We start from the raw sequence: 72,089 nt of genomic DNA on the forward strand, positions 1-72,089 counted from the left end.
CAATCTGAGGTGCTGAGACTTGACACTTTCTACCACTTGGGTTTAGATGAACAATAGGTCTTGGGGACAGGTGCTTAGATTCTTCCCCTGTGGCCTGACCATTGTTTCTCCTTAGCTTTGTGTTCCTCAGCATTCAAGTCTTTGTGGATTCTGAGGGGTTTCTCTCCTTACTCCAGACTTGTCTTTCTGTGACCTTCAATGTTGAAATTTCCCCTCTGTTCAGTGGAGCTGCAATTAAATCCCTGGTGTTCACCGGGATAACAGGGCCTGGTCAATAACGGTTGGGAATATTTCTTCAAGGCCTCCCTCATTTTTATCATCTTTACTAACATGGTTTGGGAGTTGGTAGCAGGAAGCCCAGCTGCCTGGGTGATCCATATGGGCCCTAAAATTCATCTCTTTTAATTAAAAAAATTAAGGTGTACAGCAAATTGATACATAAATACAGTGAAAAGATTATTACAGTCAAGCTAATTAACATATCGTCTCACATAACTATCCTTTTATTTTGTGATGGGAGCACTCAATGCCCTCAGCAAATTTCCAGTATTCAATACAGTATTAGTCATCATGCTGTACGTTTTCTCTAGACTTACCTGACAGAGCTACCACTTTGTACCCTTTGATTAATAAATCCCGATTTTTCCCTACCTTCCTGTCCCTGGTAACCACTGTTCTACTCTCTGCTTCAATGTATTTGACTTTGAGATTCTGCAGGAAGCAATATCTTGCACGTTTTTTCCTTTCTGTATCTACTCCAGAATGCAACTTATGGTATCACTAATATCTAAACAAAGAACTGGCCGGAAAAAGTACGGTTTTATTGAAATCTCTATGTCAGGAAGTACTTGTAAGAACGAAAGATGACAACACATGTCTCTGTGGAAGGATCTGTTCTGATTGCTGTAGGAGGTTCTAGAGTAGAGCAACTTTTCAAAAGGTGGAGTTGGTCCATTGCCCTTACTGGAGTATTGTACTGGAGAGGATTGCTTCTTTGGGTGACTTGCATCGAAAAAGTGGGTAGATAGCATTGTGTATCCATTCGTCTTAGGATATTCGTATTCGGCCACTTTCATATTCGGCCACCTTAGCAGATGTAAAATTTATGAGGGAAAACATTGTCATGAAAGTTTGTTAGTAATTACTCCATAGGGTGGTTTTGTTCTTGGGGGCCAATCATAGATTTGGGATCTGTCTATCTTTTTGATGAAGCATCCTCCAAGCTGTTTCTCTGGGTTGTCAAAGATGACTCGTCATGACCACCATCTGTTTTCCAGACAGCCAAAAGGGAACCCAAAGAAGGTGGCAGGTCTGCAGCTTTTGTAAAGGCATGATGACACTTGCACTTAATTTCTGTCAACATCCCATTGCCCAGTATCTAGTTGCATGGTCACAACTAGTTGAATAAAAAAGCTCATCGTATAATCTTAGCTGGGAGATTGTGTGCTTATCTAAACCTGGGGGACTCTTACTAAAAGGAAGAAGAAAATGAATATCAGATAACCAGCAGTAGGTTGTACCACCATGTATCTAAAAGAGACCTCCCAGACTTGGAGCCAACTTGAACTATAATCTGTAATGAGCTGTTAGTTCACCTGCTCAGATTTCTTCTACCTCCATAATGAAGTGGGGAGATCATGTCTAACCCCTCTAAGTTAGCTAGCTGGCTTAGAGCTCAGTCTGACTTTGAGTGTAGTGGTCAGACATCCACCTACTGTCAGGTTCAAGTGGAATTCTACCACTGAGGAACCTCCTGCTGAAATATGACCAAAAGCGTATGAGCCCATGGAAGGCCTGTCACCCTGGTGTTTGAGCAGGTCTTGGCCCTAAGGCTGATGTTGTCTTCAGTAGCTCATCAACATCCAGGTGAAGCAGCAGTGTGGGGCGTGGCTGCTTGGCCTGTATGAGGTATAGTAGCAAAGCCCTGAATTGTTTGTCTTTGGCTGTAGAGATGTAAACAGAGTTGAGCATGAGGTTACTCAGGCAGTCCTGGTGAAGAGTGGAGGAAGTAGCAGGAAGTAATTCCCTCTTGTTTTCTGCTGTGGGCCTTCTGGTGGGCCTGGAGTCCATGATGTGGGCTTCGTACTTTCACGCGTGATCCTTAGGCAATATTTTATGTGGAAGTGGCAGCTGTGCTTGTGACTGTCCTTGTTGGGTCAGGAGTCAGTGGAAACAAAGTATGGGCGATATCACTGTTTAGAGTTCCTTTTCTGATTCGGGGCTTTCTGGGCAAACGTTTCAAAGCTGATCTCCCAGGGGTGGAAGAGAGAGGGAGTATGTTGTGCCTTGTGCTGGACCTAGTCTCCAGCATCCCAGAGTCCACTGACATTGGTCTATAAGTGGTTGTGGCACTTGCGCTTCCTTTGCCTTGAGGAAATGGTTACCAAGCAATGAGAGTAGGGATATGTGTGCCCTAGGAGAAGAGTTGGATCCTGCTACTTTAAGCCTGGGGCTTTCAAACTGGGTTCAAAACCTCTGTGGTGTTATCGGCTGGCTAACCTAGCAGTCATACCTAACTCCTCTTATTGTCTGCCTCCAAAAAAGAGGTGGTGAAAACTAAATATCGCTACACTTAGCTTCAAGAAGAGCTAAGAAAGAGTTAATGAGACAAAACATATAGCCACTGGAAGGCTTCTGCAAAAGCTAGTTCTCAGTCGATTAAAAATCCAATAGAAAAGGATTTGGTTCTCTGTGCCTGTAACATCATTGTGACAGCGGCACTTGCCACCTTATTGTGCCTCAATTAAAAGCATGTTGGCAAGTCAACAAGCTAAAGATGATAGAAGAGAAGATGGAAAGAGCCAGAGTCCTTGAAGATACCACTAAGTAGCAGAACTTCAATAACTGCCCATCTCCAGACTTGCTGTATGTAGAGAACTATCCTTGATCCCTTTAAGCCAAATGTATTCTATGTAAAACCAAATGCACAACTTAACTGAAAAACCACTGTGGGTGAAACAAAGACTCTTGGTTTCAAATCTTCCCTTAATTCACTTCTACCAAAGAGGCTTCTGTAAAGTCCAGAAGGGGAAAAAGGAACAAGGTCAAGTCTCCTGCTTTAATGTCTTAACACAGCTTTTCTAATGGCTAAGACTAGTCATTTCCATGGCTATTACTCCAACTTAGAGTATAATTTGACGGATATGATGATATTGGGGATATTTAAGGGTTGATTTGAATCTAGCTGAAACATACCCAATTAGCCTGAGACACAAAAGCACTAAGAGCCTGGATGAGACAGTCAACACGGGAAAACTGGTAGTGAAGGCAGCTGAGCTCAGGTGGCCCCATTCATGCCTGAGGTTGAATTTCTCAGAAAGGTACCTCTCACCTATTCTGAGGCTTGTCTGCACCTTCTGGTCAGGTGGTCACCTATATCCTTGAGGCCTTTCACCTCCTCTAGGAAGTGGTGCTCCAGGTAATCACAGGGATGGTCATATTCATGGTTTGCGGAGCCTAAGATCTGTGGATCTGGTGGTGTTAGGTTCAGACGTTGGTCCGTGTAAAAGGGATGTGACCTCATTCATTCTGGGAAGAGGGTGATGGCAGTCAAATCACCAGGAGCTATTCTGCCTGAAATTGGGAGGGGCTTGAAGGAGGTGTGGGCTGAGCACTGACAGCCTCTGATAGAGGGTTTCCCTGAAGCCCCCAATGTGTTAACCCTAACACTACTAAATAAAGAAGCAGATCACCAAAACCAGAAGTGCCATGAACATCATGAATTTAAAATGAGGTGAAATGTCCTTTTAGTTTGGGCCTCTTAGAAAAAAGACCTTGAAAGATTTGAATAGAAGTAATTATGGAAGTATTCCCAGGAGAAATCAGTGATGGAATGGGGCAGTTGGGTAGGGGTTAGTACGTAAGCCAAGGGCAACTGATCTCGGGCAAAATCCTGTTCTCTGTATTACCCACCTGGATCGTGTTGGGGAGCACTAGGCTACAAGTTACATTCAGTTGCAAGTTAGACTTTCAAAGTTGTGTTTGACAGTCGTTAGTTAATATACCCTTACTTTGGATACTGGAAAGTATAAACCTTCGGGGACATCTAGATCTTAGGGTGTATAGGCAAAACAGTTGAAATAATCCAAGGCCAGTGATCAGGAAGAGATGCAGGAGCTCGCCCTGGAAGTCACATGAGAGGCAGAGCTGAGGGTAGAGAAATGGTAGAAAGGAACTTGAAGAGATATGGGCATGGCCTCAACATGGTTCACTTACAATCCTGTGGTTAGAGGAGGAAAAGGATAAATAGGGGGGAGGTAAGATTCTTTTGCCTCTACTCCTTCACATAATACCTTCCTACATGATCCCTCATGGTGCACAGGCTTGCCTTTGGGCTTAATCACAGAAGAAATTCTCTCCAGGTAGATTCCTGAAGTCCCTTGCTCTGGTCTTAAGACATCTAATTCAGCATCTTCTGGAATGCTCCAAAATTTCAACCGGTTGCAGGCTGAGAAGTTTCTACTGTTGGGGCCACCTGGAAGCTGAAGTAGGTCATCATGGGGGAGAGGGGTAGACAACAGATCAGTACGGAAGCACTTCGTGTTGTTTGCTGTACAGTGAACATCCTGGCACTGCCTCCTGGCAGGGATAAGAGTCTCAATACTGGCATCTCACCAGTCACTTTTGTTCTGAAGCTTGTTCTGTAGTGGGGTCTAAGGAAGGGCTTTTTGGAGCAGCATTCTAAGCCTTGTATGTTTAGGAGAGCTTGTGGACTTCTTTGTGAAAATCAGTTCTTTGCTATATAAAACCTTTGGGGCATAGTTTCTTTAAATTTTCTATACTAGCTTCTGGCTTAGTGCTACTGTTGAAGTTATAAGTGACTTGGTTTTGTTGCTAAAGTGCCCAGGGGATTTTGTTCTACTTTGAAATGCACCGTGTCCATATGTTGCCCATTATGAGTAAGTTTTCTTGATTTTGTTCCAATTGAGGAATCTGTGTCATTGTGGTTTTGTCCAAGTGGTTGAAAAAATACCATGCAGGGGATGGATAGAAGAAACAAAGTGAATAAAATGGAGACCACGTAACAATTTGTGCTTTTTCTTCTATTTTACCTTTGGTATGCCTTGTAATTTTTTCTTGACAGTCAGATTGACATACCAGGTAAAAGGAATTACTGTAAATAAGACTTTAGTAATATGGTGGTGAGGTGTGGAGAAGGGTTCCATAGCCATATGATTAGGTATCAGGGTTTCGATAAGCCCATGTCTTGGGACTGTACACTTCACAGGTGTATCAGTTGTTTTTCTCCCCTGTAGGTGGGACATGATGGCTTGAGTGGGTTGGAGTTGGGTATTTCCCTTCCAGGTCAGTAAGGTAAGGCTCTGATATACTAGTTTCCCCTGAGGCCAGGCCTTGTTAAGAACAGAGCACTCTGGCATATTTTAAATGATCTTTCTTCCTCTCCCCCTGTGGGAAGGAGTTTGTCTTTGTTCCTAACTGTGGGAACCTAGTAGAGCTCCTGGTAGTAAACCTCATGATACTGTAGGGCTTCCTATGGCAGGGTCCCCCTGTTGTTTTTAACTCAGACTTGTGTGCATTAAACTTCCAGAAATTGGTCAAGAACTGTTGAGATTATCGTCCGCACTGTGGGTTCCCCTTGACTCTCCTCTTATAATCTGGGACTCCCTCTATTCACCTGTTTATCTCCTCAATCACAGTTTGCCCTGTGTCTTCCCCTCTCATATGAATCCTAGGAGAATTGGGTTGTGTTTTTTTTTTTTTTTTGGTCTGTTTAGATTTCCACTTGTTAGGATAGAGTTGTGATTTCCAAGCACATACATATGGAGGTGGAAACTGGAATCTCTTTTGCCATTTTGAATACCACCTCCTTGCCCCCTACAACCAAAACAGTCCGAGATCTGGAGAAGTTAAACCTTGGCATAGAAGGAATGTAAGAATGAAAAGTGATATCTTGTGTTGGGTGAAATCCTAGGAGAAAATGCCAAGACAGAATCGGATGGGCAGGGCCGTAGTGAAGGAAGCTCCTATGAAGGGAAAAAGGAGCCTCAGAAGGCAGGAGAGCTTTCACCGTGCAAGGGAGGAAGGGAAGGTAGGTGGGGATAAAGCCTCAGACTTAATGAAGTTATACAAGAGGTTTGGGTAGGCTGATAGGGAATTTTTCAAAGTTGCCTGAGAGAGGGGTCCAGTGTCTTGTAGAAATGGGGTTGCCTTAGTCTCCCTGCCACGGGTTATGTACGGGACCTGTCAATTACACTGCCCATTATAGGAGATCTGAGTGGAGCTCTTTTCTGTTGTCTTCAGAGTTGTTCCTTGTTTCTACTATGGGGTCCCTCTTGGTGTGGACATGGATCTAGACAGTGGAGCGTGGAATGAAGTGCAAGAAGCCTAGAAAATAGGTTGGAGATCTTTGGGTCCCCAAAAGAGGGTTTAAAACCCACTCATGTCTGAGGCAGTGTATGAATCCTGAAGCTGTTATCTCTAGATTCCATGGGGTGAAGGTAATCAGCTGGTTCAATGGTTCTCGATCCCCGCTGCACTTGCAATTGACAAACTTTACCAATGTCTGTATACCTGAGTTTAACGTGTCTTAGGTTTCAACTCACAAGTCTTTAAAAACTGACCAAGTGACTATATGTCTAAATGGAAACTTACTAGACATGCAATACAACTGCTGTTTTGCCCTGGATGTATTGCAGAATCTTTTAATTGGTAGTCATTTGGTAGGGTTGGTATCAGGTAGGAGAGCACCCACAGTAACTATTGTAGCATGCTCACAATTTCCTTAGCTGTCTAAGGAGCTGTGGCTTCAGTATAGTACCTTCATCTCAAATTATTTCAGAAATAGTTCATAAAGCCGAACTTTGTGTTTTGGAGTAGGCATATAAACACCAAGTGTCTAGCTAACATTGTGTTTTTGTTGTTTTTCCCTTGCCCTTAATCATGGAGGTAAACTTGACAGGTCTTAAGGAATAATAACTAATATCAGAGATGGACCTAGAATTCTCCTCAATAGAAAGGAGTTGGGAACTTAGAGGGCTAGTTATCCTACTCTGGACTTGAGTCTCAAAAGAAACTTGTCAGATCCTTCCTGAACAGCTATTTCCACATTTTCAGACAAACATATCCTCGACTTTCTTTTAGGAAATGATTCCTCCGTTTCTCTCTAACCTTGGTCATTCTCAACCATAGGTCTTACTTCAGTCCTACCCATATACCAGTGATTATAGCGACTAGTTCAGGAATGGGCATGCTATCTATTCACCAATTATAAACCCAAGGAAATATTGCTGAAAATGAAACTCATTTTCAAGAGGTGCATTTGGAAGAAATACGTCAAAGATAACAAGGTAGAATACTTGTTATCCTTAAGGAGGAACCTTGAACCTCCCAGAAGTTGGAGCCACTTGAACCAGTCTTACTTGGAGACAACTCTAAATTTAGACTTCTCAATTTGTGCCGATGTATTCCCATCTTAAGACAATTAGTTTGGGCTCTCTGTCCCTTGCAACCAAAAGCATCCTAATGGTTGCAGCCCAGTGGAATATCCCTGAGATGTGGGTATTAGAATAAACTGGTTTCCTTCATTTGCAATGTTAAAGTCAACTTGCTAGTTAATAAATTTGGGCAGTGAGGTAGTGACATAATACTAAAGACTTTCAGACTATACAATTCACAATGGGTGACAGGGGAGAAGAGAGGATACCCGAGAGGGAGGTGGAAAGGCTATGTCAAGACCAATATAAAATAGAAATGATCCCTTAGCCAAAGGGATGTCCTGCTTATAATTGACTTGACCAGCATCTATGCCATTTTTATAAAGGCAAGGTGGTGCTTTCAAAGAGTATGTCATGAATAATACAAGTCAAAACTTAGTTAGCACCACTTCTGGGGTTTCTGTCCAAAAAGGAATGAAGTTTGCAAGGAAGGAAGAAGCTTAAGTGGAAACATACGCTAAAAATGAAGGATTAGCTGAGTGACATCACGGCTAATAACACCAGCCTTTGCGCTAACGTTGGTGGTATACAGTTGCCCAGGGTCCTGTCAGCCTGGATCCAGTGAGCTTCCAACCCAAGGGAGTAGATCTGAGTCCTGGCTTCCCTGGTCAGTCTGAGTTCCTCTAGCCACTTTTTGGGATACTTAGTGATTAGTTTCTTGAGGAAGGATGGGGGACATTGATGGGGGCCACAAATAGATGATTATACCCAGGAAAGCCATGAGTTGATCTGGGTCAATGGCAGAGAGAATGGCATATGGCAGAATGAGTAGACTAGAACAGAAGAATCCAAAGTAATTGGCCATGAGCAGATGTGAGGTGGTAGAGTGGCCAATAGCACGATATTAGGATTGGAATGGGTAGGGGCTAACTTTTGAAAAGGAGGATCCACATACCTCAAACAGCACATCGGTATGGGGTCAAGTTAATATCCATAGTGTTAAGGTAACTCGGGAGCTGTGCCTAGCTCCTTCTTCTGCCTTAGATGGATGGTCATCTTCACTCTGCATGGAATAGCCTTATAGGTAACTACAGGCACATATAAACTTATTGTCACAACTGAATGTATTGTACAGGTTTAGTCTTTCATTGAGATCCCAAACTTCTCTACTGTTTTAAGTCATCTGAGATGACAAAACGTGATTCATTAAGGAAACTTTTCAGGAAAAAAAAAATAAAGGAAACTGAGGAGAGGAGCTGGAGGATTCTAGGAGAGACATTAGAACAATGCAGGTGTGATCTTGTGAAGGAAAGAAGGAAGAAATGTTGAATAGGAAGTGAGTTAGACTGTGGTGCAATACGAAGTGCCTTGGTCAAGAACAAGTAACAGACAAGAAATCACCCCTCGGGAGACCCAGGTCTCCCAGGGATAGGCCTTCCCCAGTGTCCCTACTGCACTTAGTCATTGGTTGGAAACAGGCACGGTCTCTAATGGCTACCACAGCCCCTACCCAGGTCCGCAGAGCAGCACATCATGGTTCCCAGAGGTCCCTCTTTCAGAGGATGTGGGGTGAAGTACAGCTCCCTTTGCTGGAGTTGATCTTGGGTCACAACAAATACCCATCTTCTCCCTTCTCCACTCTAAACTCTCTTCACCCCTGGCTATCCCCTCATCTGAAGTCTGGTGGTGTGACCAGAACCGTCATCCTAAGGGGGTCTGAATCCTTGCTATTCACACCCTTTCAAGCCTGGACTGCTGAATGTATCAAGTATGATGGGGCAAGGAGGGATGTATAAGGACATATCCAAGTGGATCACCTGGATTCCACACACATGCTTCCCTGCTCTCATCATGTAAAGGTAGCCCAACCTCCTCCTGCTGCTAAGAATCAGTTATCCTTGCAAATATGACTCATAAAATGACTCACTAGGCTATTTGGAGTAATGGAGAATGGGATCGTTCTAGTCTCTACCTCCTGATTCTTGGACACAAGGAGTCTTCCTACTAGGGATATAGTATATAGATGTCTTCTATTAGGGATACAGTGTATCTTTAATGTAAAGACTGTGTCCTGGAGAAGACAGCCAAGACTTAACAGCCTGTTAACTCAGTTAGTGCTTCTGCTATGCTTTCTGAATGTTCTTTCAACTTTCTCAGAAGCTAGATGCTTCTGAAGGGTTGGTAGTGTGTGTGATGTGATATGAGGAGTGGGAGCCCATGAACAGAGGGCTATTCCCCACCTCCATTCTGTGACGTGAGTCCATTGGTCAAGTGCTTCGCTCTGTGATATCCAAGCCTATGGACGGAACATGGCAGACGTCACCAGAGTAGTAATGTTTGAGGCTCTACAAACAGGAAAGACAAATACATATCAAGATTAGGAGGTTGAATTTCTGGCTTTTCTAGAATGGAAGGGGCTTAATGTGGTCAAAGTAGTTAACTTGCTACTAAGTTGGCCTCCTTAAACAGTGCCATATATGGGATTCGACAGTCATCTCTAGATTGTCTTTCAAAACTGGCAATCCATGTAGTTGGGCATGTATGTAGCCTCCATCCCCCAAGTGACTTAAATCTGCATATCTTACACATCCTTATGCTTCCTCCTACAACTCCTCCTCTGATTTTTCCAGTCCTTTTTCATCTGGGCGTGGACTAGATGGCCAGGCCATTGACCACTGCCTAGGGACAAGTATATACTCATCTTGGGCCACTTATTTCACTTCAGTGGATTTGTAGTATAGCACCTGGAGCTGTCAATTACTCTCCCTAAGTAGGGGGTCTGTGAGGGGTGTTTTAAGTGCTGCTACAATCATAGGTTATGGCCAAGATGCTTTGACTTGGAAAGAGGCTTTGGCTAGCATGTGGAACAGAACTTGGTCTCTTTCCTAATCCTAAAACAGTATCAGTGATGCTGACAGATGCTTGAAGAATCTAGAATCTAGGCTGTAGTTCAAGAATAAAACTCTTTTGTCCCTTCAGATCAGGGGTGAAAGAAACACTTGATCATCGGGTAATAAGGAAACTTGTGTAGTTGTGATTCTTTTACTGACAAAAATAGAAGGTAGAAGCTGCCTTGGGATCACAGGTCCTGTTCTGTAGTAGCAAGATCCCATTTACCATGCTGGTTAGGGAACAAGAAATGAGTGACGCCTGTCACTTTTGGGCAGAGAGGGCGTTGGTGGCTGAGATGGATTTCTTACCCATTTGGTAGACCCTGACTTCAAGCCCTGTTCTATTTGGACAATGCGTGATGAGTCACCTGTCATTTTTCTTGTCCTTCAGAATGGACTGAAAATCCACAGTAACAAGTTACATCAAAGGTCTGCTTTTTTTGTTTGTTTGTTTTTTTTGTAATTTATTTTTATAAAGGGGTATAGCTGATTTTCTTTTTTTTAAAATGGAATAGTGGTAATTTTATTTAATTTTAAAATTTAATTTTATTTATTATTTTATACAGCAGGTCCTTATTAGTCATCAATTTTATACACATCAGTGTATACATGTCAATCCCAATCTCCCAATTCATCACACCATCACCACCACCCCCCACCGCTTTCTCCCCTTGGTGTCCATACGTTTGTTCTCTACATCTGTGTCTCAATTTCTGCCCTGCAAACCGGTTCATCTGTACCATTTTTCTAGGTTCCACATATATGCGTTAATATATGATATTTGTTTTTCTCTTTCTGACTTACTTCACTCTGTATGACAGTCTCTAGATCCATCCACGTCTCTACAAATGACCCAATCTCGTCCCTTTTTATGGCTGAGTAATATTCCATTGTATATATGTACCACATCTTCTTTATCCATTTGTCTGTCGATGGGCATTTAGGTTGCTTCCATGACCTGGCTATTGAAAGGTCTGCTTTTATATAGAATTCCTATATGGAGTTTCCTGTGAAGACTGATATTCCTAATTTCCTGATAGATGAGCTTTCTAAGGCCAGGTAGAATTCTATAAGAGGTATATGCGAACTTGTCTGACCTTGGAGGAAATACAACATACCTGCGTTTCTAGTCTCTTGGGTCAGTGTGCTATAAACTGTATCCAGATTTGGGAACTTCTAGGTCACTTGAAGAATCCTAGATCACAGGCAGACTTATGATTCTAGTTGGAGGGGCCTGGGTTCACTCAACTACAGTGGACCCCTGGATGTACATGAGGAAGCTACTATTAAGCCACTTCTGTCAGATAATGGAGTGGCGTGTTACTGATGTTACAGATGTGATATTAAAAAAAAAAAAGGTTAGGGTTTAAAAAAGTCCTACTTTGTACCTACACTTCAAACTGATGAATTTGTATATAATGGGAGGCTGAAGACTTATCCTTGGTTACAGATACTTGGTAGAAAATCCTTTGATCCTAGGTAGCAATGTTGCCTTTCATTTGTCAGTTTGTCTTTGGGGGAAGCAGAGTTCATCTACCCATTCAGATCAATAAGAGATGCTCTGTATTTATAACAAATCTTACATCAGAATGTATACTTCCCATGTGCTGTCACTCAGGAGCCAACCCCAAATGACAATGAATCGAGCTTGTACTCCATGTGAAGGAAGTCTGCAGCTAAAAGCCGGGCAGCACCGCTTCTCTAGACGCCTTCACCTGGCTCATTTGACCAGAGGATCAATACTTTTGCGGCTCAACCTCAGTGAGGGAAATGTTTTAGGAATCTAGAAGCAGTGAGGTTTCTGGGTTCATAAGACATTGATATTGACTTACTGTAAGATGTTCTATGCCTTATGAGAAGTAGGTGGTCCTGAGTTCCTCTCCCATCCTGGCTGGCAGAGCAGGTTGGGGAATCCCACAACGCCCAAGGGTGAAGTGTGGAATAAACATCCTAGAACTGAGTTCAGTGTTTTGGCCAGGAGATGGCAGCACTCGATCACACAGCAGAGCTGTATTTCCTGGGCCCTTGTGGGCTGGAGCCTGAGCTGGGCAGCTTCCTAGAGGGCTTGGGAGGGAAAAAGAGACAGCAGTGATTGACTATGGATGATCCTAAGGGATATCCTGGCTATACAACCCTGGATGGAGGTGGTTTTGGAGGGAAAAAAATGGAGAATAAGCTAAAAAGAAAATGAATCTCAAGGAGAAAATGCAAAGCTGAAGTTTTTTAGCAGAAAGAACACCTCAGTGGGGGCAGCATGGACTCTGAAGGATAGAGCAGAGCAAAGGACTCCAGAGAAGTGGAGTTGGCTCTTATGTAGCAATGGGACACACCTCAGTCAGTGGCTGGAGTGTCACATAGTGGAGAATATCAGTTTCAAAAGGACCTGTGCTTGAGCAGTTTGTTTCCCTTTCCAAAAACCAACATTTGTGTTTTCCTCTTAAACACAGAAAAAAACCCCGTGGCATCAGAAGGAATTCAGTGCACGGCTAAATGTGTCTTTTATGCGTCTACCTTGCAGGATGTTTACTGCATATAACTCTTCCCTGGACATGGCAGTTTTCTTGGCCTCTAGGGCTCATCTAATTTCCTCATGTGGGGAAGATGGTGCATAAAGCCCAGCAAATTAAACAATGTGAACATGAGATGGGGACCTTGTGGGGGAACAGCAGAGAAGACCGCAGCTCAGTGGCATCCACCCTGCCCTTGCGCAGCTGAACTCATTGCTGTCCTCCACAGGCTCCTTTTAGTTCATTTTCAGTTTGCATAGTGACTCGTCTGTAGAACGTACCGCCAGTCATTAAAACAAACCGTAGATGGTGAGTCCAGATTGTAAGGAACAGCTCTACTGAACTTTGATTCAGAAGAAATTTTTTAGCTCTTTCTGAGAGGGTGGAAAACTAAGAATGTTAGTTACAGTGCTTTATATGAGTTAGAGCAGTTTTTATAGAATCCGATGGGTTTTTGTTTGTTTGTTTGTTTTACAGCCTAGGGGGTTATGATCTAAATGTTACTAAATCTGGAAGTTACAGGTAAACATCTTAGGGTAATTCAGCTTGGGTGTTGGGCCAGATGTAGAACCCAGTTCTGACTGGTCTAGAGTATTTTTATGGACACCATTATGTTTACATGAGCAGAAAGTGCATCTACATTATTTCAGGTCTCCTGGAAGGTAGAGAGGTATAGAGGTTCAATTTTCTGAGCATTTTAGTGGTAGGAATGTGGCGATCTGGAAACTCATCTCCTGTTACTAATGGTGGTTCTGTTGGGTCCTCCCTGGCATTAGGCCCACACGGGCATCGGCGTGTTTGTGGTCCATCAGAGTTGCCCCACGGTGGCCTGAAGTGGCTGGCATTTGGATGTCTCTGCACTCAGTAATTGGATGTTGGCTGTCAGGGGAAGAGCACATCCTTGGAGCTGAAGCAAACCCTGAGGGACCTCACACCTGGAGGCTGCTGACAGCCCTCTCAGCAGCTGGAACAGAAAGCCCTTCCTTCACGAAGCGCCAGGGGTACATTTCCAAGTCCTCCGTATCTAGTGACTCTGTGAACAGGAGCATCCTCCTTAGTCTCTGGCCTGCTCTTACACGTGGATGAGCTCAGCCGGCTTTCCTCCCGAGGGCCCCTCCTTTTCCTACAGAGCCCCTACTATGGAATCAGAGCGTTAGTTACTGGATGCCGGCAGCTGAGCAAAAAGCCACGGGGGAGCTAGAGTGACTCCTATTCCAAGTAGGACTTGGAGACTCGCAGAAGAGCAGGATACATTTAACTTCCATTCTCTTAACCGACTTAATGTTAGGGAATCAAGAAACTACTGCAGGAGAAACAAATCTGTAGGGTTCCAATTTGGGGGACCGTTTTAGAGCACACTTACCCGGAATGGTCTGTATTCCTGTCAGATGTCAGTTCTGGAGCTTGTACAAATTGACTAACATCAACATGCTCTCCTTCATGCCAGGAGGTTTGGACTACGTGGAAGATGTTTTTTCTCTGCCTTTGGGCAAAGGTAGGTCCAGACTCTAGAACTGTCTGCCTTAAGGTCACTCTTATTCTTTACCGAGTGCTGTGGCCTCTTTTAAATGGTTCCTCTTCTCCTTTCCCTGCCAGACACAAGGGTAGATTTTTCTCATGTTGTTGCTGTGGGAACCTAGTCGAGGTCCTACAGGGAAACCTCGTGTTATTGTGAGGGCTCCAGATGGCTGGGTCCCCCTGGAGTATTTAAATCTCAGGTATGTCTGCACTTAACATCAAGCAGTTGGTCAAGTATAGTTCAGGTTTTCCTCGCCCTCCTGTTTCCCCTTGTGGTTTCCCAGTACAAGTGCAGGGCCTCTCTGTATTTGCCTGTCTCTCCAATCTAGGGGACAACAGTTTGCCCTGGACCGTCCTTTCTTGTATGCATCTGGGAGGCATCGTCTTTTTTCTTTTCATTCTCAGTATCTTACTGGTTGTTAGGACTGAGTGGCCACCTCCAGTGTCCATGCGTGCGACACTAAAACGTGGGAGACTTTTTTCACCATTTTGAAAAGTATCTGCTTGTGCTCTATAACCAGAGGTCTGAGATCTCTGTTCCTCAGCAGAAATTAAACCTTGGCATAGAAAACATGTGAAGAATAAAAGAGGCAATAGTTGGCGTTGAAAATATTTGATTTTACATACCAGGCCATGTTCTTCCCAGAACAGCTTCTATTACATCAAGATAGGACAACATGCTCTCGTTCTCTCTGGTTCGGGGACTGAGAGGAAGACAAGAATTTGTGGGAGAAGTCAAGGAGCTCTGCTCTGAAGGCATACCCACGTTGCATGTAAAATGGGATGACCTCACATGAAATGAGGCAGCTCTTTCCCTCAAGGACATGAGAGAATCTCAGGCGGCACCACCATGTGATGGGTACACATGGGATGTGACTCTGCCTCATGGTCAGGGAGAAGTTCTCCTTCCCTGTTCCTGGTGGACAAGTGACTCTGAGGTCTCAGTGCAAGTCTAGGCTCTGCCCTCAGAGGGTTCAGAGGGGATTCCTTGGTACCAGTGCAGGGGTGGGAGAACAGAGGAAGTGGCCTTGACTATGAGCTGTATCAGTTTTGTAACTCCCTTTACTTGTACCTGAGCTATATTGTTTGCCAGGCCTTGTGTTGGCCCTTATGTCTATTACTGGGCCCTCTTGCTATGAACATGGATCTGCAGACGTTGTAGTAGGGCACGAAATGTAAGAAGTCTAGGATTGTGTTTCCAATCACTGAGTCCCCAAAACAGACTTGAAAACCTACTTACCTCTGAGGGAGTGTTTGAATCTTAAACTTAGCTCCGCCTCATAGGATCATAAGCTATCAGCTGGTTTAATGGTTCCTTATCTCAGCTGCAATTGGCATTGAGAAAATTTCCCTATCAGCTCTATGCCTGAGTTCTTGTGTCATAGGTTTCAACTCAACTCTTCTGTAAAAGTGGTCAAGTGGCTGGATGTCTGTTTGGGAAACTTACTGGAAATGCAATGCAACAACAGCTCTGCCTCAGATGTATTGCTTATTTTGTTACTGGGTCATCTTTGGGGCCAAGTGAATGAGAGCACCCGCAGTAACTATTGTAGTATATCTACAATTTCCTGAGGAAGTGTTGTGGAAGTATAATACCCCGATCCAAATTCATCTGAGAAATAGATCACAAAACTGAACTTCTTATCTTTGAATAGGCAATCCGGTACCAAATGCTAGTTAAGATTTTTTGTTGTCTCCTTGCCCTTGATCAGGGAGGCTAAGTAACATGTTTCAAAGGATGACATTTAATGTCAAAGCTAGACCTGGGATTTTCAGAGTGGGAACTCCTCAGTGAGATTGGAGTTGCAAACTCAGAAGGCTGGCCATCCTACTCTGAGCTTTTGTTTTAGGAAAGAGACTTGTCACATCCTTCAACATTTATTCCCATATTGTCACACATACCCCTGATTTTTTTTTTTTTTTTTAGGAAATCATCTCTTCCTACGTTTCCCATTAGTCTCAGTCAGTCTCAGTTATAGGTCTGACTGGCTTCAGCGTATTAGTGTCCCATTTCTCTCCCATAGACTGATGTCCATAGTGACTCACTCAGGTATGGACATGCTGTCTCTTTAGCCCCTACAACCCAAGGAGGTATTGCTGGAAAGGAGCACTTTTTTTTGGAGAAGATATTTTGGAAGAAATTCTGGAGTGATAATGAAGCCTAGAGTATTTGCTGTCATGGAGAGCCTTCCCAGAAGGTGGGAGCAGGTGTCCTATGTGAGACCCCTATGTGGACCCTGAGGAATGAATGAAGAAACACTGAGAGTAGAGGACAGACGAGGAAAGAAATCTGTGTGGTTCTTGGTAAAACTGACCTCTTGAACCAATTTCAGGGGACAAAACACCTTGACTCTTCATTTTGTAAGACAGTGTATTCCTACCTCAAGGAAATTACAGTTGGGGTTTTCTGTCACTTACAACCAAACAATCCTAAGTGATAGAGCTCAATGGAACATCCCAGAGATGTAGGTATTACATTAAACTGGTTTCCTGCATCATTTGCAAGATGAAAACCAATTTGCAACTTAATAAACTTGGGTATTTAGGTAGTAGAAATGTATGTTAAAGGCTTTTCAGGCTAAGTTCACAATGGGGCAGAAGGAGAAAGAAAGGGCTCCTAAAAGGGGGCTGGCAAGTCTTTTCCAAGGCCAATATTAAAAAGCCTATATCCACAAGGCTATCCTGCTTGTAACTGAGTTTGCCAATAATGGTGCTATTTTTATAAAGAAAGGTAGTGCTATGGAAACCATCTGTCATGAATAATCCATGTCTAGAAAATTTGGGAAGCCACCCTTGATTCTGGGACTTCTGTCTAGAGATGATGAAACTTGAGGCAAGGAAGGAATTTTTTTTTTTTCCAAAAGGACCTTGAAACACTGAAATGCCCACCTTTTTTTTTAATTGGGGTATAGTTATTTTACAATATTGTGTTAGTTTCTACTGTACAGCGAAGTGGAGTTCCCTGTTCTATACAGCAGGTTCTCATGGGTTATCTTTTTTGTACATATTAGTGTATATATGTCAAACCTAATCTCCCAGTTTGTCCCACCATCCCCTCTCCCCACTATGTCTGTATGTCTGTGAGCCTAGTATGGCTTTAGGCAGCCTGTTTGCTAATGCATGAGGTGTTCCTGTCTTGCTAGTTGTTTGGCGTGAGGGGTCCACCACTGGAGCTTGCTGGCCCTTGGGTGGAGCTGGGTCTTATTGTTGAGATGGAAAGCTCTGGGAGAGCTCTCGCTGATTAATATTCCCTGGGGCCAGGAGTTCTCTGGTGGTCCACTGTCCTGGCCTCAGCTCTCGCACCTCAGAGTCTCAGGCCTGACCGCTGGCCAGAGCACCAAGACCCTGCAAGCTGCACAGTGTGGAAGAAAAGGGAAAAAACCCATAAAACAAACAGACAAAACCCCAGGACAAATGGTAAAAGCAAAACCAAACAGACAATAACACACAAAGAAACACACACCCACACTCAGAAAAACAAAAACAAAAAAAGAGAAAACAAAAATGATCGCAACCAAACTAACCCCAAAATAAAAACAAACACTAAAAGCTAAACTATCAAAAAACAAAAAACCCAAAACAAATCAAAAGCAGAAAGCAAAATTTTGGAAGTCTGAGGTCTTCTACCAGCATTCAGTAGGTGTTCTGTAGGAGCTGTTCCACATGTAGATGTATTTCTGATGTATCTGTGGGGAGGAAGGTGATCTCCACGTCCTACTCCTCCGCCATCTTGAAGGTCCTTGAAATGCCAACCTTGGTTCTGGCAGTCTCTGTCCTTTCTTGTCTTGCTGACACACTGAGAAAACTCACAGGATAGAAGGGCTGAAACACCAGGGGCAGCTCTGATCTCTGCTGAGTAGGGATGGTTGACCAGAAGGAGAGCACAGCAGCAGCCCCACCTGCTGCCCATCAGCATTTTGTCCGATCCACGTGGCCAATTTCTCTGGCACATGATGTTCAGGATCCAGGGGTGAGCCAGGAGCTTCTTATAGTGCAGCCCAGGCTCCTGGAGGGCGACCCCGAGGGCGGGCAGGGCTTCAGCTGGAGGGGTGCCTCCCGAGCAAGGCGGTGGTGTGGACGTGGGCAGGGTTGGGGGTTGCACTCGGAAGGAAATTTCTTCAAATAGAAACAACATATGCCGAACAGAGGATTAGCTAACTGAAGTCATGGTTATTAACACTAGCCCTTGTGCTAGCATTGGTCATATAGAGTTGCCCAGGTACCAGTCAGCCTGTATTCAGTGAGCCTCCGTCCAAAGAAACAGATCTGAGTCCTGGCCTCCCTGGTCAGTCTGAGTCCTTCCAGCCGCTTAAATTTCAGATGGTCAGTGATCTACCTCTTTTTGAGGCGGGATGAGGATATTGATGGCTGCCACTAGTCGATAGCTACATCTGGGATGGTAGTAAGTTCATGGGGGTCAATAGAAGAATGAAGTGGCATATGGTGGAACGTGAAGACAAGGACAGAGGAATCCAAAAGATTTGGACCCAAGAACAGTGAGGTGGAAACTCAGTAAATAGTTCTCCTGTCTCCTAATCCTTATTCTTGAGTAACTTTGGGACAGAGGTATCCTTATCTCAGGCATCCCATCGATATGTGATAAATGAAAATCCATAGTAATGCAGTAACTCAGGAGTTACCCTGCCACCTCCTCTGTCCTGGATGGTCATTGTCCTCTGAATGGAGTAGCTTTGGTGGTATCTTCAGGCATAATATATTCAGATATAGAGCTTTCTTTAATGTGGTGCTTAAGATTTGTGGTGAGATCTGAAAGGTGGGTTTGCATTCTCTGACGTGCCAGTGCCGAGATGGGATGAGTGTTTGAGAAATTTTCTGTGGTGTGAAACAGGCCAGCAAAGAAAATTTAGAGGGAACTGGAGTATCTGGAGGTGCCATAACCACAATGCTGGTCTAACCCTTGAAGGTAAGAAGGTAGAATTGTTGGATAGGAAGTGAGATAGACTGTAGTGCAATACTAAGTGTCTTGGTGTGGTCAATGGAAACTAAGAGACCAGAAATCACCCCTCAGGATAACCCAGGTCTCCCAGGAATGGTCCTTCCCCAATGTCCCTACTGCACTCAGTTGTTGGTTGGAAACAGCCCGTGGGAGGTATGGCTCTAATGGTCACCACAGTTCCCCTTGTGCTCACATATCCACTTCTCTACCCAGGTTCCCAGAGGCCTCGCTTTCGGAGGATGTGAGTGGAGTGAAATACAGCTCCTCTTGCTGGAGTTGGGCATCAGTTGTGACACAAGGTCATCTTAGGGGTAAATACACAGCTGAGTGTATATTCCGTGGGTTCGTGTTTTGGGATGTTTATAGCAAACAACTACCAGAACAGAGGAGCTTTTCTTGGCCTCCTGGATTCATGTAATATTTCTCAGGTGGGGAAGATAACTGATCAAGCACAGCAAATGAAACAATTTGAGCATGAGATGTGGACCTTGTGAGGAAACTCCGAGAAGACCACAGCTCATCACCATCCCCCGGTGCACTTGTGTGCAGCTGAACTTGCAGGTGTCACCCACAGGTTCATTGTATTGGGTTGGCAATTTGTACACTGCCACTTGAGTAGTGACGTTTTGCGAATCATTGTAACAAATTACATATGGGAGGTTCAGATGGCAAGGAATATCTGTATTTAACTTGTCTTCAAAATGTTCTGAATTTTGGGGTTTTCCAGAGAAGCTGAATATTCAGGTAGAACATTAGTTAAAATGCTGTTTCTGTCAAGACAGTTCTTATAAAATCCTATGTTTTTGACTACCTTAGGGCTCTAGTCTCTTACCACATCTGGAAGTTATGGGTAGACATCTTAGGTAATTCAGCTTGGGTTTTAGACTAGGCATAAAACCCAGTTCTGACTCAATCTAGTAGATTTTCTAGACACCATTAAACTTACATGAGCAGAGAATGCATCTACATCATTTTTAGGTCTCCTGGGAGAGAAAGTAGTACAGAGTTTCAATTTCTGAGTGTTCTAGTGATGGAACATGGAAATATAGTAACTCACTTCCCTCTACTGGTGGTGACTGTGTTGGGATCCTCCCTGGAATGAAAGAACGTGTACAGCCAGTTCTTGAACTCTATCCAGACCATTGGATGGCCCTTGAATGTACTATAAGTCGAGGAGGAAGACCAACTTAGCTTTTTAGACATCTGTGTTTAGATAGACACATAGAACAGGCACAGTGTACAGATGAAAGAATAGGTGAGGAGATTACATATCAGAGGATACAGTTGGACTCTAGGGCTGCTAAAATGTGTAAGACTTGGAGTGTCATTAGAAACTAGAGGAGTCTGGAAATCATGGTATATTCTAGAGATGCCAGAACTGGGCAGATCCCCTCATTTGACAGGGTGTAGATTGGGAAGGACTTTGACTAGATGACCAGGCATCAGGGCTAGGAAGAGTAGAATCATGTTTCTCTGTGTCCCTTTTATCCCCTGTTGTAGGATGGATTGTTCAGAATTGGATATTGAGGTGGACTTTGGCATGAAGAGCCCTTATTAGAGAAGAAATCCTGTGAAAGGAGTGGGAAAGGAAGTGGGATTAAGAAGTGGTTGCAGTTCAGTCTAGGCACAGCAGTGCCGTGTCCAGGCCAATGGGAGCATTGGCATGTGTATGGCTGTCCAGGGTTGCTTGGTGGTGGCCTGATGGCTGGCTGCTCTATGGCTTCTGCAGTCAGTTAGTGGGTGTGGGCTGCCACGGAAGGGCATGGCTTTGCAGCAGAGACAAACTCGGGAGGAGGGGACAGCCAACAGCACTCCCAGGAACTGGAGCAAAAAGACCTTCCTTGAAGTGAGTTTTGGAAGGCCACACCAGGTCATCCATATCCAGAGACATTGTGAACTTGACTATTCTGTGTCAGGCCTGCTATTACACATGGATGTGCTCAGAACAGGTTTCCTCCTGAGGGTGACTGCCTTTCCTACAGAGTCTCCTAAATGAAATCTGAGCTTTAGTTACTGGATTCTTGGCAAGTGAGACAGAAGCCATGGGGGAGTATAGTTGGTGCAGTTTCACTTCCTACTTAGAATAGAACTAGGGACAAGAATAGAACTAGGGACAAGTAGTACTTGAACTTCCTTTCTTCATGCCTAGAAAATAATGTAGGAAAATATAGTTCATAAGATTCTAACTCGGGACTGTCCTAGAGCACATATGGGAGGAATAGTCTGTGTGTCTCAAGTGTAACCTCTAACTTGTACAAAATGAGATAGTTCAAATGCTGTTTTCTGAGTCCCCTGTGGTTTGGACCGCATAGAAGATTTGTTTCCCTGCCCAGGCCAAATGGTTCAAGGTCCTAGAGCCTTTGGTAGAAGGCAATGTGCAATGGTTACCCTGTGTGTGTCAGTGGAAGAACCTTTCCAATGAAGAGAAGCAAGGTAGAAGCCTTTGTGTGCTTTGTGATAACAAGTCTTCAACTTAGAGCCTGAACTGTAACAGAAGAGAAGAATAGGAGGAGGAGATTTATAAGGGCTCCTGTTGTAAGTTTGGGGGGCATGTGAATTGTGCTTAAGTACCAGTGATTTCTTAAAAGACCAGTGGCTCTTTATGGTGGCAGCCCCCTGGACACAAATCTTTTCGTTTATAATGACATTGTAAAGAGATGGGACATTCTGGAAGCTGCGTTTAAACACAAGGTGGAAAAACCACCACCTGACCCATGTCCTGAGTAGTGCCATCCCTCATTTTCTACGGTTATCACTTTCAATGGACTCTCCTTATAGTTCATCAATGCAGGATAAAGTCTATTTGTACCGAGATAGGCTGGTTGCCTTAATCAGCTGAGAAATTTTGACATTGGTTTTTGAAAATGGGTTGGGGGAAAGTGGAAATAATATAGAGAGCTTTTGTCAAAAGCCTTTTCTGCATCTATTGAGATGATCATATGGTTTTTATTCTTCAGTTTGTTAATATGGTGTATCACATTGATTGATTTGCATATATTGAAGAATCCTTGCATCCCTGGGATAAATCCCACTTGATCATGGTGTATGATCCTTTTAATGTGTTGTTGGATTCTGCTTGTTAGTACTTTGTTGATGATTGTTGCATGTACATTCATCAGTGATATTGGTCTGTAATTTTCTTTTTTTGTAGTATCTTTTTCTGGTTTTGGTATCAGGATGATTGTGGCCTCGTAGAATGAGTTTGGGAGTGTTCCTTCCTCTGCAATTTTCTGGAAGAGTTTGAGAAGGATGGGTGTTAGCTCTTCTCTAAATTTTAGATAGAATTCACCTTTAAAGCCATCTGGTCCTGGACTTTGGTTTGTTGGAAGATTTTTTTTTTTTTTTTGCGGTACGCGGGCCTCTCACTGTTGTGGCCTCTCCCGTTGCGGAGCACAGGCTCCATACGCGCAGGCTCAGCGGCCATGGCTCACGGGCCCAGCTGCTCCACGGCGTGTGGGATCCTCCCAGACCGGGGCATGAACCCGCGTCCCCTGCATCGGCAGGCAGACTCTCAACCACTGCGCCACCAGGGAAGCCCTGTTGGAAGATTTTTAATCACAGTTTCAATTTCATTACTTGTGATTCGTCCGTTCATATTTTCTATTTCTTCCTGGTTCAGTCTTGGAAGGTTATACCTTTCTAAAAACTTTTCCATTTCTTCCAGGTTGTCCATTTTACTGGCATAGAGTTGCTTGTAGTAGTCTCTTAGGATGCTTTGTATTTCTGCAGTGTCCATTGTAACTTCTCCTTTTTCATTTCTAATTTTATTGATTTGAATCCCCTCCCTCTTTTTCTTGATGAGTCTGGCTAATGTTTTATCAATTTTGTTTTTCTTTTCAAAGACCCAGCTGTTAGTTTTATTGATCTTTGTTATTGTTTCCTTCATTTCTTTTTCATTTATTTCTGATCTGATCTTTATGATTTCTTCTGCTGACTTTGAGGTTTTTTTTTTTTTGTCCTTTCTCTAATTGCTTTAGGTGTAAGGTTAAGTTGGTTATTTGAGATGTTTCTTGTTTCTTGAGGTAGGATTATATTGCTATAAACTTCCCCTTAGAACTGTTTTTGCTGCATCCCATAGGTTTTGGGTTGTCATGTTTTCATTGTCATTTGTTTCTAGGTATTTTTGGATTTCCTCTTTGATTTCTTCAGTGGTCTCTTGGTTATTTAATAAAGTATTGTTTAGCCTCCATGTGTTTGTATTTTTTACAGATTTTTTTCCTGTAATTGATATCTAGTCTCATAGTGCTGTGGTCAGAAAAGATACTTGATATGATTCCAATTTTCTTAAATTTATCAAGGCTTGATTTGTGACCCAAGATGTGATCTATCCTGGAGAGTGTTCTGTGTGCACTTGAGAAGAAAGTGTAATCTGCTGTTTTTGGATGGAATGTCCTATAAATATCAATTAAATCTATCTGTTCTCTTGTGTCAATTAAAGCTTGTGTTTCCTTATTAATCTCCTGTCTGGATGACCTGTCCATTGGTGTAAGTGACGTGTTAAAGTCACCCACTATTTTTGTGTTACTGTTGATTTCCTCTTTTATAACTGTTAGCATTTGCCTTATGTATTGAGGTGCTCCTATGTTGGGTGCATATATAATTGTTATATCTTCTTCTTGCATTGATCCCTTGATTATGTAATGTCCTTCCTTGTCTCTTGTAACAGTCTTTATTTTAAACTCTATTTTATGTGATATGAGTATTGGTACTCCAGCTTTCTTTTGATTTCCATTTGCATGGAATATCTTTTTCCATCCCTTCACTTTCAGTCTGTATGTGTCCCTATGTCTGAAGTGGGTCTCTTATAGACAGCATATATATGGGTCTTGTTTTTGTATCCATTCAGCTAGTCTGTGTCTTTTCATTGGAGCATTTAATGCATTCACGTTTAAGGTAGTTATTAATATGTATGTTCCTATTACCATTTTCTTAATTGTTTTGGGTTTGTTGTTGTAGGTCCTTTTCTTCTCTTGTCTTTCCCATTTAGAGAAGTTCCTTTAGCATTTGCTGTAGACCTGGTTTGGTTGTGCTGAATTCTCTTAGCTTTTGCTTGTCTGTAAAGCTTTTCATTTCTCTGTGGAATCTGAATTAGAACCTTGCCGGGTAGAGTCAACTTGGTTGTAGGTTCATCTTGGTTGGAGGTTCTTCCATTCTCTCACTTTAAATATATTGTGCCATTGCCTTCTGGCTTGTGGAGTCTCTGCTGAGAAATCAGCTATTAACTTTATGGGAGTTCCCTTGTAAGTTATTTGTCATTTTTCTCTTGTTGCTTTTAATAATTCTTCTTTGTCTTTTTCTAAATTTTTTAATTTAAAAAATTTTAAACATCTTTATTAGAGTATAATTGCTTTACAATGGTGTGTTAGTTTCTGCTTTATACCAAAGTGAACCAGGTATACATATACATATATCCCCATATATCCTCCCTCTTGTGTCTCCCTCCCACCCTCCCTATCCCACCCCTCTAGGTGGTCACAAAGCACCGAGCTGATCTCCCTGTGCTATGTGGCTGCTTCCAACTAGCTATCTATTTTACATTTGGTAGTGTATATATGTCCATACCACTCTCACTTCATCCCAGCTTACCCTTCCCTTCCTCATATCCTCAAGTCCATTCTCTACATCTGCATCTTTATTCCTGTCTTGCTCCTAGGTTCTTCATAATCATTTTTTTAAGATTCCATATATATGTGTTAACATATGGTATTTGTTTTTTGCTTTCTGACTTACTTCACTCTGTATGACAGACTCTAGGTCCATCCACCTCACTACAAATAACTCAATTTTGTTACTTTTTATGGCTGAGTAATATTCCATTGTATGTATGTGCCACATCTTCTTTATCCATTCATCTGTCAGTGGACACTTAGGTTGCTTCCATATCCTGGCTATTATAAATAGAGCTGCAATGAACATTGTGGTACATGACTCTTTTTGAATTATGGCTTTCTCAGGGTATATACCCAGTAGTGGGATTGCTGGGCCTATTTTTAGTTTTTAAAGGAACCTCCATACTGTTCTCCATAGTGGCTGTATCCATTTACATTCCCACCAACAGTGCAAGAGGGTTCCCTTTTCTTCACCCCCTTTCCAGCATTTATTGTTTGTAGATTTTTAATGATGTCCACTCTGACTGGTGTGAGATGATACCTCATTGTTGTTTTGATTTGCATTTCTCTAATGATTAGTGATGTTGAGCATCCTTTCATGTGTTTGTTGGCAATCTGTACATCTTCTTTGGAGAAATGTCTGTTTAGGTGTCCTGCCCATTTTTGGATTGGGTTGTTTGTTTTTTTGATATTGAGCTGTATGAACTGCTTGTAAATTCTGCAGATTAATCCTTTCTCAGTTGCTTCATTTGCAAATATTTTCTCCCATTCTGAGGGTTGTCTTTTCATCTTGTTTATGGTTTCCTTTGCTGTGCAAAAGCTTAAGTTTCATTAGGTCCCACTTGTTTATTTTTATTTCCATTTCTCTAGGAGGTGGGTCAAAAAGCATCTTGCTATGATTTATGTCATAGACTGTTCTGCCTATATTTTCCTCTAAGAAATTTATAGTGTCTGGCCTTACATTTAGGTCTTTAATCCATTTTGAGTTTTTGTGTATGGTGTTAGGGAGTGTGTTAATTTCATTCTTTTACATGTAGCTGTCTAGTTTTCCCAGCACCACTTATTAAAGGGGCTGTCTTTACTCCATTGTATCTTCTTGCCTCCTTTATCAAAAATAAGGTGATGATGTGTGCCTGGTTTTATCTCTGGCCTTTCTATTCTGTTCCATTGATCTATATTTCTGTTTTTGTGCCAGTACCATAATCTCTTGATTACTGTACCTTGTAGTATAGTCTGAAGTCAGGGAGCCTGATTCCTCCAGCTCCGTTTTTCTTTCTCAAGATTGCTTTGGCTATTAGGGGTCTTTTGTGTTTCCATACAAATTGTAAGATTTTTTTCTTCTAGTTCTGTGAAAAATGCCATTGGTAGTTTGATAGGGATTGCATTGAATCTGTAGCTTGCTTTGGGTAGTATAGTCATTTTCACAATGTTGATACTTCCAATCCAAGAACATGGTATATCTCTCCATCTGTTTGTATTGTCTTTAATTTCTTTCATCAGCGTCTTATAGTTTTCTGCATACAGGTCTTTTGTCTCCTTAGGTAGGTTTATTCCTAGGTATTTTATTCTTTTTGTTGCAGTGGTAAATGGGAGTGTTTCCTTCATTTTTCTTTCTGATCTTTCGTTGTTAGTGTATAGGAATGCAAGAGATTTCTGTGCCTTAATTTTTTATCCTGTAACTTTACCAGATTCATTGATTAGTTCTAGTAGTTTTCTGGTAGCATCTTTAGGATTCTGTATGTATAGTATCATGTCATCTGCAAACAGTGACAGCTTTACTTCTTTTCTGATTTGGATTCCTTTTATTCCTTTTTCTTCTCTGATTGATGTGGCTAAAACTTACAAAACTGTGTTGAATAATAGTGGTGAGAGTGGGCAACCTAGTCTTGTTCCTGATCTTAGTAAAAATGGTTTCAGTTTTTCACCATTGAGAATGATGTTGGCTGTGGGTTTGTCATATATGGCCTTTATTCTGTTAAGTTCCCTCTATGCCTACTTTCTGGAAGGTTTTTTTCATAATGGGTGTTGAATTTTGATGAAAGCTTTTTCTGCATCCATTGAGATGATCATGGTTTTTCTCCTTCAATTTGTTAATATGGTTTATCACATTGATTTTGCATATATTGAAGAATGCTTGCTTTCCTGGAGTAAACCCCACTTGATCATGGTGTATGATCCTTTTAATGTGCTGCTGGATTCTTTTTGCTAGTATTTTGTTGAGGATATTTGCATTTGTTCATCAGAGTTATTGGTCTGTAGTTTTCTTTCTCTGTGACACCTTTGCCTGGTTTTGGTATCAGGGTGATGGTGGCCTCGTAGAATGAGTTTGGGACTGTTCCTCCCTCTGCTGTATTGTGGAAGAGTTTGAGAAGGATAGGTGTTAGCTCTTCTCTAAATGTTTGATAGAATTTGCCTGTGAAGCCATCTGGTCCTGGACTTTTGTTTGTTGGAAGATTTTTTTTTTTTTTTTTTTTTTTTTTGTGGTACGTGGGCCTCTCACTGCTGTGGCCTCTCTCGTTGCGGAGCACAGGCTCCACACGCGCAGGCTCAGCGGCCATGGCTCACGGGCCCAGCTGCTCTGTGCCATGTGGGATCTTCCCGGACCGGGGCACGAACCCGTGTCCCCTGCATCGGCAGGCGGACTCTCAACCCCTGCGCCACCAGGGAAGCCCTGTTGGAAGATTTTTAATCACAGTCTCAGTTTCAGTGCTTGTGATTGGTCTGTTTATATTTTCTCTTTCTTCCTGGTTCAGTCTCGGAAGGTTGTGCTTTTCTAAAAATTTGTCCATTTCTTTCAGGTTGTCCATTTCATTAGCATATAGTTGCTTGTAGTAATCTCTCATGATCCTTTGTATTTCTGCAGTATCAGTTGTTTCTTCTCTTTTTTCATTTCTAAATCTATTGATTTGAGTCTTCTGCCGTTTTTTCTTGATGAGTCTGGCTAATGGTTTATCAATTTTGTTTATCTTCTCAAAGAACCAGCTTTTAGTTTTATTGAGCTTTGGTATTGTTTTCTTCATTTTTTTTCATTTATTTCTGATCTGATCTTTATAATTTCATCCCTTCTGCTAACTTTGGGGTTTTTTTGTTCTTTCTCTAATTGCTTTAGGTGTGAGGTTAGGTTGTTTGAGATGTTTCTTGTTTCTTGAGGTAGTATTGTGTTGCTATAAACTTCCTTCTTAGAACTGCTTTTGTTGCATACCATAGGTTTTGGGTCATCGTGTTTTCATTGTCATTTGTTTCTAGGTATTTTTTGATTTCCTCTTTGATTTCTTCAGTGATCTCTTGGTTATTAAGTCATGTATTGTTTAGTCTCCATGTGTTTGTATTGCTTACAGATTTTTTTCCCCTGTAATTGACGTCTAGTCTCATAGCATTGTGGTCAGAAAAGATACTTGATAGTATTTCAATTTTCTCAAATTTCCCAAAGCCTGATTTGTGACCAAAGATGTGATTTATCCTGGAGAATGTTCCATGAGCACTTGAGAAGAAAGTGTATTCCATTTTTGAATGGAATGTCCTGTAAATATCAGTTAAGTCCATCTTGTTTAATGTATCATTTAAAGATTGTGTTTCTCTATTTATTTTTATTTTGTATGATTTGTTGACTGGTGAAAGTGGGATGTTAAAGTCCCCTACTATGATTGTGTTACTGTAGATTTCCCCTTTTATGGCTGTTAGCATTTGCCTTATGTATTGAGGTGCTCCTATGTTGGGTGCATAAATATTTATAGTTGTTATATCTTCTTCTCGGATTGATCCCTTGATCATTATGTAGTGTCCTTCTTTGTCTCTTGTAATAGTGTTTATTTTAGAGTCTGTTTTTTCTGAGATGAGTATTGCTACTCCAGCTTTCTTTTGATTTCCATTTGCATGGTATTCCTTTTTCTATCCCCTCACTTTCAGTCTGTATGTGTCCCTAAGTCTGAAGTGGGTCTCTTGTAGACAGCATATATACGGGTCTTGTTTTTGTATCCATTCAGCCAGTCTGTGTCTTTTGGCTGGAGTATTTAATCCATTTACATTTAAGGTAATTATCGATATGTATGTTCCTATTACCATTTTCTTAATTGTTTTGGGTTTGTTATTGTAGGTCTTTTCCTTCTCTTGTGTGTCCTGCCTAGAGAAGTTCGTTTAGCATTTGTTGTAAAGCTGGGTTGGTGGTGCTGAATTCTGTTAGCTTTTGCTTGCCTGTAAAGCTTGTCATTTCTCTGTTGAATCTGAATGAGATCCTTGCTGGGTAGAGTAATCTTTGTTGTAGGTTTTTCCCTTTAATCACTTTAAATGTGTCTTGCCACTCCCTTCTGGCTTGCAGAGTTTCTGCTGAAAGATCAGCTGTTAACCTCATGTGGATTCTCTTTTATGTTATCTGTTGTTTTTCCCTTGCTGCTTTTAATATTTTTTCTTTGTATTCAGTTTTTGATAGTTTAATTAATATGTGTCTTGGCGTGTTTCTCCTTGGATTTATCCTGTATGGGACTCTCTGTGCTTCCAGGACTTGGCTATTTCCTTTCCCATATTAGGGAAGTTTTCAACTATAATCTCTTCAAATATTTTCTCAGTCCCTTTCTTTTTCTCTTCTTATTCTGGGACCCCTATGATTCAAATGTTGGTGTGTTTAATGTTGTCCCAGAGGTCTCTGAGACTGTCCTCAATTCTTTTCATTCTGTTTTCTTTATCTGCTCTGTGGTAGTTATTTCCACTATTTTACCTTCCAGGTTGCTTATCTATTCTTCTGCCTCAGTTATTCTGGTATTGATTCCTTCTAGAGAATTTTTAATTTCATTTATTGTGTTGTTCATCGTTGTTTGTTCATTCTTCAGTTCTTCTAGGTCCTTATTAAATGTTTCTTGTATTTTCTCCATTCTATTTCCAAGATTTTAGATCATCTTTATTATCACTACTATGAGTTCTTTCTCAGGTAGACTGCCTATTTCCTCTTCATTTGTTTGGTTTGGTAGGTTTTTTACCTTGCTCCTTCATTGGCTGTGTGTTTCTCTGTCTTCTCATTTTGCTTAACTTACTGTGTTTGGGGTCTCCTTTTCACAGGCTGCAGGTTCGTAGTTCCCGTTGTTTTTAGTGTCTGCCCCCAGTGGCTAAGGTTTGTTCATTGGGTTGTGTAGGCTTCCTGGTGGAGGGGAGTAGTGCCTGTGTTCTGGTGGATGAGGCTGGATTCTGTCTTTCTAGTGGGCAGGGCCATATCTGGTGGTGTGTTTTGGGGTGTCTGTGACCTTATTATGATTTTAGGAAGTGTCTTTTCCAATGGGTGGGATTGTGTTCCTATCTTGCTAGTTGTTTGGGATAGGGTGTCCAGCACTGTAGCTTGCTGGTTGTTGAGTGGAGCTGGGTCTTAGCATTGAGCTGGAGATTTCTGGGAGAGCTTTCCCCATTTGGTCCACCAGAGACCTCCCAGCTCCACATAATATCAATGTCCTGAACTCAGGTCCCCCACATCAGAGACACAGGCCTGACCCCGGCTGGAGTACCAAGACCCTGTCAGCCACATGGCTCAGAAGAAATGGGAGAAAAAAAATAATAATAAAAATAAAATAATTAAAAAGAAAAAAAACAAAGAGCAACCAAACTATAAAACAAATCCTCCACCAATGATAACAAGCGCTAAAAACTATACTAAAAAATATAAATAAAAATACACCAAAAAAAAAAAAAAGAAAAGAAAAAGGACAGACAGATCCCTAGGACAAATGGTAAAAGCAAAGCTATACAGACCGACTCACACAATGAAGCATACACATACACACTCACAAAAAGAGAAAAAGGAAAAAAATATATATCGTTGCTTCCAAAGTCCACCACCTCAATTTTGGGATGATTCGTTTTCTGTTCATGTATTCCACAGATGCAGCGTTCATCAAGTTTATTGTGGAGATTTAATCCGCTGCTCCTGAAGTTGCTGGGAGAGATTTCCCTTTCTCTTCTTTGTTTGCACAGCTCCTGGGGTTCAGCTTTGGATTTGGCCCCGCCTCTGCATGTAGGTCACCTGAGGGCGTCTGTTCTTCACTCAGACAGGACGGGGTTAAAGGAGCCGCTGATTAGGGGGCCCTGGCTCACTCAGGCCGGGGGAGGGAGGGGTACGGAATGCGGGGTAAGCCTGCGGCGGCAGAGGCCAGTGTCACATTCCAATAGCCTGAGATGCGCCGTGTGTTCTCCCGGGGAAGTTGTCCCTGGATCATGGGACCCTGGCAGTGGTGGGCTGCACAGGCTCCCAGGCGGTGAGGTGTGGATAGTGACCTGTGCTTGCACACAGGCTTCTTGGTGGCTGCAACAGCAGCCTTTGCATTTCATGCCCGTCTCTGGTATCCGCGCTGATAGCTGTGGCTCACGCCCATCTCTGGAGCTCGTTTAGGTGGTGCTCTGAATCCCCTCTCCTCGCGCACCCCAAAACAATGGTCTCTTGCCTCTTAGGCAGTTCCAGACTTTTTCCCAGACTCCCTCCCTGCTAGCTGTGTCACACTAGCCCTGTTCAGGCTGTGTTCACGCAGCCAACCCCAGTCCTCTCCCTGGGATCCGACCTCCAAAGCCCGAGCCTCAGCTCCCAGCCTCCACCCACCCCAGCAGGTGAGCAGACAAGCCTCTCAGGCTGGTGCGTGCTGGTCGGCACCGATCCTCTGTGCGGGAATCTCTCTGCTTTGCCCTCTGCAGCCCTGTTGCTGTGCTCTCCTCCGTGGCTCCGAAGCTTCCCCCCCACCACCCCCCATCTCCACCAGTGAAGGGGTTTCCTAGTGTGTGGAAACCTTTCCTCCTTCACAGCTCCCTCCCACTGGTGCAGGTCCCGTCCCTATTCTTTTGTCTCTGTTTTTTCTTGTTTCTTTTTCCCTACCCAGGTACGTGGGGAGATTTTTGCCTTTTGGGAGGTCTGAGGTCTTCTGCTGGTTTTCAGTAGGTGTTCTGTAGGAGCTGTTGCACATGTAGATGTATTTGTGATGTATTTGTGGGGATGAAGGTGATCTCTCCATCTTACTCTTCTGCCATCTTGAATGTCTTTCTCCTCTTCGTCTTTAATTTTTGTCAGTTTGATTACTATGTATCTTGGTGTGTTTCTCCTTGGTTTTATCCTCCCTGGGCTTCTCTGTTCTTCCAGGACTTGGGTGGCTATTTTGTCTCCCATGTTAGGGAATTTTTTGACTACAGTCTCTTCAAATATTTTCTTGGGTCCCTTCTGTCTCTCTTCTCCTTCTGGGATCCCTATAATGTGAAGGTTGGTGTATTTAATGTTGTCCCAGAGGTCTCTTATGCTGTCTTCATTTCTTTTCATTCTTTTTTCTTTATTCTGTTCCATGGCAGGAATTCCACCCTTCTGTCTTCCAGGTCACTTATCCGTTCTTCTGCCTCAGTTATTCTGCTATTGATTCCTTCTAGTGTATTTTTCATTTCAGTTACTTTATTGTTCATCTGTTTGTTCTTTAATTCTTCTAGGTCCTTGTTAAACATTTCTTGCAACTTCTCAATCCTTGCCTTCATTCTTTTTCCAAGGTCCTGGATCATCTTCACTATAATTATTCTGAATTATTTTTCTGGAAGGTTGCCTAGCTCCACTTCATTTAATTGTTTTTCTGAGGTTTAACTTATTTCTTCGTCTGGTACATAGCTCTTTGCATTTTTATTTTATCTATCTTTCTGTGAATGTGGTTTTCTTTCCACAGGCTGCAGGATTGTAGTTCTTCTTGCTTCTGCTGTCTTTCCTCTGTTGGATGAGGCTATCTAAGAGGCTTGCGCAAGCTTCCTGATGGGAGGGACTGGTGGTTGTTAGAGCTGGGTGTTGCTCTGGTGGGCAGAGCTCAGTAAAACTTTAATCTGCTTGTCTGCTGATGGGTGGGTCTGAATTCCCTCCCTGTTGTTTGTTTGGCCTGAGGCGACACAGCATTTGAGTCTACAGGCTCTTTGGTGGGGCTAATGGACGACGCCAGGAGGGCTCATGCCAAGGAGTACTTCCCAGAACTTCTGCTGCAAGTGTCCTTCTCCCCGCAGTGAGCCACTGCCACCCCCGCCTATGCAGGACACCCTCCCACACTAGCAGGTAGGTCTGGTTCAGTCTCTACGGGGTCACTGCTTCTTCCCGCTGGGTTCTGATGTACACACTACTTTGTGTGTGCCCTAAGAGTGGAGTCTCTGTTTCCCCTAGTCCCGTCAAAGTCCTGCAATCAAATCCCACTATCCTTCACAGTCTGATTCACTGGGAATTCCTCCTACAGTTGCCAGACCCCCAGGTTGGGAAGCCTGATGTGGGGCTCAGAACCTTCACTCCAGTGAGTAGACTTCTGTGGTATAATTGTTCTGCTGTTTGTGAGTCACCCACCCAGTGGTTATGGAATTTGATTTTATTGTGATTCTGCCCCTTCTACCATCTCACTGTGGCTGCTCCTTTACTTTGGATGTGGGGTATCCTTTTTGGTGAGTTCCAGTGTCTTCCTCTCAATGATTGTTCAGCAGTTAGTTGTGATTCCCATGCTCTCGCAAGAGGGAGTGAGCACATGTCCTTCTACTCTGCCATCTTGAACCAATCTCCTCTTTAACCTTTTTGAATAAAATTTATTTTTAATATCCTATGTATTCTATAACAGACATAGAATGCAAAATTTTATTTTAAAAATCTGCAGTCCTTTTATTGGTAACCTGAGATATTTATTTTATACCTTTAAATTTTCTTGAGATTTGATGACAGTATTTAGATACATTTGTAACCCAGAAATTAAAATATACAAAATAGTTCTAGGAACACATGTATCTTTACCTGTGTGTACACTTATAAATCATACAAAGGTACATATTTATTTTAAACTAAAAACTTTGAAAGTGAAACCAGTTCATCTAATTTTTACCAAGGTATGACAAGAGATATTTTATGCAAAAAATAAAAATTGAAGCAGAAATAAGACTTTCAACTTATGATTTTTTAAGACATTAGAAAACTATTCTACAAATTGCTATTTCTGAGGAGAGAACCATAACTGTTTCCCTTGTGTTTTAGTCATGCTTATGATAAAACATAAAAAGTACTCTAAACACAACAAATGGAATTCTTACATTTTAAACCATTTTAGTATAAAGGATAGCAATTCAAATCATATTTTACATTTCTACTTAAGTTTACATTGCACTAAAACTATTTTACGGGGATGAACTAGTTGATGTATCATGACATAATACCTTAGAAATGTTCTTTGATGTTCACATCTATATTAGTGGATATTTCACAGTCCACTTAGATGATTTGGTGTATACTAAAAAATTTAACAGAATCAAATCTATAATGCTAATCTGTTTTAAGAGCTAAGATACTCAGTATTTATTACTGCCTTTGGGAAATACACTTTTTTTTTAAAGTTATTTAATTAATTAATTAATTCATGTCTGTGTTGGGTCTTTGTTGTGCACAGGATTTCTCTAGCTGTGGCGAGCAGCAGCTACTCTTTGCTGTGGTGAATGTCCTTCTCCTTGCAGTGGCTTCTCATTGCAGAGCATGGGCTCTAAACATGCAGGCTTCAGTAGTTATGGCATGTGGGCTCAGTAGTTGTGGTGCACAGGCTCAGTAGTTGTGGCGCATGGGCTTAGTTGCTCCACGGCATGTGGGATCTTCCTGGACCAGGGCTTGAGCTCATGTCCCTTACATTTGTAGGCGGATTCTTACCCACTGTGCCACCAGGGAAGTCCCAATACATCGACTTTAAAAAACATTTAAATCACTCATAGAAACTGGAAATAACATTTGTGCAATTCCTGAAAATTCTTATTGTTGAGTCTCCACACAGCTACTTTTTAAATACAATTTTTATTAAGAAATGAAGAGAAAATGTCCTTTTATTTAGTAGAGAATTACAGGAAGAGCAATATTAATAATCATACTTCAGTGTTGGCTTCTAAGCATGCTTCATATAACTTAAATTTTCAGTTCCCGTGATTCTGCTGCAATATAACCAAGCCTGTTTATAATAAGAACCGATGCCAGAGTCTTTGAAAATCATGATTACAATTAAAAACTGGAATAGCGGGCTTCCCTGGTGGCGCAGTGGTTGAGAGTCCGCCTGCCGATGCAGGGGACATGGGTTCGTGCCCCGGTCCGGGAAGATCCTACATGCCGCGGAGCGGCTGGGCCCGTGAGCCATGGCCGCTGAGCCTGCGCGTCCGGAGCCTGTGCTCCGCAACGGGAGAGGCCTGTGTACCGCAAATAAATAAATAAAAACTGGAATAGCATGATAAAGCTAATGGCAACCTCTTTTTAAAATTATAGTTGATTTACAGTATTGAGCTAGTTTTGGGTGTATGGCAAAGTGATATATATATATATATATATATATAAAACTGAATATATATATTTCAGATTATTTTCCATTATAGGTTATTATAAGATATTGAATACAGTTCCCTATGCTATATAGTAAATCTTTATTGCTTATCTATTTTACATGTACTAGTGTGTATCTGTTAATCCCAAATTCCTGATTTATCCCTTCCCCCTTCCCTTCCCCTTTCCCCTTTGTTTTCTGTCTGAGTCTGTTTCTCTTTTGTATGTAGACTCATTTGTATCATTTTTGGATTCCACATATAAGTGATATTACATAATAATTGTCTTTGACTTACTTAACTAAGCATAATATTCTCTAGGTCCATCCATGTTGCTGCAAATGGCAATATTTCATTCCTTTTTATGGCTGAGTAATAATCCCATTGTATGTGTGTATATATGTACATACATATATATGTATATATGTTATATATATATATACACACACACCACATCTTCTTAAGCGAATCATTTGTTGATGGGCACTTTGTTTGTTTCCATATCTTGGCTACTGTAAACAGGGCTGAACATTGAGGTGCGTGTATCTTTTACTTTGTCTTTTCTGTATATATACCCAGGTGTGGGATTGCTGGGTCATGTGGTAGCTCTACTTTTCTTTTTTTAAGTAAACTTAAAGGCAACCTCTTGAACCATTTTAAGCTAGTTCTACTTCCAAATAACACATTTTTAAAAAATTATTATTTTTGGCTGCATTGGGTCTTTGTTGCTGCGTGTGGGCTTTCTCTAGTTGCAGTGAGCGGGGGCTACTCTTTGTTGTGGTGCACGGGCTTCTCATTGTGGTGGCTTCTTTAGTTGTGGCACATGGGCTTAGTTGCTCTGTGGCATGTGGGATCTTCCTGGACCAGGGCTCGAACCCGTGTCCCCTGAATTGGCAGGCGGATTCTTAACCACTGCGCCACCAGGGAAGCCCCCAAATAACACTTTTAGTCAGCAACAGCTTACATTTTTCTCAATGTTCTAAGATATAACTTTTGGCATCCAAAAGTATAAGTAAGCACTTTTGTGATGAATAAAAAAATCAAGTACTAAAATACCCATGGTTTCCTGCGACAGGGTATATATTCCCCTTCAAGTAATGTTCTCCCCCCAAATTAACATTTTATTTCTCCCTCAAAGAGGAAGGAAAAGAAATCACAACAACCTTTTTTAGTTGAGGAGAAAAAACTGCTTGATTAGTTCATGTACTGTAAAAGCAACTGCTTGAGAAAGAACACAGTGAATGTAATTGAGAGAAACCATGATATCCTTTTGAATTCTCTGCCATATAGACATAATTTATAGTCACCTCCATGGTATGGAACTTTTCAAATTCTGGAAGAACAGTCCTTAACTGCATTCACTGATGAGTTACATCAAATGGGTCAGATCTGTCTGTGTTACTGCTCCAGCAGCACCACCATAATGTAAGTTTATGTGAGTTTTCAAAACTCAGACGTTAGGGTAGTCTGAAGGTCTGTGAAGAAGGGTGGGAACATGGGAAAGGTACCAAAAGTAAAAAAAAAAAAAAAAAAAAATGAAACACTTGCACGAGGAGCCGTTCCTAATACAGCAGGCATCAGGCCTCTGTAAAATGCAAGGCACCTTCCTTTGCATAAATTGTTTTGAATGCATGCATAATTCCTGTATAGGTATGCGCTAGGCCTACTCTAACCACGTGAAGAGGGTAAGTACCGATAACTGCTGTTAAACCTGCTATCGGTGCAGCCATTCATCTGTGCACAGACCAGAAACTCCCAGCTTTGTAGTAATTAATGTTCTATAATGCTCAAACGCGATAAACTGGATCACACCATAGGGAACGATTTGGATCATCACCGCACCATTCCCTTTATACAATCCCCAAGGTATCCCTCCTTTGGGGAACAGCATGCAATGCAGCAAACACTCACAAATGTTTGTAATGGTGATTGTGAGCTGGTAATAAAAATCTTTGCCTGATATAAAGGAGCACCTGTTTTGGCACAGCATCCAGCAACACCTGCAGTCAGGAAGGAGCACGGCCAGGAGAAGTCTCGGCCTGCGATGGGCCCTCCAGCTTCTGCTGCCTGCCGCATCGCTAGAGGTAGGGGTCGCCACAGCCAGTGCTGCCTCGGGAGATTTGGTGGCCAAATTACAAGCCAAGGGCCCTAGCCATGGCCAGAGCGGGCAGTGACAGGGCACCAACCGCCTGTCAGGAGGGGCAGAGTCTGTCCTTTAACCTTTATACTAGAGTTATGTGGTTATATGTCATCATATTATAGTATTAGAGTATTCTAAATCTGACTATATACTTAGCTTTGCCAGTGCAATGTGTATTTTCATGAGCTTACATATTAGTAGTTAGCATCAGTTCATATTAACTTGAAGAACTTTTTTCGGCATTTCTTCTAAGGCAGGTATAGTGGTGATGGATTCCCTCAGCTTTTGGTTGTTAAGAAAAGCTTTCTCTTCCCTTCATTTCTGAGGCATAACTTTGTTGGGTAAACTATTCTTGGTCGGCAGTTTCTATGTGACCATGCTGGTGCCTTGATTTTGAACTTCCCAGGTTCCAGAACTGTGAGAAATATGTTTATAAGCTATCCAGTTTGTGGTTTTTTGTTATTGCATCCTGAATGGACTATATCAATCAAAATAGAATTGTTTATTGCAATTCTTTTTCTTTTGTAATGTCTTCTCCCCCCTTCATATATTACACACTTTGGTTTTGGTGATTGTTCCCCTAAGCACTTTTATGCACATATATGTACCTACTTATATACAGATATCTTGTCCAAATTGATCAATAAGATCATAATTGCACATGTTCAATATTTTTTCCCACTAAACAGGACATGGACAGGTTTCCAAATCAGTATATAGTTACACTTCAGTATTTTTTAAATGCTGTATAAAACTGGATAGTATGGATATCGTGATTTTTTTCTAAACATTTTCCATGTAATGAAAATCTTGGCTGTGTCCAGTTTTTAGCTCCCGTAAGCCTGTTCACTGGAAAAGCAACAAAACTATTTAAGGATACATATATATATATATATATATATATATATACACACATATGTGTGTATGTATATATATGTGTGTGTGTATATATGTGTGTATGTATGTGTGTGTATATATGTGTACGTGTGTGTGTGTGTATATATATGTATATAAAGAAAGATTCCTAGCAGTGTAAAACAATCCTTTCAATTCAAGGAACTGAGCTCCAGAGGGCAAGAACTTTATCCAAGGCCAGATTTAAACCATGACTGATGCCAGTGATCATGAAAGTTCCATGAAATCCTGCCAGCCTTTCAGCTTATATAGTTAATAAGGAAGAAATGACTCTTACTAATGTGATTGATAGATTTCTTGAGAATAATTTTTGAAATCCAAGGCAGTAATTATCATACATTTTCATCTTGTCACTCTTTTGCTAAGTATTGTTCTTAATCGTCAGGGACATTCTTGTTGGCAGGATGAACATTTACAATTATTTTGTAGAATAGAGAATTGAGCCCCTGGGACTTCAGATTCTTTTTTCTTTCTCTTTTCTCCTCTCTTCTTCTTTCCCTTCCCTCCCCCTCCCTCCCTCCCCCTTCCTCCCCCTCCCTCCCTCTCTTTCTGTCTTTTTCCTTCTTTGTTTCTTTCTTGGCTATTTGTCCAAGGTTGCTCATAGGCATAATTTGAGTACTCTAGTACAATAGCCTATGTCTTGGGGTTACAAGAGAACTCTGAACAATGGGAGAGACAACAAGGAAATCAATGCTCCACAGTACGGATAGGGTTAAATAGATAGCATGGCTGCAGGAGAAGGTGAAAAGTCAGCTCTACTTGGAGATGGACATAGTGGGTGATGCTTGAGTTGAGAATTGAAGGATGAGTGGACATTTATCAAGTGGGGAGGGCATGCTAGTCATAAGGAACAGCATGTAAGTGCTTGGCGTTCTGAAAATAATTGGTATAATCAGGCAGATGTCTATTTTCTATCCTGGGATTGGCAGGAGTTGCAGTGGGAAGTAAGAAAACCCAAATCACAGAAGGCCTGCCCCCTGTTAAACACTCAGACTGTCCGCCTCCAATCTTGTCTCACATTGCAGTAATCATCTAGATGAGAGATGAGGGCCTAAGCTATGGAATGAGGCATGATAGATGTGAGAGATTTAAAGACTGAATCAATGCCAGCTGAAACCTAGCCAGGGTCCTAGTGCTGTTGAGTCTCAAACTAATTGGGAGACAATGGTCAGCCAAGAGATGGGAAAATTGGTAGTTATCCAATTTCTTGTCTGATTCAAGATTTCCTGAGTTACTTGATATATCCATATCCAAGGCACTTTTTCAGGGACAATAGAAGGCATTTATACACTAATACTTGGGATTCTAAATTTCTTTTCAGGATAGTGTGAGAGTGGTCAAAACTTATAAACCACAAACCTAAGGAAGTAATGGGTTAGGGATAAAGTTCAAAGCTTGAATCCTGGTCATTCCTAATGTGAAAGGTTGCTAGGACTTGAGTCTTGGTATAATTTTTCAATGCAAAGGCACACAATGAATGATCTCTACTTTGCTTGTACTATATCACAGTAATTGAGATATACTGAGCTAATCTCTTTGCTTGTGTTTCAAAAGGGAATAATGTAGAGGCACATTAATACCATCCCCACTCCTAAAATTCTCCCCTACCTTCTTTCTCTCACTTCACCAGTGTGAAGCTCTATTCTATGTCCACACCAGCAGATTCCTGACTAATCAATTTCAAAAGTCTAAATGAATGATGTTCAGCCTAAAAACAAAATGGCCCGCTGGCCCCTGTAAACAGAAAATAAACTTAATTCCATGAACTGCCCAATACCTTCTAATTTTCAGGAGCCAGAAGGATCAGGCTCAGAAAATGTATAAATGGAGGCAGAGCTGAAAACTCCCCAGAGAAACAAATGAAGATACAGGCATCAGTGCTAGGCCCTCACGTAGCAGGCAATTCCACCATCAATAAATCTGAAGCAAGCAACACCAGGAAATAAGGATACTGGAGAATTTTGACATTTTAATTAGTAGATGCAGCAAAGTGGATTCAAAATTTCATATGCAAGCATTTGATTAACAGAGCCCAGGTCATGTGCCCATGCCCGGTTACCGAGATGACAAGGAAAAGTTGAATATACTTTTGGACTTCTAGATTTGTAGCAGGAGGTAGCTCTGTTAGATACCAAGACTCACACAGGACCCAATAAGAAGGGGTTCATGCTGGGTATAATCTGTTGCCACACTAATGCTGCATTAAAAACTATACCAGACTTAGTGGCTTAAAATAACCATTTATTATACTCACAAGACTATGGGTCCACTGGGTTGTTCTGCTGGGTTTAGCTGGGCAATTCATTTGGCCCTGGCTGGGCTTACTCTGGTGACTGGCTTGCTGTTGGCTAGTCTAGAATGGTCTCAGCTGGCGTTACTGGCTCTGTTCTATGTATTTCATCTTCCAACCAAATTCCCTAGGCAAGTTCTCATGGCAACTGCATGGGTCTAATACCTAGGCTTGGAGTTGGCACACTGTCAGTTCTACCACATTCAGTTGGCCAAGGTCCAGATCCAAGGAATAGGGAAATTGTGGTTCCTCCCATGAAGAGGTAGAACCTAAGACCAATTCCAAAATTGGCCTCAATTCTCCACCTCTCCAATAGCTATGCTTTTTTTTTTTTTTTTTAACTTTTCGAATGATGGACAAAGTATCTTGCCTACCACTTTACCTAGCCATCCAGCTTCTTTTCTATTCTCTGATATTATCAGTAATTATAGGTAAACATGTATGCATGGTTCCTTTTTCACACAAATGGTCATATATTCACACCATTTTGTGCTTGATTATTTGCATTTCATGTAACTTGAAGTGTATCCCATATTCATAGGTGTATATATCTGTAGCGTTAATTCCTAAAAGTAGAATTACTGGGTCAAAGTGTATATGCATTTTAAAATTTGAGAGTGACAAACAGCACTCCATAAGAAACAGCACTTTTATATACTTTCCCACCTAGAAATCTATGCAGTTGTTTTTCCCAACTCCTTGCCAAAATGCCAATCATCAAACCATTTTATATTATAAATATTATTTTTAAAAAAGGTATTTTAGTAAATTTTAAAATTTCAAATGTACAGAAGAGTTGCAATGACAGTAAAGTACAGCATATCCCCATCATCAAGATTCCCCAATTATTAATGTATTTGCTCTGCAAGCATCTCTATATGAATATCTATTGCCATCATTTGTTTTCTGAGCCACTTGAAAGCTAGTTGCTAACATGATGCCCTGTCACCTCTAAATCTAGTGTATATTTCTGGAGCACAAAGACCCTCTCTTACTTATAAAGCAACAATGCAACCATCCAAATTAGGATATCAACACTGATAGAAAACTACTGTCCAGAAGTGATGCTGTGTTCTTCTCAGTGTATCACATCAGGAGGCACATGACATTGACCCATCCCACTACTGTTTATGTTAACCTTGATAACCTGCTCAAGTTGGGGTCTGAATTACAGGTGGAGAAGCCTGCCATTTCCCCCTTCTGATGTCCTTCATAACTGAGAAGTATTTTGTGGGAAGATTTCTAATAAGAAATGGGATATTGGCCTAGTTTCAAATTTCTATCTACCAGCCTTAACATCCATTGATAATTCCCACCTGAACCAATCAGCATTGTAATGGTTGCCAAATGGTTTGTTATTTTCCTCATTTCTTCTACATTTATTAGTTGATACTCAACTGTAAGGGAAAGCATTTTCTTCTCTCTCATATGTTAATATCAGTATGTACTTCTACAATTTTATTCAATGAATTGTAATCCATTACTGTCCTTTTTTAAAAATTTATTATTTTTAATTGAAGTATAGTTGATTTACAATATTGTAGGTCAGGTGTACAGCATAATGATTTAGTATTGCACATTCCACTTCATAATAGGTTATTACAAGATAATGGGTATAATTCCCTGTGCTATACAGTATATCCTTATCGGTTGTCTATTTTATATATAGTAGTTTGTATCTGTTAATCCCATACTCCTAATTTTTCCCTCCCCACATCCCTCTCCCTTTTGGTAACCATAAGTTTGTTTTCTACCTCTGTGAGTCTTCTGTTTTGCATATACATTCAAATGTATTTTTTTAGATTTCACACATATTATACGGTTTTTGTCTTTCTGTCTGACTTATTTCACTAAGTATAATACTCTCTGTGATCATCCACACTGCTGCAAATGGCAGTATTTCCTTTATGGCTCAGTAATATTCCATTGCATATATGCAGCATCTTCTTAATCCAGTCATGTGTTGATGGGCACTTGAGTTGCTTCTGTCTTGGCTACTGTATTGGGTTGGCCAAAAAGTTCGTTCGGGGTTTTCCGTAACATCTTACAGAAAAACCCGAATATCTTATGAAAAATCCAAACGAACTTTTTGGCCAACCCAATAACTAGCATTGCCACAAACATTGGGGTGCATGTATCTTTTTGAATTAGTGTTTTCATTTCTTCTGGATATATACCTAGGAATGAAATTGCTATGGTAGTTCTATTTTTAATTTAATTTAATTTTTTTGTGTGGTATGCGGGCCTCTCACTGTTGTGGCCACTCCTGTTGCGGAGCACAGGCTCCAAACGTGCAGGCCCAGCGTCCATGGCTCACGGGCCCAGCCGCTCCGCGGCATGTGGGATCTTCCCGGACCCAGGCACGAACCCGTGTCCCCTGCATCGGCAGGCGGACTCTCAACCACTGCGCCACCAGGGAAGCCCCTATTTTTAATTTTTTAAGGACCCTCCATGCTGTTTTCCATAGTGACTGCACCAAATTACATTCCCAGCAATAGTGCAGGATGGTTCCCTTTCTCCACATTCTCGACAACATTTGTTATTTGTAGACCTTTCAATGATAGCCATTCTGGCCGGTATGAGGTGGTATACCTCCCTGTGGTTTTGATTTACATTTTTCTAATAATTAGTGATGCTGAGCATCTTTTCATGAGCCCATTAGCCATCTGTATGCCTTCTTTGGAGAAATGTCTATTCAGGTCTTCTGCCTATTTTTTTTTTATTGGGTTATTTTGTTGTTGAGTTGTATGAGCTGTTTGTATATTTTGGATGTTAACCCTTTATTGGTCATATCATTTGAAAATATTTTCTCCCACTGCATAGATTGTCTTTTCATTTTGTCTGATTTCCTTTGTGCAAAAACTTTTAAGTTTAATTAGGTCCCATTTGTTTAATCTTGCTTTTATTTATTTTGCCTTAGGAGACTGATTCAAGAAAATATTTCTATGATTTATATCAGAGTGTTCCATCTGTTTTCCCCTAAGAGTTTTATGGTTTCAGGTCTTACATTAGGTCTTTAAACCATTTTGAGTTTATATTTGTATATGGTGTGAGGGAATGTTCTAATCTCATTGTTTTACATGTGGCTGGCTATCCAGTTTTCCCAGCACCACTTATTTAAGAGACTGTCTTTCTCTCTTTCTCCATTGTATAGTCTTGCCTCGTTTGTCATAGATTACTTGACCATAGGTGCATGGGTTTATTTTGGGCTCTCTGTTCTGTTCCATTGATCCATGTGTCTGTTCTGGTGCCAATACCATGCTCTTTTGATTGCTGTATCTTTGTAGTGTAGTCCGAAGTCTGGGAGGGTTATACCTCCAGCTTTGTTCTTTTTTTCTCAGGATTTCTTTGGCAATTTGGGGTCTTTTGTGGTTCCATACAAATTTTAGGATTATTCTAGTTCTGTGAAAAATGTCATGGGCATTTTGAGAGGGGTCATATTAAATCTGTAGATTGTTTTGGGTAGAATGGCCATTTTAACAATATTAATTCTTCCACTCTGAGAGTATGGGATATCTTTCCATTTCTTTGGAACATTCTGAGTTTCTTTCATCACTGATTTATACTTCTCAGAGTATATTTTTCTTTTGATGCAATTTTAAATGGTTTTTTTTTTACTTTCTCTTTCTAATATTACATTATTACAGTAAGTCATCTACATATGAACCTTAAAGTTGTGAACTTTCAAAGATGCAAAAGTGCATTTGCATGTCCAATCATGTAAGTTAGGTCACGTGTCTGGCATACATTGTAACGTGTGTGCATTCTCTACAAGTGGTTGTGCTTTTGTATACTTTACTGTATAGTACTGTATACAGTACAGTATCTTTATTTCAAGCCCAGGATATCCCAAAGCAAGTATAAGAGTGGAGGTGATGTAGCTAGTACTACTGCACTTTTCAAGGTACTGTACGGTAAGATGAAAAATGTTTATTTTTTGTGTTTGTTTTTTATGTATTATTTGTATGAAAAGTATTATAAACCTGTTACAGTACAGTACTATATAGCCGATTGTGCACCTACACTAACTTTGTTGGACTCACAACAAATTGGACTTACAAACACGCTCTCAAAACTGAACTCGTTCATATGTAGGGGACTTACTGCAGTATATAGAAACACCGCATATTTCTGTATTAATCTTATATCCTGCAACCTTGCTGAACTGATTTATTCTGATAGATTTTGGGTGGAGACTTTAGCGTTCTCTATATAGAGTATCATGTCATCTGCAAATAGTGACAGTTTTACCTCTTCCCTTCCAATTTGAACACATTTTCTTTTTCTTGTCTGATTGCTGTGGCTAGGACTTCCAATTGCTAGAAGTGGTGAGAGTAGACATCCTTGTCTTATTCCTGAATTTAGAGGGAAGGCTTTCAGCTTGAGTATGATGTTGGTTGTGGGTTTGTCATAAATGGCCTTTGTTATGTTGAGATATGTTCCCTCTATACCTATTTTGATGAGAGTTTTTATCATGAATGGATGTTGCATTTCGTCAAATACTTTTTCTTCATCTATTGAGATGATCCTATGATTTTTATCTTTCCTTTTGTTAATGTGGTGTATCACATTGTGTGATTTGTGTATGTTGAACCATCCTTGTGTCTCTGGGCTGAATCCAACTTGATCATGGTGTATGATCCTTTTTATGTATGTATTATACTTTTTATGTTAGATTTGGTTTGCTAATATTCTGTTGAGGATTTTTGCATCTATAGTCATCAGAAAAAAAAAAAAGAATTACAAGCCAATATCTTTGTAGTGTCTTTGTGTGGTTTTGGTATCAAGGCGATGGTGGCCTTGTAAAATGAATTTGGGAGTCTTCCCTCCTCTTCAATTTTTTGGGGTAGTTTGAGAAGGATAGGTATTAGTTGTTCTTTACATGTTTGGTAGAAGCTGTCTGTTCCTGGACTTTTGTTTGGGTTACAAATTCAACCTTGTAGTGATCAGTTTATTGAAATTGTCTTTTCTTGATTCAGTCTTAGCAGGCTGTATGTTTCTAGAAATTTGTACATTTTTCTAAGTTGCCAATTTGTTGACATATAACTGTTCATAGTATTCTCTTATGATTTTTTAGTATCTCTGGGATATCAGTTGTTGTTTCTTTCATATTTTGTTTATTTGGGTTCTCTTTGTGAGCCTGGCTAAAGGTTTATCAATTTTATCTTTCCCAAAGCCAGCTCTTGGTTTCATTGATCTCTTTTATTGATTTTTTTCACTTCTATTTTCTTTATTGCCTTGTTGATCTTTATTATTTCCTTCTGCTGACTTTGGGCTTTGTTTGTTGTTTTCTCATTTTTTTAGGTGGTAGGTTATATTGCCCTGAATTGTGATGAACTTCTCTCTTAGAATTGCTTTTGCTGCATCTCATAGGTTTTGGAAAATTGTTTCCATTTTTATGTCTTGATGGATTTTCTGATTTCTTCATTGACCCATTGGTTTTTTAGTAGCATGTTGTGTGTAGTCTGTGTTTGTACTTTTCCTTTTTTTTTTTTTTCCTGTAGTTGATTTCCAGTTTCATACCATTGTGGCCATAAAAATGCTTAGTATAATTTCTATCCTCTCACAATATGTTGAGGGTTATTTTGTGACCCTAGGATGTGATATATCCTGGAGAACGTTCCATGTGCACTTGAAGAATGTGTATTCTTTTTTTGGATGTAATGTCCTATAGATACCAATTAAGTCCAACTAGTCCATTGTGTCACTTAAGACCACCGTAACCTTACTGATTTTCTGTCTGGATGATCTGTCCATTGATGTCAGTAGGGTGTTTAAGGTCTCCTACTATTGTTGTATTATTAATTTCTCCTTTTATGTCTGTTAGTATTTGCTTTATATATTTAGGTCCTCCTGTATTGGAGGAGGACCTAAAAGAATATTAAAGAGTGTAATATCCTGTTTTTGTACTGATTCCTATATTATATAATGTCCTTCTTTGTCTTTTTTATAGCCTTTATTTTAAGTCTATTTTGTCTGATATGAGAATTGCTATCTCTGCTTTCTTGTTGTTTCTGTTTGCATGAAATGTTTTTCCATTCCCTCACTTTCAGTCTGTGTGTCTTTCACCCTGAAGTGAGTCTCTTGAAGACAGCACATTTAAGGGTCTTATTTTGTTTTATCCAGTCAGCCACCTATGTTTTTTGATTAGAGAATTTAGACCAATGATATTTAAAGTAATTATTGATAAGTATGTCGTTATTGCTATTTTATTACTTGTATTCCAGGTGTTTTTGTAGTTCTTCTCTGTTCATTTCTTTTTGTTTCTCTCACTGTTGTTTGATTTTTTTTTTTGTAGTACGCTTGGGTTTCTTTTTGTTTTTTTGTGTGTCTACTGTAGGTTTTTTTTTGTGTGTGTGTGGTACGCGGGCCTCTCACTGTTGTGGCCTCTCCTGTTGCGGAGCACAGGCTCCAGATGCGCAGGCTCAGCGGCCATGGCTCATGGGCCTAGCCACTCCGCGGCATGTGGGATCTTCCCAGACTGGGTCACGAACCTGTGTCCCTGGCATCGGTAGGCATACTCTCAACAATTGCAACACCAGGGAAGCCCCTACTGTAGGTTTTTGATTTTTGGTTACCATGGGTTCATATGTGTTGACCCTTAATTATATCTACTGGCTTTGAACTGATAGTCAAATTCAAACACATTCTAAAAGATCTACATTTTTACTCTCCTCCCTCAATTTTTCTGATGTCATGTTTTATATCTTCATGTTTATCCTTTTAGTGTTTACTGTAGTTATAGTTGCTTTTACAATATTTTTTGTCTTTTAATGTATGTACTGGCATACTTAACACATTATTGACTGGGGGATTTTTGCAGAAACTAATACCTGTGGCTAGTCATTTGTTACATAAGTGAATACTGAAACACCTGCATTTGAGTAAATATCAATAACTTTTTTGCATTTAACACATTTGTTTGAAACTTTGTACATGTCTTACTAAAGCGTTCTAATATTTTGTTAGAGTGTGTTACGCAGTATAGCAGGCATCTCTGTGTAGGGGAAACAGAACATCTATTACAAATATATCATGTTTCACTGTGTTTTCCCCAGAAGAGCAGACTCTCCACTTTCTGGCAGCATCTTGTTTTAGTCCTGTGGGTATTATTTCCTCTAGAATATGTTCTTTTATTTTACCTGATGACAAGGTGGATCTCTGTGGGGGGCTCTTTTAGGAATACCACAAGAAGGACCGGGGTGGGACTACCACTACAATCACCAGAATGGTCAGTTACCCATTCTCTAGTTACTGCTAACGAAAATTGCTTGTAAGTCATTTTATTCTGTGCATTTAGGCTACAAAAAATTTTAAATGCATTGAATAAACTGCAATTATTCAAGTAGAAACCCACTTTCTTATACCATTTTCAGGTTTTCCAGAGGATACTGAAGTTTGCTTGATATTGGTCAGATTGATCAACTCCTTTCATACATTTATTATACGCTAATATACAAGTGGGCTTAGTCATCTGATGTCTAGTCCTCCTGTCTTCCTTTCCTGTAGATGCTACGGAGACATCATGAATAGTTATCACCATGTGGAGTAGCCTCTTGTCTTTCCATATAAGAAGAATCATTTCTCTCTTACATAAAAATGTCATTTCTCCCCTCTGTAGATTTTTAGATTTCTCCTTTAATTGGTTTGGTAGACCACGATTCTCTCTTATAGTCCCACAAACTCTGGTTTTATTTTTCAACAATATTTCAGATGTGGACACACTGTTGTAATAATTGTCTTGGTAAATATGGTGCCATGAACCAAGATGAGGTTGTAGGCCTGATAATACTGTTTATTGCAGTTTCTTTCCTTCACTTGTGTAAATCTCAAAATTTCACTAACCATCCTGACCAAAATTCCATATTTTGTAAGTTTTCCAGAATTATATGTTTTGCATCTGTGTCATCCTCTCCACCTTATCGTTGCCTCATCAAGTGATAGCTCTTGTTTGGGTATACAGATCGACTGAAATTTTGGTAGAAAATAATCCAAAAGAGTTTTAACTTTGAAATTCTGTCTGCAGGAAGTGGAGTTTCCAACTTATTGTAAAAGTGAAGAAATGTAATTATTTGTTTGAACCTTCTTGTCATCATCTTTGGAAAGATAGGTGTTTTAAATAAGGGATCAGTTGACCAGTATTCTCTCCAGTGTGACTTTATTTGTCCCATCAAAATAATTAATCCAAGAAACTTCTTCATGTCATTATTGGTTACATCAGTCCATTTTAGAGCCTTATCATACTTTTTATATGATTTTTCATTCTGTTGGTAATACAAGTTTGTTTGAGATGCGATCAATTTGAAAAAGTCATTACCAAAAATTAATTCTGTTATCTCACTAACACACACTTTGCAGGTTATTACATTCAATAGTTACACCTGACACATATGTAAAGTCTTCTAATTTTCCTGAAATGTTGTCTTCAATCCACTCTTCTATAGAAGCAAAGGAGCATTCTCCAGCTCCGTGAATTTCATTTTCACTTTCCGTGTCAGAATCAATCACTAAGGTTTTTTATCTTTCTCTTGGTCTAATATTCACATCGTCTGAATCAGAACTATATTCTGAAGAACTATCTTCTGAGACACTGGTATATATGTCACTCGGACAGTCAGAGGAAGCATCTGCATAAAATTCTTCACTCAAAATTTTGCAATGTGTCGTTTTTGAAAATTTTATGGTATAAAAAACCTAACGGAGTGAGGTTTTGACTATGAAATGTGAATGACTATGACAATTATAAGTTGTATAATGAACCTCTTGATCAATTTTAAGCTCTAACAACTAACTTCGCATGGTGATGTTAATTGTATCACTCTCTAAAAATGTATTGATACGTCTCTGGTCAGTAATACACCTTTTGTTGCCCGAATGTTATGTCTCCGGTCAATAACGTGTTAAGTGATCTTCAATCCTTACTATATATTTGCTTTTTCTATTTGGATTTTCCGTTTCCTATATATTCTTACTTCTCTTCTATTTAGAGAAGACCCTTCAGCATTTCTTTTAGGGTAGGTTTAGTATTGGTGAATTTTTGCTTGTCTGAGAAGTTCTTTATATCTCCTTTGGGTAGGGTACCCTAAGTTGTAGGTTTCTCCCTTTCAGGGCTTTGCAAGCCAGAAAAGGGTGACATGATATATTCAAAGCTTCTGCAGAGAAATCAGCTGATAGCCTTATGGGGGGGGTTCCCTTTTATATGACTCTTACTGCCTTTAGAATCCTCTTTAAATTTTGCTATTTTAATTATATATCTTGGTGTGGGTCTGTTTGGGTTCATCTTTTTTGGGACCCTCTGTCATTCCTGTACCTGAGTATCTGTTTCCTTCTTTAGGTTTGGGAAGTTTTTTAAAAAAATTATCTTCTTTATTGAAGTATACTTGATTTACAATGTTTCAGGTGTACAGTAAAGTAATTCAGTTTATACATGTATCTTCTTTTTCAGATTCTTTTCCATAATAGGTTATTATAAGATATTGAATAGAGTTCCTTGTGCTATACAATAGGTCCTTGTTGTTTACCTATTTTATATATAATAATGTGTATTTGTTAATCCCCAATTCCTAATTTATCCCTCCTCCCTTTCCCCTTTGGTAACCATAAATGTGTTTTCTATGTCTGTGAGTCCATTTATGTTTTGTAAATAAGTTCATTTGTATCATTTTTTTAGATTCCACATATAAGCAATATCATATGATATTTACCTTTCTCTGTCTGACTTAAACTTCACTTAGTATGATAATCTCTAAATCCCTCCATGTTGCTGCTTGATAATCTCTAGTTGCTGCTTGGGCATTCACACAGTTTTGAAAAACAACCAAGAATTAGGGTATGGGTTGTACGATAAGGTTAATCTCCTATATAAGGACAGTCAGGACTGGGAGAGGTGGCTGTTTATGCAGCTAATGCATATACAGCACAGAGTGTCAAGGAGAATAAACAGGAATATGTTCTGAACAAAAGAACAAGATAAAATCTCAGGAAAAAATATCAGTGAAACAGATAAGTAATATACTGGAAAAAGAGTTCAAAGTAATTGTCATAAGGACACTCACCAGAGTCAGGAGAACAATGCATGAATGATATGAGAATTTCAACAAAGAAACAGAAAATATAAGAAAGTACCAAACTGAAATCATAGAGCTGAAGAATAACTGAGCTGAAAAATTCAATAGAGGGGTTAACTAGCAGGCTAGATAAAGCAGAAGACAGGATTAGCAAACTCATTTTACCAGGCCAGCATTACTTTGATACTAAAACCAGAAAAGGACACCACAAGAAAAGAAATTATAGGCCAATAGCCCTGATGAATATAGATGCAAAAGTACTTACCAAAAATATTATTAGCAAGCCAAGTTCACCAATACAGTAAAAGGATCATACACCATGATCAAGTGGAATTTATCTCAGTGATGCAAGGATGGTTCACCATTCAGTTCATTAATGTGATATACCACATTAAAGTGAAGGATAAAAATCATATGATCTCAATAGGTTCTGAAAAATCATTTGACAAAATTCAACATCCATTTAAAAAAACTCAACAAATAGAATGTATCTCAACATAATAAAAGCCATATATGATAAGCCTACAGCTAACATCATATTCAACAGTGAAAAACTAAGATTTTCCTTTAAGATCAGGAACAAGACAAGGGTAACCACTTTTATTCAGCATGGTATTGGAAGTCTCAGCCAGAGAAATTAGGTAAGAAAAAGAAAAGACATCCAAGTTGTCTTTTTGCATATGACTGACATATACAGAAAATCCTAAAGGCTCCACTAAAAAACTGTTAGAACTAATAAAAAACTGTTAGAACTAATATTTAGTAAAGTTGCAGGGTACAAAATCAATATACAAGTGTCTGATGAATTTCTATAAAGTGTCAGAGAAATTAAGAAAACCAGCCCATTTATAATTGCATCAAAAGAGTAACATAGGATTACATTTAAGCAATGAGGTGAAAGACCTGTATACTAAAAACTATAAGACATTGATGAAAGAAATTGAAGACAACACATACAAATGGCAAGATATATCATGCTCATGAATTGGAGGAATGACTATTAAAATAACCCTACTACCCAAGGCAATCTACAGATTCCATGCAATCCCTATCACACTACCAATGGCATTTTTCACAGGAAAAGAACAAATAATTCTAATTTGTATGGAATCAGGAAAGACCCTGAATAGTTAAAGCAATCTTGAGAAAAAAGAATGCAGCTGGAGGTATCACACTCTCTGATTTCAGACTATACTACAAAGCTATAATAATCCAAAGAGTATGCTACTGGCACAAAGCCAGACACATAGATCAATGGAACAGAACAGAGAGCCCAGATATAAAACCACATTTATAGGGACAATTAATCTACAACAAAGGAGGCAAGAATGTACAATAAGGAAAAGACAACTCTTCAATAAATGGTGTTGGGAACCCTGGACAGCTATATCAAAAGAATCAAATTGGAAGAGTATCTCACACCATATGCAAAATACACTCAAAGTGGATTAAAGACTTAAAATGTAAGACCTGAAACCATAAAACTCCTCGAAGAGAACATATGCAGAACACTCTTTGACGTTGGCATAGCAATATTTTTCTGTCTCCTCAGGCAAGGGAAACAAAAGCAAAAGTGAACAAATGGGACTACATCAAACTAAACTGGATAGACACTTTTTTTTTTTTTTTACCAAAGAAGACATACCAGTGGCCAACAGACATATGAAAAGATGCTCAATATCACAAATCATCAGAGAAATGCAAATCAAAACCACAAAGAGATACCACTGCACACCTCTCAGAATGGCAGTCATCAAAATGACAATAAAAATTGTTGGCAAGGATGTGGAGAAAAGGTAACTCTTGTTCACTGTTGGTGGGATTTGTATATTGGTGCAACCACTATGAAAAACAGTACAGAGGTTCCTCAAAAATTAAAATAGAACTATGACATGACCCAGTAATTTTACTTCTGGGTATTTACCCAAAGAAAACAACGCTAATTCAAAAAGATATATGTGCCCCAACATTCATTGCAGCATTATTTACAATAGCCATGGTATGGAAGCAACCTAAGTGTCCACTGATAGATGAGTGGATAAAGAAGATGTGATATATATATATATATATATAGTATATTACTTAGCATAAAAAATGAAATCTTGTCATTTGCCACAACATAGATGGATTTAAAGAGTATCATGCTAAGTGAAATAAGTCAGACAGATGAAAATAAATACCATATGATCTCACTTACGTGTGGAATCTAAAAAACAACAGCAAAAATCCAAAACAAAATGAAAAGAGACTCATAGATATAAACAACAAATGAGTAGTTCAGAAGGTTAGGGATTGGATGATTGGGCAAAATAGGAAAGGGGATTAAGAGGTACAAAATTCCAGTTATAAAATAAATAAACTATAGGGATGTAATACACAGTATAAAGAATATGGTCAATAATATTGTAATAACTTTGAATGGGAACTGATGGTTATTAGACTTATCATGGTAATCATTACATAATGTATGTAAAATCACTATGTAGGACACCTGAAAGTAACATAATATTGTAAATAAACTATATTTCAATTAAAAACTCCATACTAGGGCTTCCCTGGTGGCACAGCGGTTGAGAGTCCACCTGCCAATGCAGGGGACACGGGTTTGTGCCCTGGTCTGGGAAGATCCCACATGCCGTGGAGCGGCTGGGCCCGTGAGCCATGGCCGCTAAGCCTGCGCATCTGGAGCCTGTGCTCTGCAATGGGAGAGGCCGCAACAGAGGCCCGCATACTGCAAAAAACAAAAACGAAAACAAAAAAACCCTCCATACTACCCAAAGCAATATACAGACTCAATGCAATCCCTATCCAAATTCCAATGGCATTTCTCATAGAATTAGAACAAACAATCCTAAAATTTATATGGAACAACAGAAGACCCATAATAGCCAAAGCAATATTGAGAAAGAACAAAGCTGGAGGCATCACACTCTCTGATTTCAAATTCTACTACAAAGCTACAGTAATCAAAAGAGTATAGTATCACCATAAAAACAGACACATAGATCAATAGAACAAAATAGAGTACCTAGAAATAAACCCACTAATGTATGGTCATTAATTTATGACAAGGGAACCAAGAATATAGAATGGGGAAAGGACAGTCTCTTCAATAAATGGCGTTGGGAAAACTGAACAGTTACATGCAGAAGATGAAACCAGATCACTATTTTTACACCATACACAAAAGCTAACTAAAAATGGATTAATGACTTGACTGTAAGACCTGACCATAAAACTCCTAGAAGAAAATATAGTAAGCCCTTCAACATTGGTCTTGGCAATGATTTTTTGGATTTGACATCAAAAGAAAAACAAGTGGAACTACAACAAACTAAAAAGCTTTTGCAAAGCAAAGGAAACCGACAAAATCAAAGGCAACCTACTGAATGGGAAAATATATTTTCAAATCATATACCTGATAAGTGGTTAATATACAAAATATATACAGAGCTCATAAAACTAGCAAAAAAAAATCCAATTCAAAAATGAGCAGAGTGAATTCTAAACAATATGCTACTAAACAACCAGTGGATCACTGAAGACATCAAAGAAAAAAAAAACCTAGAGATGAATGAAAACACAATGATCCAAAATCTATGGGATACAGCAAAAGCAGTTCTAAGTGGGAAGTTTATGGCAATACAAGCCTACCTCAGGAAACAAGAAAAATCTCAAATAACCTAACCTTATACCTAGAAGAACTAAAAAAAGAAGAACAAACAAAACACAAAATTAGTAGAAGGAAGGAAATCATAAAGATCAGAGAAGAAATAAATGAAAGAAACTTAAAAAATAATAGAAAATGTCAATGAAACTAAAAGGTGGTTCTCTGGCTAAAAGTTTATCAATTTTCAGACTCATCAAGGAAAAAAGAGCATAAATCAATAAAATCAGAATTGAAAAAGAAGTTACAACTAAACCCACAGAAATACAAAGGAACATAAGAGATTACTATGAACTATATGAAAAACAAAAGAACAAAAAACCAGAACTAGTAGAAATGGACAAATTCCTAGAACTGTACAATCTCCCAAGACTGAACCAAGAAGAAATAGAAAATATGAACAGACTAATTATCAGTAATGAAATTGAATCAGTAATTGAAAAAGTTCCCAACAAACAAAAGTCCAAGATCAGATGGCTTCACATGTGAATTCTATCAAACGTTTAGAGAAGAGTCAACACCTATCCTTCTCAAACTATTCCAAAAAAATTGAAGAGGAAGGAATGCTTCTGAACTCATTCTACAAGGCCAACATCATCCTGACACCAAGACCAGACACACAAAAAGAAAATTGCAGGCCAATATCACTGATGAACACAGGTGCAGAATTCCTCAAAATATTAGCAAGCTGAATCCAACAATACATGATAAGAATCATACATCATGATCAAGTGGGATTTATCCCACGGATGCAAGAATTTTTCAGTATCTGCAAATCTTAATGTGCTACCACATTAACAGATTGAAGAATAAAAATTATATGGTCATCAACAGATATGGAATAAGTTTTTGACAAAATTCAACACGAATTTATAATAAAAACTCTCCAAAAATTGGGTATAGAGGGAACATATCTCAACATAATAAAGGCCATATATGATAAACCCACAGCTATCAACATACTCAATGGTGAAAAGCAGAAAGCATTTCCTCTAAGATCAAGAACAAGTCAAGGATGCCCACTCTCACCACTTTTAGTCAACATAGTTTTTGAAGCCACAGCAATCAGACAAGAAAAAAAGACTCCAAATTGGAAAGGAAGAAGAATAAAATTGTCATTGCTCGCAGATGACATGATACTATATGTAGAAAATCCTAAAGACATCACCAAAAAACTACTAGAGCTCATCAAGGAATTCAGTAAAGGTGTAGGATACAAATAAAGAAATCTGTTGCATTTCTATACACTAACAACAAACTATCAAAGAGAAAAATTAGGGGAACAATCCCATTTATAATTGCATCCAAAGGAATAAATTACCTAGGAATAAATCTGACTAAGAAGCTAAAAGACCTGGACTCAGAAAACTCTAAGACACTGATGAAAGAAATTGAAATCAGCACAAACAGTTGGAAAGATATACTGTGTTCATGGATTGCAAGAATTAATATTGTTAAAATGACTATACTACCCAAGGCAATCTATAGATTCAATGCAATCCCCATCAAAATACCAAGGGCATTTTTCACAGAACTAGGACAAATAACTTTAAAATTTGTATGGTACACAAAAGACCCCCAAATAGCCAAAACAATATTGAGAAAGAAGAACAGAGCTGGAGGTATCATGAACTCTGACTTCAGACTATATTACAAAGCTACAGTCATCAAACCAGTATGGTACTGGCACAAAAACAGACACATAGATCAATGACACAGAATAGAGAGCCTAGAAATAAACCCACACACTTATGGTCAATTTATCTACAAAAGAATGCAAGAATATACAATGGGGAAAAGAAAGTTTCTTCCCTAAGTAGTGCTGAGAAAACTAGGCAGCTACATGGAAAAGAATGAAATTAGAACATTTTCTCACACCATATACAAAAAGCAAACTCAAAATGGATTAAAGACCTAAATATAAAACTGGAAACCATAAAACTCCTAGAAGAAAACATATGTAGAACACTCTGACATAAACTGCAGCAATATATTCTTTTGGCTCTTTCTCCTAAGGCAAAGGAAAAAAAATAAACAAATGGGACCTAATTATACTTAAAAGCTTTTACACAACAAAGGAAACCATCAACAAAATAAAAAGACAACCTATGGAATGGCAGAAAATATTTGCAAATGATATTACTGATAAGGGGTTAATATCCAAACTATATAAACAGCTCATATAACTCAACTTGAAAAAAACAAACAACCAAATTTTAAAATGGTGTTCTTTAAGAAGACCTGGATAGACATTTTTCCAAAGAAGACATACAGATGGCCAACAGATACATGAAAAGATGCTCAACATTTCTAATCATCAGAGAAATGCAAACCAAAGCCACATGAGATATTACCTCACACCTGTCCGAATGGCTAGCATGAAAAAGACCACAAATAATAAACATTGGCAAGGGTGTGGAGAAATGGGAACCCTCGAACACTGTTGGTGGGAATGTAAATTGGTGTAGCCACTGTGGAAAACAGCATGGAGTTTCCTCAAAAACTAAAAACAGAACTACCATATGACACAGCAATTCCACTTCTGGGTATATATCCAAAGAAAATGAAAACACTTATTCAAAAAAAATACATGCACCCGAATGTTTACAGACACATTATTTACAATAGCCAAGATATGGAAGCAACTTAAGTGTCCATCAACAGATGAATGCGTAAAGAAGCTATGTTATTTACATAGAACGGAATACTACTCAGCCATAAAAAAGAATAAATTTTTGCCATTTGCAACAACATGGATGGATCTGGAGGGCATTATGCTCAGTGAAATAAGTCAGACAGAGAAAGACAAATGCCATATGTTAGCATTTATATGTGGAATCTAAAAAAACAACCAACCAAACAAAAGACCTGAGCCCATGAAAACAGAGAACAGATGGGGGGTTGCCAGAGGTAGAGGTGGGGGTGGGTGAAATGGGTGAAGGGGGGTCAAAACGTACAAATTTCCAGGTATAAAGTTATTAAATCATGGAGATGTAATATACAGCATGATGACTACAGTTAATAATACTGTATTGCATATTTCAAAGTAGCTAGAAAAGTGGATCTTGAAGGTTCTCATGACAAGAAAAAAATTCTTTGTAACTATGTATAGTGACGGATGTTGACTGGGACTACTGTGGTGATCATTTTGTAATGTATACAAACATCAAATCACTGTGTTGTACACCTGAAACGAATTATAATGTTATGTCAATTGTATTTAAAAAAAAATTCCGTGATGTCTTTGGAATCATATCTGGAAGCTTGCCCTAGAGTCTGTTTCTCTCATCAATTCTGTAAATCATTTCACACCCTTTTACGTCCCTGTCTGCTTTTCAAGCAGGAGAAGGCTCAGTTGTCTCTGCCTGCACTCTGAATGGATACACATGGTTATTTTTGGACTGAGATGCAACTTTCTTTTCCTTTTCACTTCTGAAACTCCAAAATGTTGTTCTAGTGAAAGTGTTTAACTTCACTAATACTGATGACCATGTTGGAGTTTGAGGGAGGGCCCTGTGAATAGTACTCTTCTTTACCTGAGTTCAGAACAGGTTGGGACATAGAGGAATTGATGATGTGGAGGTCAAAAAATCTCCTTTTTTAGCTGATAAAGCTGTTGGGAGAAATGCAATTTAGGTTTTTGGTCAAAAAGACTTGCAAATACTGCACCCAAAGTTAAATTTACCCACTCAGTACAAGCTGAGCTGGACTCTGGCAGGTCTCCCTAACAAGGTCCAGCCCCTGAAAAGTTGATGGTATAGAGGAGCAGAACAGATGAGAACATACACTCTTCTTCCAGACGGGCAGATCAGAGAGAGAGGAGCATCTCCCACATCCCTCCCCTAAACTCAATCACCAGAGTGCAATCTCCATTCTTCCAGTTTTCAGAAGGAGGAGTTTCCACTTTGGGTGTGTGTTCCCTCCATCTTCCAAAATGTATGTCTCAAAACTTCCCTCAGTCATCTCATCCAACTAAGATTTATTTCTTTTCAAGGGTTCTTATGCTTTTTTCTCCCTCTGATTTATCTTTCTGGGAATAAAAACAATAGTCTGTCTAAAATAGTTTTATAAAAATAAATTAATTCAGTCTTGATCAATGATAGGTATAGTGGATGGTGTCCCATGTCACCCAGACACCTCTTCAGGAGTGAAGTATTTTTCACCTACTACTGAGAACACTTAGCTATCAGTCTTCATCTCTTGCCTGAAGAGAGGCACTTTGCCTGAGGGCACAGGCCCTTCCTAGAACAGTCCACGTTCAGTGACTGATTTATCCTATTCATTGACGCCTCTGCCCCCTTGATCCAACTGAGAACAACAATAAGGGGTCATCTCAGCTTCAGAGATTCCTGTCGAGTCTGGTGAGGTCTTTGTGTAACCGTGCGGTGGTCCAAATTCCCTTTCTGCTGAATCCTTCTTTTCTATCCATCCCTTCCACATGTGTTCAACTTAAGAGCAACATTTAATAAACTTTCTGTACACTATTATTTGTCTCAGAGGCGGTTTCCTGGGGACCCAACCTGCAACAGTTAGTGCCAGGAATGATCCAAGAAAGTTAGTGCTAAGAAAGGATCCTGAAGCTGGGTTGTCACCAGCCAGCTGGCCAGAAGGACCCTGTAGTGAGCTGGATACTGCACACCCACCTCCCAAATTCACGTTCATTCAGAACGTCAGGATGTGACCTTATTTGGAAATAGGGTCTTTGCAGGTGGAATTAGTTAAGGATTGAGGTGCGATCATGGTAGATTAAGGTGGGCCCTAAATCCAGTGACAGGTGTCTTTATAAGAGAAGAGGACATAGAGGAGAAGGCCAAGTAAAGATGGGATCAGAGATTGGAGTGATGCTGCCACAAGCTAAGGAACATCTGGAGCCATCAAAAGCTGGAGGAGGCAAGAAAGCATTCTTTCTGAGAACCTTCAGAGGGAGTATAGCCCTGCTGACACACTGATTTTGGACTTCCAGCCTCCATAATTATGAAAAAATAAATTTCTATTGTTTTAAGCCATGCAGTTTGTGGTCATTTGTTACAGCAGCTCTAGGAAACTAGCACAGACCCCATCATTGATGATGCGTGGAGTACTGATAACCCCTGGCACAAGGCTGAATTATTAAAAGGTTGAAATTGTTAAAATGTTTGCTGATGGTGAAGTGGAAGGAAATGAACTAGCAGGTGCACTGGGTCAGGTGTTTGAGAAGTATGGGGAAATACTAACCACATGTACAGTGGAATTAAGTGGCTTTTGCTAAATGCAATTGGTATTTTGGAAAAATAACAGGAAGTTGAGTGTTTAATCAGTAACTAAAAGGTAAGCCAGAGGCCTTCTTTATAGCATCTAAAGAGGCTCTTGTCTCCTTCACCAGAAGCCAGAGAAAACAGAGGACTAGGCTCTGGACTTAATCATAAATATAGAAGAGCTCTGAAGAAGATTCACTTCGCAGCTAGGCAAGTATGCAATGCCAAGGTCAGGGTCCTAGTTGGGACAGAATGGGGTCATCTTCAAATCCCTGGATTCCTCGGAACCCACGATCCTGCAGAACTTATCCAGTCTTCCCCATTAATGGGATTCATGGTGATGCAGAGCCCCAACACCCCCGCTCCAGATCTATACTCAGTAAGTAGATTTCAATCACAACATAACCCAGCTGGGGATGTGCTAGGCTGGCTAGGCTGATTAGGGAGAAAAGGTACTCTACCCCAAAGGAAGTTTCTTGGGTGAGAAAGATGCCATGTGGAATCCATATAAGTCTCAATGGGAGAATCACAATGCAGACTGCTAGGGTTCTGGACAAGGTCATTTACAGCAAGAACTGTACACTGTTTGAAAAACAGCTTCTGGCTTGCTACTGGGCCTTGATGTAGATGGAGCATCTGAATACGTTATACCAAGCAACTATGCAGCAACACTGCCCTTCATAAATTTGGGTTAAACCAGAACCCACAAATCTTTAGATTGGGTAGATGGAATGGTACTCCAGGATCAAGCATGAACAGAGCTGAAGGACAAAGCATCAAAACAGATAGCCCAGACCTCATCACTGTTGCACTAGTGTCTTACCCTCGGGTCACACCCTAGGCAGCATCAGGGTCCCTTATGACCAGATGTAGAAGTAGGAGAAAAAAGATGTCAATCCTTTGAAGAGTTTCAGCTGGCCTAAACTGCTTCACAGGATGGCACGGAGGAGACACTGTCTACCAGAACGTTGAGTATGAGCTAATGAGAAGGGCATCAGCATCACTAAGAAGTTCAGTGGTGGCTGCCTCTGTAGTCCAGAGGTGACAAATGGAGATGCCACTACGGGACTGGCACCACTGAGAGCAAAGAGCATGATCAGATTCTGAAAGAGTAGAGGCAGGAGACAGCGCATAAGCATCAGAAATCCAGTGGACACAATCATTGTCACCAGCAGCGTGGTCAGAGTGGCAGCCAGAGGGTTGCAATCTGGCTCAAAGAGATCTGAACCATGAGGACACCCTGTGGAATGTGACATGGACCCACTCTATAGATGACATCAGGCAAGAAATTTATTAGAGAAAGTGCCTATCAGGGAAAATGGCGCAGCAGCCGGGTGAGGCTGAGAGAGCCATTAGGCTGCATTGCATGTCTAACTCCAGAGGAAAGAAGTAAGGTTGCATGGAAGCTTCTTAGACTGAGTGCAACTCTAAGGAAACTTTGGCAAGGCCACTGCAGAGTCCTCGAGCCACTTTACTTCCCTGCTTGTCCTGCCAGAGTGTCCAGTGTGAGGAAGATCAAGGGTTATTTGTCCCAGATAGTGGGGACAAGATGGCGGCTCCACTATTGCCTTGGCTTTGGGGGAATTTCAATTCCATGCACATATATTTCAAGAACAAATTAACCTGGTTGTGGAATTCATTAGACAGTGGGGTTGCTATTAATCACATCTGGCGTCTCTTTAAACTGCATGGCTTGCTTGGGATTTAATCAGGCAATAACAAAACGATGAAAAAAATCGCAACTCAGGCTTTTTTTTTTAATATTACATAACTTGAGACATTAGAGTGATTCCAGATAAATTAAAATTGGGCAGCACCCTTCTTTTGGATGAACTCTATTAATCAAGTGTATTTCATAATTATTGTTTATTTGATCATCAAGCCCTAAGGGTGAGTTAAAGATTTTAATTTCCTGGGAAACGTATGCCAAAGTATGAAATCAAGAAGACTGCTATAAAAGGCAAAGGATATCTAAAATGATGGGGCTACCACAACTGGTCAGTTCATAAATAATATTTGTATGATTTTACAGGCTGGTTGCCAGTAATTATGTCAGTTACTCCTACTAAGGAAACATCTCATTCCAAGATATTAAAGTTAGACCTTACTACAGAAAATCCATTAACTTCATCATAACTTTATAGAAGTTTGATAAAAACTCATTAATCAAATTGTATAGACCTGGAATATCTTTGGAAGGATACTCTATTGGAGGGTCATGGCAGTCAAGATTATGAAGTAGATTAATAGCGTTTGTTGTGTTAGAATTTGTTTACTATATCGTACTAATTTTAAAATTATAATCAAAATCAAAGCTATAAGTCATAGTTGGTACAATTACCACTTTAAAATCACATAGTGTTTTGATACTATGATATACTTAATGTAGGAAGTATTGGATTTACATGTGAACATATGTATATACTGTGGCTTCTGTTTTGTTAAAACCCGGACCTATCTCTTGGAGACCCTTTCTAGGATAACCTAACCATAGCCAATGTGGAATGACCCAGGTTTGGGGAGATATGCCAAAGCACCACTAATTCCACAAGACCACACCATAGTGATCCTATGAGGCCACACCATGAGTCCACACTGTGAGGGAAAGACATTTCCACATTGACTCTGGGGTAAGACTAGGGAAAGAGAAGAGGCTTGGAGTACTTCTGCTGGTGGGGGTGAGATCCACGTGGAGACAGACAAGAGTAAGAGGAAACACCCAATCTCCTCCTGGTGTCAACAATGGCACTGTGGAAACACCCCTTCCTGAGCAGCTGGGACCCAGGGCAGCAGCATCTACAGTGGGCCTCCAAACTTCAGGGGGGTAGGTCTGAGTTCTGCTCCTGCTACTGAGTGGCAAGACTGACATTTTGCACATGTAATTACTGTTTTGCCTTCCTGAATTTGAGAGGCGGGCAGTCATGGGGGTCACCGTGTCCAGCAGAGTGACAAGTGATGAGCTCATCATTTTAAGTAATGGAAAGAAGCAGCTTGCAATGGGCAGGTGAGGAGGAGAAAAATCTGAGATAATTAATCCAGGGTACATGTGCGATAGTACATTTGCAAATAGCTAGAAGTCTGTGTCCTCTTCCCTATTTGACAAAAACAAAACCAAAAACCCAAAACCAAAACAAACCTGTGGGGAACAGGCCAATAACTTTGCCTTTAAAGGAAGTGTAACATAGCTACAAGCTAGGGACCTTGATGGATTATCCTCTATAAGCCCCAAGTTCAGTAACTTTATAGGCTAGCAGGGAAAGCTTCCTCCAAAACAATCTTTGCTGGTCACTTAGTTCAGGAGCCCCATGGACTGAGATCTCATTCTGGGCAGCCCAGAACAAGATATTTTAGCCTCCTGTGTCTGGGGTCTCCAACCCCACGTAGGAAACAACCCCATCAGTGCTAGATAAGCCATGTCCTCCCATTGGAGCCTGAGTCTCTGACCTTTGAATAAGGCTCTAAGTTCCTGATAGGCAAATTACCAGGAGAGTCAGTTATTATACTCTTATCAACTGAGGAAAAATTATGCCTGTTACTCAAGGGATGCAAAGCCTCTCCTAGCAGGCAACTTTGTCAGACAATTTTCATGAGGGGCTTTATAGAGCAAGAGCTGAGGGATATAGTAAGCAAAATCTCCCATGTTGCTGGAACAAAGAGAGTAATGGATTCCATTAGCCTGTTTTGTTTTTTTTAATACCATCCCTTGATGAAAGCTGAAGGCACAACACCAAAGTATAACACAGCAAACGTGATTGTGTGTGAGGCCAAGAAAATATTGTACAAGTACATGAGGGTTCTTTTCAATCTGAGGATGGAATGCACAATAACAAGAATTGGATGTGCTGCTTGACCTGTAATCAATTCTCCACAAACATCACTTTTCTCAATTAGTCTTTTGGAAAGAGGAAACAGATGATTTGAAATTAAGCTCTACTAAGGGTGTAGAGGAGAATTGTTTTGCTTGTTCAAAGTTCATCCAATACTTTAAAGAACCAAATGAGCATGGGGTAAAGTTAATATCCCAAATTATGGTAATTAAGCAGATTCACTAAGCCCTGTGATCCAGAAGAATCTCCGTCTCTCTTTTGTTTGGGATAAACTTGGAGGTCTACACAGGCCAAGCCAGAGTCTTTCATGTCCCGAGTCTACTGGATAATCCGTTATAAACTGGAACCAACTTCCTACATGTTTAGACTTTCAGGCCATAGGCTCTTTTGACCCACTTCTAGAAACTTATGTCTGGCAGTTTCTTTCAACTCCTGAAGGCCTGCTTGTTTTCAGGGATTATATCTGCCTGTTGGTATCTGGGTACTTCTGGCCAGAGGAACAGAAATCTTTCCCTTTTGTGATCCTGAGGGAATTCCTGAGGCAGAGCTGGTGATTACGTAGATTCTGGCAAATGTTGCAGGCAAGAGCCAGCTCCACCCAAGAGAATCCCCTGTGCCGTAGGGTCTGGGAATGAAGAATGAGAGAGGATAGTATCTATGGATTCAGCTGGCTTAGACTTTAGACTAGAGTAGATATTTAGCACTTTTGGTCTCAGCTCCTTAGCTTTGATAGAGATGTTGAATATGTCAGTTAGCCAGTCTCTCTGTTGGAAAAGTAGACGTCTTATGCCTGCTGCAGCTTACTGAATGGATTAATAACTCAACAAAAGACTGCTTTATATGGAGTCATCCATCAGAAATCTAACTCCAAAAGCTACTGTATAAAAAACCCAACCTAACCCTAGTTACTAGGAGAGACTGATTAGAAGTCCACATGAAGACAAGTATTCATCCAAATTAAGACAGCACTTTTTAAGATCCCTTTCAGATGACTCATTGGACCAGCTAAGTGGATGATAAAATAATGAGGTCTAGGATCAAAAGTTGATGTCTATGGGAGAGATGCATCTGGACTCTGAGGGAGGTGTGGTCTTTAGATGGGTCCCCAGGGCAGTACTAGCTGTTGATTCTCTAAGTTGTAGGCCTTATAAGATGTGGAGGCACGGTGGTCAGGAGTGTCTCTCCAATCCTGGCTGGCAGTGTAGATGGGGAATGCACACAACTAAGCCCAAGGGTGAACTGCTGGGGCACACCCGCGGGACCAGGTTTAGTGCTTTGGCCAGGAGATGGCAGTGTCTAATCACACAGCAGAGCTCATGGAGCCCTGAGCCACCTTGGCTGGATGGAACCACAACTGGGTAGCTTCTGAGAAGGCTTTCTGGGAAGAAATGACTAGCCGTGACCGACTAATGCAGTCTTAGGACATCTTGTGTTCTACAGCTATGGGTAAAGATGCATAGTTCTTGGGAGGAGAATGGCCAGGTTAATCTAATTGACCCAATCTGAGGCTGATTAGCAGAAAGAAGACCCCAAGAAGTGGGGGAGATGCTGAAAGGCTAAAGCAGAGCAAGACACACCGGAGAAGAGGTAAGAGTTGGACCAACAGGTGTAGGTCTCAGAATCCCAGGGAGGCGGGAGAAAAGATGGGTTCTGTCAGTGGGGAACTTGTGGGGACCACATTTCAAAGCACCAGTATGCATGGCTCTGTTGACCTCTCCTCTCTCACAAAATAGATTATGCCCCAAACATATACTGAGCTAACATAGCTGGCAACAGATGGGCAAGACACAGATGGTCCCTACTCTCTTGGATCTCTGTTTTCTCGTTAAGGCACGTGACCTCTTTTACCTGCCTTGGGAGGGGTGCTCCTTACAGTGGTTCAGCAATCCTACCTGTATGGGTCCCTCCTCTTTGGAGGCTGCTATTTTGCCAAAAGCATGATGATCCCTGGTTTATATGCACTGTTTTGGGGTCTGCTAAAATGGAAATGCTAATGGTAGGGGGAAGGCTTTTATGAGATAAGAGATACTATGTGCCATAGAAAGAAAATAACATGCTATACCATAGCAACTTTGGTTCTAAAATATAAACCCAGTGAACTTCTAGGTGATTTGCCATAAAACTAAACTATCTAAGAAAATAACTTACTAGAATAGTGGTTTATAATTATGAAACAGTGGTTTTAAATACTTATTAAATATACTTTTACTTATTAAAAACACTAATACTTTATGGCCTTGGGTTCCAATTATTTTGCCTTATTGTCATACTAATATAATACCAATACTTATTAGTGGTTTATACTTATTAAATGGTTTTTATATAACTCCATTTGGTAATCAGTGACTTGCTGGCACATTCTAACACTGACAACCTCATCTGGAGCATATGAGTAAATAACTTGTCCAAGGTAACCCAGCTCTGAGAGATGGACTAACTCTGGATCCCAGAACTCCTGATTTAGTCCAGAGAACTTTGTTCATACACCATGATACAGTCTAGTTTATGTAAGCAGAAATTGCACCCATGGACTCTTTCAGGTCTCATGGGTTCACACACTAAGCTGTAGGAGTTTTGAATATTAGTAAACTCTCTGGAGCACTCCTTTGTGAGAAGGTACCTGATGGTGATCAGGAAACCAAGGTGAAGAGACCTGCTCTGTTGTGTCCATACAGAACCTTGCTCAGAGCAATGGGGCTGAAGGAATTGGTGCTCCATTCCCCCCTACTAGCCTGGAGGTTCTTCACTGGGTGTCATTCGAGATACCCAACTGTAGAACATGAATCATTCTTGAGGCCAATCCAAAATACTGCAATGCCCATTGTGGGCACTGTTTTCTCCTAAAGATGTAAGACCAATCTTGACCTTCTTAGATATTTGTGTTTCAGAGCCAGATGGATGTCAGGCAAACAGAAAAGCCCCTGGGGGAGGATCCAGCACTAGGCAGGAAGCCAGACCATGGAATAAAATACTCAGCCCCCAAGGCCACAAGGAACTTTTCACTTGTAATGGGATTCATGACTAGAGGGGTCTTTGGGGGTATCCTGGTGGTAACTTTGGAAAGCCCTATAGTGGGGTCAGATCTGGGTAAAACATGCTATCAAGGGTCTCTAGTGTTTTGCTTTCAGAATACCCTGTTCTCAGATATAGCTTAACTTGTCAAACTGTTGAACTCACTCTGATTCCTTAAGCCACTGGAGCAGCTCACATCCAGACAACACGGCATCCCTTATGTGCACCATTATGTTTTGTTTAAACACAACAGCTTTAAACCAAAGGAATGACCTATTTTGAATATTTAGAGTTTAGAAGAATGGGCCATAGCATTTTCCTGATGCCCCATGGTACATGCCCTCAGCCACTTAGGACTTCACACCTGAGGGGGTATTTATGTCTTATTCATGCTGGCAGTATGCTCCCCAGGCTCACACTGGACCTCTTCTGAGGGGCGTGGCTTTTGCCAGTCCAGGCTTTTTTCTATGTGCAGCCTGGAAGAGTTAAGGAGTTGTTTCTGGGGGCAAATCTGAGAAGCATACAAATCCTTCTGCAAAGGTGAAAAGCTGAATGGTGGACATCAATATTGCACCTCATGGTGGTTTTTCCTTCTTTTCTATCTGAAGCTTCCCCTTATACACTCCTGTTTTCTGGGTGTAGGCAGTTTATATAGGAGGCAATCCCAAATCCTTATCTCAGGCTCTGCTTTTAAGGAAACCCTAACACAGACCCCAGCTTCAGGAGATTTAGGTCACTCAGAATAAAAGCCTATAATTTTAAAAAGTGAGTGAGGGAAAATTACATCATAAGCTATAAAACCACAGTAAGGCATCATTCAGTAATGGAAGAAGACACCAGAGGTGAAAGTAATTCTTGACCTCAGGGAACTTCCATTCAATGTTTTAAGTTTCCTCCATTAGTGAAGGAATAGAAAAATTGGCTTCTGACATGCACTGCATACTTTTTGCTGTTTGAGCCTTGCCATGATTCCTCATTTGGTGGACTTTTTTCTTATCTTTCTTTTCAGTCTTATAGGAGCCAGTGAATCCTGGTGCCTACCTTGCCTTTTGCTGCCCTCTGCAGCTGCTCCTCTTTCATTCTTTTAAAGGGTGGCTTTTGCCTCAACTGTAAAGGCGATCTAAGATTATATGATGATTCTGATTGAGAGGCTGAGGGAGACTGTCTTAAGAAACTGGCCTCCTGTTCAGAGGATTCCAGTCCAACATGGTGACATCAGAGGCTCCTGAGCTTACCTCCTCCCACAGACACACTAATCTACAGATACGCATGGAAGAATTCCCTCTGAAAAAAAATCCAGAAACTGAGGGACTCCTACACTAAGGTGAATGAGAAAAAAACCTACATCAAAAAGGACAGGCTGAGACATACTCACCATAAACTCCACCCCTGGCACAGTACCCTACAATCGGAAGGGAACTCCCAACTCCCAGCTTCGCCCTGAGGAGTGAAGGGTTTAGACCCAACATCTCACTCCCCAACTTTTAAGACTTCAACCTGGGGGGTGGGCCCCCCACCCACCCAAACACCTAGCTCAGAAAGCCAACAGGGCTTGCATCCATGAGAAGCACCAGATTACAGCAAACAAAGAAACAGTTTTTAACAGGCTCTTGAGGACTCCCTATGGCTATCCCCCCGCAGGGCTCAGTATAGAGGCGGCAATCAGAAATGCCCATCTCACTGTCTTTCCCTGAAATAGGACTATTTGCATATCTTAAAAGGTGCAGTCTGAGGGTCAGGCTCCTAATTTAGCCCACATCTAAGGTGACTGTGGTTCTCCCTGGAGACTAGGGAGGCCATTGGGAGCCATCTCTGGATCCTCCCTCTGCTCTGCTACAGGTCACTAATATCTCCCTGAAAGAAGCGTTTGCATGTGTCTGGAGCCCTGGCTTTTTTAGCTCTTGCCCAGAGGATGCAACCTTTGATCACATGGCTCTGGTAGCCAGTGGGGCTTGTGTTCATGGATCCCACAGGACTGTAGCAAACAAAACTCAGTTCTTAACCAGCCATCCACCCCCACCCCACCAGGACTCAGTGCAGAGGGAGTAGACAGAACCACCCAGCTCCCAGTCTTTCTCTGACAGAGGTCTACTTGTATACTTTAGAAGCTGCTGCCTAAAGGTCCAGCTTCCAATCAGCCAGCATCTAGGTGTTGACTAAGATCCTCCCCCTGGATACTGATAAGTATTGGCACACCCTAAAACACTGGGAGCCGCAAAGACAAAGAAGGCAGCTTGGACCATCACAAATGTTTGAGAGATAACCAGGAACTAGGGCTGATAAGATTCCTTTCTTACATAAGACCACTCCTGGGAGAAGTAGCTATTTTATCTGAAGTGCAAAAACCAACACAGAAAGTCAAGGAAAATGAAGAAAGGCAGGAATATGTTCCAAACAAAAGAACAAGACAAAACTCCAGAAACAGACCTTAATGAAACAAAGGTGATTTACGTGATAAAGAGTTCCAAGAATGGTTATAAAGATGCTCACCATGTTAGGAGAACAATGCATGAACAAAATGAGAATTTCAACAGAGATAGAAAATATAAGAAAGTACCAAACAGAAATCACAGAACTGAAGAATATAATAATAGAACTGAAAAATTCAATAGAGAAAGTTTGAAAACAGACTAGATGAAGCAGAAGAAAGGATCAGCAAACAGGAAAACAGGGCAGAGGAATTCATTTAATCAGAGCAGAAAAAAAAAAAAAAGAGTGAAGATAGTTTAAGGGACCTATGAGACAACATCAAGTGGACCAACATTTGCATTATAGGGGTCCCAGAAGGAGAAGAGAGAGAGAAAGGGCAGAAAACTTACTTGAAGGAATAATGGCTGAAAACTTCCCTAACCTGGGGAGGGAAAGAGACTTTCAGATCCAGGAAGCCCAGAGAGTTCAAAATAAGAAAACACAAAGAGACTCCACTAGGAATGTTATAATTAAAATGACAAAAGTTAAGACAAGGAGAGAATCTTAAAAGTAGCAAGAGAAAAACAACTTGTTACATATAAGGGAACCCCATAAAACTATCAGCCGATTTTTTCAGCAGAAACTTTGCAAAGCTGGAAGGGAATGGCATAATATATTCAAAGTGCTACAAGGAAAAACTGTCAACTGACAATACCTTACATGTCAGAGCTGTGCTTTAGCACTGAAGGTAAGATAGAGTTTTCCAGACAAGCACTAAACCAGCCTTATAAGAAATATTAAAGGGACATCTTTGAGCTGAAATGAAAGGACACTAATTAGTAACAGAAAAACATAAAATCTCATCAGTAAAGTAAATATATAGTTACATTCAGAATATTCTAATGTTGTAATGGTTGTGGTAAATCACTTACAAACCTAGTATGAAGATTAAAACACAGGAGTAGTAAAAATAACTATAACCACAATAATTTGTTAATGGATACATAAGGTAAAATGATGTAAACTGTATCATCAAAAATATAAAACATGGAGGGGGGAGAGTAAAGATACAGAGCTATACTATGTGTTCAAACTTAAGTTGTTATCAGTTTAAAATATACTGTTACAAATAGAAGGTATTTTATATGAGTCTTGTGGTACCACAAGTAAAAATCTATAGTAAATACACAAAAGATAAAGGAAAAGAGACCTAAGCGTACCACTACAGAAAAATCATTAAATTACAAAGGAAGAGACAAAGAGGAAGAAAAGAACAAAGGCATTACCGATAGCCAGAACAATTAACAAAATAGCAACAGTAAGTCCTATTGATACTTACTTTTAATGTAAATGAAGTAAATTCTCCAGTCAAGTGACATAGAGTGGCTAAATAAATTTCTCAAAAGACCCAACTATGCTGCCTGTAAGAGACTCACTTCAGATGTAAGGACACATAGAGACTTAAAGTGAAGGGATGGAAAGAGATATTCCATGCAAATGGAAACCAAAAGAAAGCAGAGGTAGCTATACTTACCAGATGAAATAGACTTTATAACAAAGATTGTAATAAGAGACAAAGAGGGTCATTTTATGATGATAAAGGGGTCAATCCAACAAGAAGATATAACATTTGTAAATATGTATGCACCCAACATAGGAGTACGTAAATATGTAAAGCAAATATTAACAGATCTAAAGGGAGAAAGAGCAATACCAAAATATTAGGGGACTTCAATACCCCACTTACAGCAATGAATAGATCATTCAGGCAGAAAATCAATAAGGAAACATTGGACTTAACACTTAACTAGACGGACTTAACGGACATTTACAGACCATTCCATCCAAAAGCAGCAGAATACACATTATTCCCAACTGCACGTGGAACATTCTCCAGGACAGATGATATGTTAGGCCACAAAACAAGTCTTCATAAATTTAAGAAGATTGAAATCACATCAAGCAAGATATGCTGATACGTTAATGAAAAATTGCAAATATGTGGAGGTTAAAGAACATGCTACTGAACAAAGAGCTGATCAAAGAAGAAATCAAAGGAAAAATCAAAAACCCTTGAGATAAATGAAAATGGGATTCAGCAAAGGCAATTTTGAGAGGGAAGTTCATAGCAATAAACGTATACATTAAGACATAAGAAAGATCTCAAACATCCTAACTAACATCTCAATGAACTAGAAAAACTGAGCTCAAAGTTAGTAGAAGGAAGGATAAAACAAAATCAGGCAGGTATAAATGAAGTAGAGACTACAAAGGCAATAGAAAGATCAATGAAACTCTGGTTCTTTGAAAAGATAAACAAAATGCACAAAACTTTAGCTAGATTTATTAATTTAAAAAAGAGAGGACTTAAATAATAAAAGTAGAAATGAAAGAGGACACATTACAAACAACAGCACAGAAATACAAAGGATCATAAGAGACTACTATGAAGAATTATATGCAAAAAAATTGGTCAACCTAGAAAAATGGATAAATTCCTAGAAATATACAACCTACCAAGACTGAATCATGAAGAAACAAAAATCTGACCAGACCAATAGCTACTAAAGAGACTGACTCAGTAATCAAAAACATATCCCAAAAGAAAAGTCCAGGAACATATGGCTTCAGTAGTGAATTGTACCAAACATTTAATTAATGGAATTTTATCATATTCTTTTTATATTTTTATTATACATTATATAAATATATAATTATGTATTATTTATTATATTTTATGTAATATAATTATATACTATTTATTATATTTTATAGTATATAACATTATAACTATAATAATATAATCAATAAATTATGTTAATGATATCAATGTAATTAAAACCAATCCTATCAAATTCTTCCAAAAAATAGAAGAGAAGGGAATGCTTCCACATTCATTTTATCAAATTTTACTCTGATAACAAAACCAGACAAGGGCACTACAAGAAAAGAAAATTACAGGCCAATATCCCTCATGAACATAGGTGCAAAAATCCTCAACAAAATGTTAGCAAACCTAACTCAAAAGCACATTAATAGGATCATACACCATGATCAAGTTGGATTTATTCCAGAGATTCAAAGATGGTTCAACATTTGTAAATCAATCAATACAATACACCACATTAACAAAATAAAGGATAAAAATTGTATGATCATCTCAATAGATGCAAAAATGCATTTGAAAAATTCAACATCCATTTATGATAAAAATTCTCAAAAAACTGGGTATAGAGGGATTGTACCTCAACATAATAGAGATCGTATATGACAACCCACAGCTAACATCATACTCAATGGTTAAAAGCGAAAACAGTTTCTTATAAGATCAGGAAAAAGACAATATGTCC

At 40.1% G+C, this 72,089-nt stretch overlaps 1 pseudogene; it reads right to left on the reverse strand.

Annotated features, from left to right (window-relative positions):
* Positions 1–28,846: 28,846 nt before the first annotated feature.
* LOC149749179 (mitochondrial coenzyme A transporter SLC25A16 pseudogene) lies at positions 28,847–37,987 on the reverse strand (annotated as a pseudogene).
* Positions 37,988–72,089: the final 34,102 nt, after the last annotated feature.

The sequence above is a fragment of the Delphinapterus leucas genome, chromosome 5 (assembly GCF_059928025.1).
Source record: "Delphinapterus leucas isolate spDelLeu-1000000601 "Yukka" chromosome 5, BTC_Dleu_Yukka2, whole genome shotgun sequence".
NCBI lineage: Eukaryota > Metazoa > Chordata > Mammalia > Artiodactyla > Monodontidae > Delphinapterus > Delphinapterus leucas.